This window comes from Lissotriton helveticus, chromosome 6, assembly GCF_964261635.1.
Source record: "Lissotriton helveticus chromosome 6, aLisHel1.1, whole genome shotgun sequence".
NCBI lineage: Eukaryota > Metazoa > Chordata > Amphibia > Caudata > Salamandridae > Lissotriton > Lissotriton helveticus.
This window is the reverse complement of record NC_136067.1, coordinates 619736380-619808468: the sequence shown is the minus strand read 5'-3', so window position 1 is coordinate 619808468 and position 72089 is coordinate 619736380.

Here is a 72089-nt window from a genome sequence, read left to right as displayed (position 1 = left end):
CTGGGATTTACAAAAACCCATTATTCATGACGAGCTGGGCTCGTCATGAGCGTGCGAGGAGGCTACTTCATGACGAGCCCAGCTCGTCATGAGCGTCGAAGGGGTTAATCTGACTTAAAAAAAAATGAATTTGTACAAAAAAGGCTTCTGGGCCAACATCTTTGGTCATTTCTCCCAATATTGACCCCCATGTGGTGTTTGTGGGCTCCCCCTCTAACATATGAATGTTCTTTAATTGGGAGGCCATACAATAAAGTCTAAGATCTTGTAAAGCGAACCCACCCTTCTTTAGACTGCTCCATAGTTTTTTCCATGAGAGGCAAACCCCCCGGGATGCCCAGATAAAACTCAATATTTTCCCCTGTATTTTACTAATTTCGTCCTTAGGGAAGCTGAGTGGTATACAATTAAAGAGATATGTTAGTTTAGAGAGAACAGGCATTTTTATCAGGTTAACACTCCCGTAAATAGACAGCGGGAAGTTCTTCCACCTAGCTAGTTGCTTATATACCTCCTTCATCACTCTCTTCAAGTTGCGGGAAGGAATCTCATCGATTTTATCTGCAATAACTATCCCCAGATATTTCATCTCTGTACACATTCTACCTCCCCATTCTTCCATATTCCAACACATCACTTCTGTCTTAGATAAATTTACTGAAGACCCAGAAAACATCCTGTATTCATAAGTCAGGTGTCCATCCTAAGTAATGGTTGGGCCGGATCAGAAGTGTCGATTATCAAATCATCAGCATATAGTGCGATTTTACTGCATGAAGGAAGCTGGTGTATGGGGATAATCTGAGCATCAGTTCTTAAAATGTGTGCCAGTGGTTCGATATATAAATTGAAGAGGAGAAGGGAATAGGGGACAACCCTGTCTGGTCCCTCTGTGAATATCGAAACTCCTTGTCAAGGAGCCATTTAGAAGAATTTTGGCCGTAGGGGGCTCGTACAGTTTTTGTGTTGCCCTAATAAAATCTGTGTTAAACCCCATCATGTCTAAGACGGCCCGGAGAAATGCCCAGCTGACACAATCAAAAGCCTTGGCGGCGTCTATAGTGATCACCGTCAACGGAATTGAGCGAGCGACTGCTAGGTCTATTGTTCCAATTAGTGACAGTGTGAGTTCTTGTATTTGCCTCTTCAGGACAAACCTTTTCTGGTCCGTATGAATCAACTGGGGTGCTAACTTGGCCAATCTCCTGGCCAAGATACCTGTATAGATTTTATGATCTACATTCAGTAGGGAGATTGGCTGATTTGAGTCAGCCCTCCTCGGGTCCTTGGCTGGTTTTAAAATCAGGGTAATTATGGCCTCTCTCCAAGAAGTCTGGGTCGGCCCTCCCTAATATTTATTCTTATAAATTAAAAAAATATAATACATTGTTATTGTAAGAAAATAAATTGTAATGCTTGCTAAAAATGTGAAAAATTTTATCAATGGTGAACATTTTTTTCTTTTACAAAATACTTACTTAGCTGTATAATATTACTTTTTGATACAAATTAAATATTATTATACAAAATATATTATTTAGTATCAATTATACAAATAAATAAAAACAAATAATACAATGAATACATTGTTACAAAATGTCCATTATGAGTAAAGTACACTTTGAGGCCTATGCCGATGTTGGACGGACCTGAGTCCGTCCGACATCGGCCAGGAGCTTTAACCGACCGAACTGCTGCCGTCGGTTACATCCCTGCTAGTACGATGTGACCGAACCCGGTCGCATTCGTATACTTTACAATGCAGCATGCATTCCGAGCAGAATGCATGCCTGCATTGTAGAAAGCAGGGGTGCAGTTAATCCCTGCACCCTGTGGCCGGCACCCCAAGGTGCCTGCCACCGGGTGCAAGGATCAACGGAGGGGCACCATAGGTGCCCCCAGGCTGCCATCTGGTGGCCTCACACCCATGGGCCCCCAGAAACAGCTCTCTGAGAGGCTCCATCTTGGTGGCAAAGTTCTGTGGTATTCACATAGGCCCACAAAAGAGAGAAGTTTCTCTTTATTTTCAGGAGCTGGTGCATTGATGAAAGCATCAACCAAAGATTTCTTGGGCACCACACCCTCACCAGAGAGAGTATGGCCTAGATGCTCCACAGATTTACAAATAAAATTACATTTACCAGATTTCAGTGTTACTCCACACTTTCCTAACCTAGAACAAACTTCCTTAAGATGATGAGTGTGTTCTTCCTCATTTTTAGAAAAAATAAGGATATCATTTGTGAAACACTTAACAAACGTGCTCACATCTTTAAAAATATGGTAAATAGCCCTCTGAAATACTGATGCAGCAGAAGCCATGTCAAAAGGCATCCTTTTAAACTAAAAAAGACCGGGAGGTCTGATAAAGGCAGTATAGAGTGTGGAATCATTTGTGAGTTCAATTTGATGGTAGGCTGACTGAAGATCAAGAGTGGAAAAAACGCAAGCACCATCCAACATGCATACCATCTCGTTAATATTGGGGAGTGGATGACAATCAGCAACTAAATTAGTATTTAACGCCCTCAAATCAACACACAACCTAATACTTTTATCAGGTTTTTGGGGCTAAACAATGGGAGAAACCCACTCAGATGACTCAATTTTCTCAATAATGTTATCTTCAACCATGACATCCAACATGTCCTTTAACTCCGCTCTAATTCTGATGGGAACTCCTCCTAATTTTTGTTTTACAGGAACCAAACCTACCTTGACTTTGATTCTGTGACTAAAACCCTTAAGTTTACCCAGATTATCGGAGAACACATGAGGAAATAAGTCAGTGAACTCAGTACTAGGTGGTGATAAAGCAAGTATAGAAACAGGTTCTTTGTTTCTGGGATTCAACACAATACCTAACTTAGCTTGGTCATGCCTAAAACATTGACTCCTTTGAATGCCACATATAATTTGATGGTGGCCGAATTACCTTTGAATTCAATAGGTACTTCCTTGAAGCCCATTAAATCAATTTTTGAACCACCAAAATTGAATGCCACAATATCAGGTTTACATAACAAATTAAAATAAACTAGTTCTCCTAGATATTATAAACAATAATCTTTGGTAATTATTGTCCAAGGTGATCCTGAGTCTGCCATGAGCTCCAATCCCTTTCCCATGATGTATATGATGCATTTAGGAGAACAAATCTTATCAGTCTCAGCTACATCAACGGAATCTTGAATAGAAACCACAATACCAGACTCTACATCCCCCCTGGATTGATCATCATCAGGAAGATCACAAGAGCCACAAGAAACTTTTCCTTTTCCCAGGTTGGAAGAAGATGATAAGAATTTTCTAGAATCCAAATTAGACGTAGTCACATTTTTACAAATTTTTGAGAAATGTCCTGAACGCCCGCATTTGTTACATTCTTTACCAAAAGCGGGACAATGTGGAAATGAAGCTACATGCTCTGGATTACCGCATCGATAACAATAACATTATGGGATTTAATCTCCCCTTTGTAGTTGGAGTACCATTTTGATGCGCTAGGGTTAATAACATTAACCTCACTGGACGTAGGAGATTTTGGGCCTGATGTAGGTCGCCAATTACCGGTCGGTAATGGCCGATTTCGGCCGTTACCGACCGGTATTTGGGAATTGACATGTAGGTTGCATTTTATTTACAGAATCAGTATATTTACCGATTCGGTAAATTTACTGATTCTGTAAAATACCGAATCGGTAAATATACCGAATCAGTAAATACAGATGTAGATGGCACTGGAAACAGTGCCACAGACCATTACCGATTCGTTATTTACCATGGAATACTATTCCATGGTAAATAACGAATTCCAGTGTACATGCACATCTGTGCATGTACACCTGTGCTATGTGGCACACAGACATGCCCTAATGGCATGTATGTGCGTCACATGGCGCACAAGCCAGTAACAGGGGTGCAACAGGGTGTCAAAGTGACACCCTGTCCCCCTTGTAAATTCGGTAATTTTACCGATTCGGTAATTACCGAATCGGTATTTGCTATTGATTCCTATGGGCTTCAAGGCCCATAGGAATCAATGGCAAATCTCGATTCGGTAATTACCGAATCGGTAATTACCGATTCTTACCGAATCGGTATTTTTACCGAATTTTTAACCTACATAGCAATTACCGAATAGTGAATACCGAATCGGTAAAATTCGGTATTTACCATTCGGTAATGTGCTATTACCTACATCTAGGCCTTAGTTTCTCTGTTGAGAGATTTGATCCATTTATCGGATTGCTCTAAAGCTTTGGCTGTACTAATGGCAGTGTCCAAATTGGGGTCACCCAATATCCATAGTTTTTCTTGAACCTTGTTACTTTTTACATGCACAATGATTTGATCTCTGATCATTTCATCAGACATCAAACCAAAGTTGCAATGTAAAGACAATGCACGGAGAGCAATGAGAAATTCATCAAAACTTTCACCATCATCTTGAGCCTTAGTGTAAAATTTAAACCTGTTAAGTGCTGCACTGGTTGTTGGTTTAAATCTACCCTCAATGCGCAAAATGTCTTTGTCATATACATTGTGATCACCACCGGACCTGACAGGGGGACGAGTTATGTATACTAATTGTCCTTCTGAGCCTAAGCAGTGAAGAAAGATGTTCTTTTTCATTTCAGGTGACATTTGCACTCCATCAATGGCTTTTAGAAAAGTGAAAAATTCCTCCTTCCATCTTGTCCAAGGAATAGGTGGTTCTCCTTTTGTTTGTAAAAACTTAGAGGGTGGGCCAAATTGCATAGTCATAATGTCGTTAAAATGCTGACCCAAAACAGATAATGGAAAAAATAAAAATAAAAACTATGATGAACCACAACATGGTAGAAGATGAAAAAGAAATGTAGACTTATATAAGCACAAATAAATGTACCATAAAAATGAAACGTACCAAGTTGATAAGTCACAGACGTAATGAGAATATACTTAAATGAAGTCTGTCACAGAAAATACTGCAATTAATTGTGAAATGTAAAAGTCAAGGTGTGACTGTTACCGAAGGAGGTGGTCAGCGCGATAGAGAGACTGGCGTTGGGTAAAGCTCCGGGTCTTGATAGATTGCCTGGTGACCTCTTTAGGTCCCATCCTGAGATTTGGGCCCCGTACCTCCATATTCTCTTTAATTCAATTGCAGGAGGCATGGAGATCCCCTGTACTTGGCTGGGGGCGGAGATAGTACCCATCTTCAAGAAGGGCTGTCCTCTTCTCCCAGCCAACTTCAGGCCGATTAGTCTTATAGATGTGTCCCAAAAACTATTTTCCCGCCTCATACTGGACCATCTCCTGGACTGGATGGAGGAAAAAGACATCCTAAGCCCCTTCAGGCTGGCTTCAGGAAAAACACGTCCACCATGGACCAGATCTTCCGCCTCGTACTTCTCTATTGGAAAATTGTGAGGATCGAGGGGGGGAGGCTGTATATGGTGTTCGTGGACCTGAGGTCAGCATTCGACCTGGTCCCCCATAAGAAACTTTGGGAGGTTTTAAATGAGATGGGGGTTCTTACACACCTTCTTCAGGCCATAATCCGGCTCCACGATGGTAATTTTGCTCAGGTCAGGTGTGGGAGGGGTGGAGCTTTGTCAAAAAGGTTCCCAGTTCTTAGGGGGGTAAGGCAGGGTTGTGTTTTGGCACCAACCCTGTTTTGCCTTTATGTTAATAATATTATATCCCATCTCTGTAATGTAAGGGATAATGATGCTCCAGTTTTGGCAGGCAGGAGGGTCCCGGCCATCATGTTTGCTGACGATACCCTCCTGCTCTCTAAATCCCCGATGGGGATACAGCGAATCCTGGATGGATTTGGTCTTTTCTGCAGACAATACGGTCTAGAGATCAATACAGGTAAGACCAAATTCATGATATTTAACCCCTCACCCAAGGCAAGACCAAATCCCTTACTGAGCTCTGTAAGGTTGGAGAGGGTCAAAACATTCCAGTATTTGGGGGTAACCCTGCATGAGAATCTTTCCTGGGAACCACAAATAGCAAGATCTCGGATAAGGCTGTCTCAACTGTCTGGGGCAATTTTGAAGGTTACGAATACTTCTACCTTCAAACCCATTGCCTTGGCAGTTGAAATGTACAAAACACAAGCTAAAGCTGCTGCATCATATGGCAGTGAGCTACGGGGTTATATAAAAGCAGGGTCAGCGTTGGCGAGCGTAGAAAACAATTTTTTGAGACGCCTCCTGGCCCTTCCCCGTGGCACGCCCCTGCTTCCGTTAAGATTAGACGTGGGTCTTCCCCCTATAGGTGAGGATCTGGAATCAAAGCCACTAAGATTCTGGCACAGGCTCTGGACCACCACTGAGCTTGTACACTATAGGCAGGATCTTACCTATTTAATGAACTTGAACCAATGTGACAGAATCCCGTGGTTGGCTTTTGTAAAGAAAGAACTGTACCGGATGAGTCTCCATGAGCTCTGGGAGGCTCCTGAGATAGGCTGTCAAAAAGTTTCCCGGAAAAGACTTGTGGAGATTCATAAGGAGAGAAGCCTTGCTTCCCTTGTGCTTGCACCCCACAATGGGATTTTAACTGAACGTTTCCTGGTCTCCAAAAATCCTTATTACTTTGAAAATTTTATGGATATCATCTTCCCGATATTGGCAAGAAAACTATTCATCCAATGGAGGCTTGGTACATTGCCCATTAAATCCTTTACATGTAAATGGGCCAAGGGGGAAGACAAAACATGCCCTGGCTGTAGCAACTATGTTGAGGAGGAAATTCATGTTTTGTTCTTCTGCCCAGCCTACAATAGACCCAGGAAACACTGGCTAGTGCCTTTATGTAGGAATCTGGGCGTAAGGAGCTTTGTGATTTCATACAGAATTTTGAAAACAAATACTTCCCCTCATATAGTATTTGCAGTTGCTAAATTTCTAATGGCCATGTGGCACATCAGGAGGAAGTTATTAAAACCCTGACTACCAAAAGATGGATCTTTTATACAATTGTATTGCCAATGTATTTCTTGGTTACCAACTGGGAATTGATATTTGTTTTTACTTATTCCTCCAAAGTATGTCTTAACACAATGTTTTAAACATAATATGTATCCTTTGTAATATATGTTTTTATATGTATCTTTTATGGCCTAAATGGCCGAAATAAAGAATTTTTGCATTGGATTGGATTGGTTACCGAAAAATACAGGCTTTTCCTACCAGTAGAAGAAACAAAGGTGTGCTCATCACCGTAATAATAATATGGAAGAGCACTCAGCAAGTTGTGCACATCACCGTGTGTGAAGATCTCGGAAACTTTGTACTATGTTCACTCCAGGGTATAATGTAGAGATGAAAATCACAGTGTACTGAGATCGTTGAGATGACAAGTAGTATATCTGCCGCCTGAAATGCGTAGCATTAAAGCAATTTTGACAGAATCTACAGCATCAAACCTTCACTAAAATGGCCGCCGGCGTGATGATGCACAGCGCAACCAACGTGAAGAAAAATGTGTAGGCAGACTCGTCAACATGCGTCAATCCGGTATCCAGGGAAACAGTTTTGCTGATGGGAAGCAGGACGTCACAGCCGGTATCCTAGCAACAATCAATAATGACACGTAATTAGACGTCAGTTAAATCGTAAATATTCAGAAAAAAGGAAGTAAATCCGCCAAAATTGCAGGAAAGCCAGGACAATTGCGGGGTTTTCAGTGAAATGTACAACATGAATAACAGCAGCACGCAGAGCACCCAGGAAGGTCAGAAGTAATCAGGAGATAAGTCGGGTCCGGAAGATGTCACAGCACCTGTGCCTCACCATGAAATGTAGCTGGTGAAGTCTTCAGTCCCTCGTCACCATCCATGAAGCAGGTAAATTTTACAGGTTTAACTCGCAAGAGGCACAGTACATCTTAATCCAGTAAAGTCCAAGCATAACTGTTTTTTAGCAAACTCTGGAACATGGAACAGCAAATGTACAGCGTTCCATGTTCCAAGCAAGGGAAAGCAAGAGGAGAGGGAAATAGGAAATAAGGAAGGAAAGAAACAAAAAGAGAATACAACAACACGTAAGAGGCATCGCCATCATACATGAGGAATCCGTCACCTACGCCATCTCCGACTATAACACCATGTCCACCATGGAACACATAAACTTTCAGCTCTTACAGACCTCCAGGAGCACAAATTGACTGCAGCAACGTCATAGCCGAATTCATCACCCTTCCCGCAGTTGAATCAAAACACTACATCTTCCTTGGTGACATCAACTCTCACCTGGATGACCATACCAACACCAACACCTCTGACCTCCAGGAAAGGCTAGACATCATTGGCCTCAAGCAAATCATCACCGACTCCACACACAGAGCATCACATTGGCTAGATTTCATCTTCACGTCCACCAACAGAATCAGATACAGCCACACAACAGAACTCACCTGGACTGCCCTTGCCGTAGTTAATTTCACCCTCACCAGCCCACCGCACACTACCCCCACCCGAGACAATGCACCCTACTGCAGCTGGACTAAGGTAACTTAACAGCAATGGACAGACACCATCAGCAACTCCCAGCCAAACATCACAACCAACCTGGACAAAATGGTAAATAACTTCAACATCTGGATCACTAATGCAGCCAACTAAGCCACCCTCACCAAACCACCCAAAAGGAACATGTAAATCACTAGAAAGGAAATGGTGAACCAGTAAGGATGACACCGACAAAGCAGCCCTCAATAGCTACTTCCACAAGCCCAAAGACATGAAAAATGAGACCTTCACAAGCAGCATCGAGACCAGCGCCAACCATATCACAGAATTCTTTACCATCATCAAAGAATTGTCCTGCCCCTCATCCACAGAAAACGCTATCCCTCCCATTTAGAACCTCTGTGACTCCCTTGCAGCCCTCATCCTCCTGGACCTCTCCGCAGCCTTCAACACCGTCAGCCACCACACACTCATCCAGCGACTTTGCCAGATCATAATCACAGACAGTGTGCTCAGAAGGATGGCATGCTTCCTCACAGGTCGCATCCAGAAATCTCACCCCCCCCCTTGGCCCTGCACCCCAAGTGCACCATCCGAAGAATACCCCAATGCTCATCCCTCAGCCCCACCCTCTTCAATATCAACATGACAACACCCGAAGATCGTCACAGCATACAACATCAACATCATCTTCTACGCCGATGACACCCAACTCATCATCTCACTCCCAGAGAACCCAACCCAGACAAAGACCAACTTCCACAACTGCATGATGAACATTGCAACATGGATGAGAGTCAACGACCTCAAACTGAACACGGGCAAGATGAAAGTCCTCACCTTTAGTAGACACAGCGCACTCTGGAACAACTCCTGGTGGCCAACTGAGCTCAGTCCCACCCTCACACCAAAACATCATGCCCAAAACCTCGGCCTCGCACTAGACAGCGAACTCTCCGTGAAACGCCAGGTAAACACTTTCACCTTCGCCTTCTTCCAAATGATCAGCATGCTCCAAAAGATCTTCAGCTCTTGAGATGGCTCCCCATCGGCACCAGGAAAACTGTGCCACAGGCCATCATCATCAGCCAACTACGGCAATTAACTATACGCTGGCACAAAATCCAAACTCATGCAAAGACTCCATATACTTTAGAATGCATCAGCTAGGCTGATCCTAAGCCTTCCCAGGAGGAATTACATAACCCAGCACCTCAAAGATTTCCACTAGCTCTCAGTCCAGAAGAGATGTCAGTTCAAGCTCTTGATCCATCCCTTCACTACTATCAAAGACATGAAGGCCTCTTGGAGTTAGAAAACTACCATGTCTGGGATGGCTTTTGAAAAAAGCAATCTTTTTTAGTGTGTTAAAAAAAGAAAATAAAATATTTTATAAATATTTTTTTTATTAGTAGGCAGTGGGCCCGTAGACTACTGCATACTTCTAAAAAATGTTTTTTTTAACTTTTACAAACGGTAAGGGGTCCGTCTGGAACTCCTTCCGATTTGGGAATGGGTTACCACCTTATTTGAGCTGATGGCAAAATATGAATGTTTTGTACATGAATTTCATTTACAAAACATTGATACATTTCATAAGGACTCAGTATTTGGTTCGGACACCCTCAACAACCCCCTTCCAAATACAATTTGAAATGGTTTCCTAAACCCATTTAACTATTCAGAAAGATTTATCAAATCGTTCAATGGGCTTTGCACATTTTAAAGAGGGTTTTTGCAGTTGCAAATTCTATTTATTTATTTTTCAAACTTTACACTCTGCTGAGGGTTACAAGAAATTACAAAATATAAAAGATCTCAGTAGCTTTATTTTCAATATTTGTGGTAATAGTTATTAGTAGAGAAGTCACAGAAATAGTTGACTGCTACAACCTAAGAATTTCTTTATAAATATAGATTCCGCAAACTCAGTTACGGATGCAAGTAGTATCTATAATGTAACCAATATAAATTCATCATATTTCATTGAGGGAATTTTTTGCTTGTTCGCGCTTTCAAAATGCGTGTTCGCGAGATATTTCTCCCCGAGCACACAAACTGCGTTCGCAAACAGGAAAAAAGCATTGCAAACTGGCGGAACAAGCAATTCTGCGTGTTTGCAGAACTTTTGTGCGCTCGCAGAGATTTTTTACCGTTTTGCGGAGCTTTGCGTAGCCCGACTATGCAAATTCCGTACACCCCTAGTTTGCAGGTACCAACCACGGTCAGTACTTGGGGCAATTAAGTGGTTATGGTTCCCAACATAGGGCCTGATTACAATGTCGCTGTTGCGGTCCTGACACCGACCGACCTCCGGTGGGCGGTCCTGACACCGCAATTACATTGTGATGGCACATGGTGTGGTCGCATACTCCCATTTGTCTGTGAGAGCTTGTGCTGCGGGTGTAAACCGGCTTTATCATAAGCTCCCATAGACAAATGTATCATAAGCTCCCATAGACAAATGGGAGAATCTGTTCATCCCTGCATCCCGTGGCAGGCACCTCAGGGTGCCTGCCAAATGGCGCAGGAATAACAGGAGGGCACCATAGGTCCCCCCAGGGCCCGAACCGGAGGCTGCAGGGTGAAGGAGGCAATGCTAGGGGCCCCCAATGTCACTTTGCTACAGGCTTTCCATGTCGGAAAGCTTGACATGGAAAGCCTGTCGGAAGCTGACATCGCAATCCCTATGGCTGAAACACCGTCCATAGGTATTATCTGCCGGTCTCCGACTGGCTGACAGGCTCCTTGAGCCCATTGGAATCCAGCCGGAATGATCAGCCGGTTTTACTTTCGACTGTCTGCATTGTAATGCGGCAGTTGAAGACTTTTCTACTCTCATCGTAACAAGGGCCCATAGTCTCTACGCTAAAAGGCTCAGCCCAGTGGTGGTTTTGATAATGTTTTCAATGTAAGGATTAGAGTTGCAAAACACTCAATGCTGGCAAGGCACCTGCACTTTAATTTAACTAATATCTGTATTCCATGATTTGCTTTTGTAATTGTCTTACTTGCAATTAGTGGATTGGACTAACATACCTAATAATAATGATTTATAGTAGCAAACTTTTGGAAAAATGTGCTCTGTAAATGTAGGCAAGGTAAAGAAATAACTTAGCAAGCCTGCTTTAGTTTGAGCATGCATCTGGCACAATATATTTTACACTTAGTCTTGGCAGTATTGAGGGCTGTTATCCCATTCCCGAGCTGAATTCATTTACATTGGGGCTCATTTACAAGAAAGTGCTGCAGCACTGCACCACAAGCCCTTTGGCTGCCTCACACCTCAGCAAATTCAAAATACTGGCATACGTTATATTTACAACAATCAGCTGCCATGTGCCACGCATGCATCATGGTGCAAGGGTGCCTGCATTTCGGGGAGATTGTTTCTGTGCAGGAAGGTGTACTTTCCTGCACAAAAATAAGAACAAAAAAATATAAAGAGATGCTCTCCTCTTCCTAGGTGTGCTGCAGAATGCAACACCCCTAGGAAGAGGAAAAAAAGAGGAGAAATGTTAACAATTTTCATTGTTGCGCTTCGCTAGGCCACCCATGGGTTGGAGTTGCATTCTGGTGCATTTCCAGGTTTACGAATTCTCGTAAATATGGAAATGCAGCAGAATACATGGGTGCTCCGTGAGAACACCCACAGAAACACTCAAGTCATGCCCTTTCATGCAAAGTGTTGCCTGAGAGGGGGCCATATTTACAAGGACAGGACAATCCACGCATGGTGGCTTTACATGTCCTTATAAATATGGGTCAGGGGTTGCAACAGCTGTGTGCCACAAAAAGTAATGCACCGGTGGTGGAAGAGGCTTGTAAATACGTCCCATGTATGGTGCAATAGGCTTTATTGGGATTTTCGTTTTTACAATAGCTCAACCTCGTTGATGGTGTCTAAGTATCCTGATACAATATTTATGCTGTGGCTCAGTTTCAGATCAAAAGTTTCTGAAATTATACCCAACAACCTAAAAATGTGTTAAATGGAAATGTAAAGATTGTGTGTGTTCTAGAAGGGTTATGCTTTTACATCATTGATGGAAATTGTGGAGTATTAAATGGGATCTTTGGGAATTTCACAGGTGGCGCAAGACTGGAAAATAGGGACTACAAATTATAACTTCTCCACCAAAGTAATTATGCATATCTATTTCTATAATTGTACTGACAACAGCCAGGGGCAGCTTAAGGATTTTGGGAGCCCAGGGCTCAATGTATTTGGGGGGCCTTGTTCAGACAGCTTTGAATTTGTAACCCAGTTTCAGCTTTCTGATGCCCTCTTTGGCCAGGTCACTGGTAGTGCACAGGTGCACGTGTCCAAATTCTAAAGTGTCCCTCAATATTGTAACACAGCAGAGGCTTACTATTATTGCTGGAAACAATCTTAGTGACACCCTACCATTTCTCATATGTGGGGCCCTGTTTTGATCTAAAATAAACTGGCGCAAGGGTGCCTGTCCTGCCACTTGGCAGCTGTTTGTGCGCCAGCTCAGGGGAAAGCATACAGTTGTGTTGTATTGTTGTTAATTTGGTGCAACCCTGTGCTTTTAAAGTAACACAGCTCATTGCAGCAAAATGGCTTGCAGTGCTGCGCAGCTTCATTTTTTTTGCGACCGAGGCCCTATATAAGTATTCCTGACCTAATTTTCAAAATTAATGATGATGTGCAGCTCTGCAAGTCAGTTTGCTCCGCCAAGGTGCTGCATTTTAAAAGAACAGGGATGTGTTGTTTTAACAATAATAGGACACATCAGTGTTCCTTCTCCTGCGCAGATGCACAATTCTCCACCATGCCCCAGCACAGGCACCCATGCGTCATGTTGCAAGGGTGCATGCATTGCGGTGATGATTGTTTTTGTGCAGGAGGTTTGCCATTGATAGCATTTTCCTCTTTCTCTCAATGCTGTAGGAGGCAGCGCGCATAGAAAGAGGAAAAAACGGGGCGGAATAAAAGTATTTTTTCTCGTTGTGGGAGGCGTAGGATTCTGACGTATTGCCAGCTTTACACAGCTTTGCAAATCTGGGAATGTGTCAGGGTCCATGGATGTTGCATGATAACACCCATAGCAACACCCATGAAATGCCCCTTTCACAGAGTAATGCATACAAGGGCCCATTTACAAGGCCACGAAAAGTCCTGCAGGGTGATTTTACGTGGCCTTGTAAATATAGGCAGGCACTCTGCGCCGCCGGTAGGTCATTAAAAATGACTCTCCGGAGTAAATAAGCCCATAGCATATCAAAGAAGCTTCCTCAAAATGTAAATAAGCTTTCGTGACAAAGAGATAGGGCCGTAATATAGGCGCATTTAGCATCTGAGGAAGGGGGAGGGCGTGGGCGGGTAATCCTTCAGAGATTTGCTACGCAGCCCAAGTCTAATGGATCCTTGTGATATGAGAGGCTCGATGGCCCCTCATTTCATAATGGAGGGGAGCCCCACAGGGGGGGGGGGGTGGTAGTGGGATGGGGGGGGGCGGGTTTTGGGGTGGATTAGACAGACGACCATTAGGGAAAATGAAATAAATAATTAATTTGCCCTCGTCTGTTGAAATCTCTCTTCTCCCCCGCCCCCCCTCTCCCGGCCCTACCGCTCTTACATGCACGGGCCGCGGCTGGAGCCCCATGATGTTGGGTTATGTATGCCACTGCAAAGTGGTCTTCAGGAAAAATTGTTTTATTGACTTAGATTTTGTCAGAAAGCTTTACTTTTAAAGACAATCATATTTCACTCGGGATGTAGAATATATTGTTATGAATTGCAGTGGTAAATGCAGAAGGAAGATTTAGGTGTGATATACATTCCTTTCTGACTTAATGTGACACAAATTACTTTCTCATCTGGCTGTCTTGGCACTAAACACCTAATATGTTTTGTCGGATAGAGCTGTGCTGCAAAGTAAGGTAATGTGAAAAATTGTCAGTTCATCCTTGATGTGATGCCTCATTTTCCCACATGCACATCCACAGGAGGTGCGCATCATTTGTGCAGCAAATTGATGCGTGGCTCAAACGGAGTAACATATGCCTTGCATACAAGCCTTGCTCACTTTATAGCAAAGAAGAGATCACCCTCTAGCGGCAAAAAACTATGATCGTTTTCCAATCACAATTCTCAATTCTCTGAACAGGGTGCACGTTATTGAGCTTGGATTTTTTTCTTTTCGTGAGAGACTAGGGGATGACACAGAGTGGGTAAAGCGATTTGGGACAAACAATTCAACCTTAAAAATGATACAAGAAAAATGATCCCGTGTCGGCCTGCTTCTTGTGTACAAAAACGTTTTCATCTCATTTTATTCCGGTATGATTTTAAACCTTGAGAAGAACAACTATATTGCAGTGCATAAATGCTCTTAAAGCTTTCCTACTTAAACTGCAGTTTTTAACATGTCTTCTCCTAAAAAATAAACATATATAAATGAAAAATGTAGTATACCAACATCAGGCTAAACACAACGACAAAATTAGAGCATTTTGCCTATTGAATAAGAAATGTAAAAAAACACATACCATAGCAGTGTCAGCCATCGGGTACACACCAAGGCATAACAATATTGGAGCTACTGAAACAAAATGAATACCATATACACAAAACTAAAATACAAACAAAAGAAACAAACAGAGCAATGTGATGCACTTTTTTTTATTTTTGGAGTTTTATAAAGCTCAGTTATTTAGGATTCTGTCAAATTCTAAGCAGAAGCAAGCATTAATGTAGTGGGTTAGGATGTTAGCGTGGTGATTTTGGGATACAAGTGATCAGAAGTCAGCTTAGTACAAGTTGGTAAATACGAGTCCTTGATTAAGGATTCTGAGGGCCTTATTTCTGAGAAGTTTTGCATCGCTGCGACAAAGCAGCGATGAGACACTTCTCAGTGCGCCCTCCTTGCAACACCATGGATGCGCTTTATTAACAGTACGGCGCTTCATGTCTCAAAGAGTTACAAATACCTCATTATTACTGAGCCAAGCCCCATGTGAAAGGGACTGCGTCACCCTTATGCCTGCCATGAGGCAGGCGTAAGATTTTGCATTAATGGCGTCCTAGAAGTGGCTAACTGAAATCGTCAATGAGCCACTTCTACAAGGCTTTGATGTGGGGGAACGCTCACTCTACATACATTATACCTGACGCAGACATAATATAGCGCAAGGGTTTACGAAGTGACACATGTGCCTATATGCGTCACTCGTAAATATGGCGTAATGTGGCACATTACTTACACCACTGCAGTGTCACAAAATGTGTAGCAACTGCGGCATAAATGTGACGTTCCTAAATAAGGCCCTGAATGTTTAAAAAGCCACAGTGGGTGCATTGGTTTGTGAGGCTAATGTATTAATTATGTCATTGGCAGGTAGAGGCCTTTCTGAAAGTGGCACACACTTTCCTACCTGCAGCTTCTGTATTTTCTAAGGTCTGGGCCACATGACAAAGGCCATCCAAAGGGCTTTACACTTACAGTAATAAGAGTTCTCCACTCCCGGGCAAGTTCTTGCTGAGGTAGTTGTCAAGACGATAGCACTTGACACAGCTAGGCCTTGCATTAATTCTCCAATAAGATTCAAGGGCGTTCTTCTTCAGGTACCATTCAAGTTCTTGGTAACCATCACCTCTTAGTGTTCTCACTGTCTCCATGATGAGTGCTAAGTATTTGACGTACCCCCAAGATAAGTCACATAAAGACAACCTGTGGGCTCACAGAGCTGAAAAAACAGACATGGGTCTCACCAGCCCATTTGTGACTATTATATGGGCATTGGACAGTCAGGAGGCTGTACCAAGCATGCCAGAGATCACAGCAGAGTTATTATAGGTGGTTTTGTCAATCAATCAATCATGCCATTTGTATAGCGCACTACTCACCCGGGAGGGTCTCAAGGCGCTTGGGGGGAGGGGTATGCTACTGTTCGAACAGCCAGGTCTTGAGTTGTTTCCTGAAGGCGAGATGGTCCTGGGTCAGCCGAAGGTGGATGGGGAGGGAGTTCCTAGTCTTGGCAGCCAGGTAAGAGAAGGATCTTCCTCCGGGGGTTGTTCTTCGGATGCGTGGTACGGCTGCGAGGGCGAGGCTGGTGGACCGTAGCTGGCGGGTGGGCGTGTGGAAGGTCAGGCGGTCGTTGAGGTACTTGGGGCCCAGGTCATGGAGAGACTTGTGTGCGTGGGTGAGGAGCCGGAACGTGATCCTCTTGTCGACGGGGAGCCTGACTTGTCTGGTCATCGAGAGGGAGGGGTCCAGGATGAGGCCCAGGTTGCGTGCGTGGTCGGTTGGCTTGGGTGCGGTGCCCAGGGCTGGGGGCCACCAGGAGTCGTCCCAGGCGGAGGGCGAAGATCCCAGGATGAGGACTTCCGTCTTGTCCGAGTTCAGTTTCAGGCGGCTGTCCTTCATCCACTCGGCAAGGTCTTTCATCCCTTCGTATAGGCAGGTTCTGGCGGTGTCGGGGTCTCTGGTGAGGGAGAGGATCAGCTGGGTGTCGTCGGCGTAAGAGATGATGTTGAGGTTGTGCTGGCGTGCGATGGCTGCGAGAGGTTTCATGTAGATGTTGAAGAGGGTGGGGCTGAGTGAAGATCCTTGCGGGACGCCGCAGATGACTTCGGTGGCCTCGGAGCGAAACGGGGGGAGGCGGACTCTTTGTGTTCTTCCGGCGAGGAACGAGATGATCCACTCCAGTGCCTTCTCTTGGATACCGATGTTGCTGAGGCGCTGGACTAGGGTGCGGTGGCAGACCGTGTCGAACGCAGCGGAGAGGTCCAGGAGGATGAGGGCCACTGTTTTCCCCTTGTCGAGCAGGGTCCGGATGTCGTCGGTGGCTGCGATGAGGGCGGTCTCGGTGCTGTGGTTGGCTCTGAAGCCGGACTGCGAGGGGTCGAGGGATCCGTTCGTCTCGAGGAAGGCGGTCAGCTGTCTGTTGACGATCTTCTCGATGACTTTAGCAGGAAAAGGGAGGAGCGAGATGGGGCGGAAGTTTTTGAGATCGGTGGGGTCCGCTGTAGGTTTCTTCAGGAGGGCGCTGATCTCGGCGTGCTTCTAGCTCTCCGGGAAGGTGGCGGTGTTGAAGGAGGCGTTGATGATGTTCCGGAGTTGGGGTGCGATGGTGGAGTCGGCCTTGTTGAAGACGTGATGTGGGCAGGGGTCGGTCAAGGATCCGGAGTGGATGGTGTTCATCGTGCGGGCTGTGTCTTCGATGGTCACCGTGGTCCAGGTGCGAAGGGTGGCGGTGGGGGGCATTGGTTCGACGGTTGGGTGCGTGGGTGGGGCGCCGAAGCTGTTGTGGATGTCGGCGATCTTGCGGTGGAAGAACGAGGCGATGGAGTCGCAGAGGTCTTGTGACGGAGTGATGTCGTTGGTGCCGGTGCTGGCGTTGGAGAACTCCTTGACGATAGTGAAGAGCTCTTTGCTGTCGTGGGCGTTGTTGTCCAGTCGTTCCTTCAGGGATTTCTTCTTGGTGGTGCGGATGAGCTGGTGGTGCTTGCGGGTAGCGTGTTTGAGGGCGGTCATGTTGTCGGTGGTCCGGTCGAGGAGCCAGGCTTTCTCGAGGGTGCGGCAGGTCTTCTTGGAGTCCTTGAGGTCGTCGGTGAACCAGGATGCCTTCTTGCTTCTGGGTCTGCTGGGAGGGTTCTTTAGTGGAACGAGGTCGTCGGCACAGGCGGTCAGCCACTGTGTGAAGTTGCGGGCTGCTTCGTTGGGGTCCGTTGTGTTGGCGGGTGGGCTCTGGCTGAGGGAGGTGGTAAGCTGGTCTGCGGTGATCTTGCTCCAATTCCTGTGAGGTACCTGTTGCGGGTGGTGGTGGGTCGTGGATCTTTTGAAGCTGAAGTGGACGCAGCTGTGGTCGGTCCAGTGGAGTCCGGTGGCGTGGCTGAAGGTGATGTACTTGCTGGAAGAGAAGACGGGATCAAGCATGTGGCCGGCGTAGTGGGTGTGGGTGTTGACCAGTTGCTTGAGTCCGAGGTTGGCGAGGTTTTCCAGCAGGGCGGTGGTGTTGCGGTCCTTGTTGTTCTCCAGGTGGAAGTTGAGGTCCCCGAGGAGGATGTAGTCAGTGGAGGGGAGGGCGTGGGGGCTGATGAAGTCTGTGATGTCTTCTCTGAATTGTGTGCGTGGTCCCGGGGGTCTGTAGACGAGGGTGCCTCTGAGGGTCGTCTTAGGGTCGGTGTGAATCTGGAAGTGGAGATGTTCGGCTGCGGCGAAGGGGTCGTTGGCGTCGGTCGTGATGCGGATGGTGTTCCTGTGGACGATGGCGATGCCACCTCCGGTCTGGTTGATGCGGTCCCTCCTGATGATCTTGTACCCGTCCGGGATGGCGATGGCGATGTCGGGTGCAGAGGAGGCGTTCATCCAGGTTTCCGTGAGGAAGGCGCGTCCGGTGATGTAGCGTCGAGGAGGTTCCAGAGTTCCACGGCGTGTCTGTGGACGGAGCGGGTGTTGATCAGGATGCACTTGAGGTGGTTGCTGCTGGTGTTTGTCTTGGCGGGTGCGGGGCAGGTTCAGAGGCAGGTGAACTTGCAGGTGCAGCAGGTGAAGGGTCCGTGGGTGCGTCTCGGGGTGGCTCGGCAGCAGGCGTGGGTCCGGCCGGCATTGAGTGCGTTGAGAGTGGCGGCGTCGTAGGTCAGTCGGGTCGTCTTGCCTCGGCGGGGAGGGCCAGGGGTCCTGGCGCTGGGCGCGGGCCAGGCACGGACGGGCGCAGACGGGCTTACCTTTGGCGCACCTTCGGCGCTCAATCGGTGCTCCCGCTGCGCGCGTCCGCTGCGCGGTCGCTCTGGGGGCGTCATAAGTAAGGAGCCGGGAGGGAGGAGCAGCTGGGTGGCGGGAGCGGGGCGGCGAATGGAATCACAGGGGGGCAGGGCCGCAGGGAGGCAGCGGCGGGAAATTCCAAGAAGCAGCGGGCAGTGGGAAATTCCCAGGAGCAGCGGGAAATTCCCAGGAGCAGCGGGCAGCGAGCGAAGGAATCTGCAGGCAGGAGGCGGCAAAGGCAGGCAGGAGCGGCAGCAGTGAGTGGGGCGACCAAGCCCTGTGGAGGGCTGAGCGGTGACACTCTGTGGTCCCCTTAAGTAAGGAGCCGGGAGGGAGGAGCAGCTGGGTGGCGGGAGCGGGGCGGCAAATGGAATCACAGGGGGGCGGGGCCGCAGGGAGGCAGCGGCGGGAAATTCCAAGAAGCAGCGGGCAGCGGGAAATTCCCAGGAGCAGCGGGAAATTCCCAGGAGCAGCGGGCAACTAGCTCTGAAAAGTCACTGAACATAACAATGGTGTTTCTACAAATCTATATTGTCTGCTAATCTTCTATGTAACAATTGCGGCAAATTTTTTAAACAACTATTCGAGAATTATTAATGGTGAAAAACTATTTTAAAAAACTGAAACTAAAGTTAGTCCCTAATAATATAAAAAACAGCCTGATGAAATTCTACAGTATTCCGTGCCATTCTGAGATAATGTACCCAATCCCCAAACACTTCTCTCTTACTGTGCACAGCCCTCGCTTTATCACGACCATCGGAGTGTGTCTTCAGGACTGCATTCTGGTCTCCAGTAACTGTATATAACACAGGCCACCTAAACTAGTTAACACTTTTCAAAAAACATGTGAATAGACAGTTGGTGTTGCTCAGGTTTTTCAAGAAAATGAATCTGGGAGCACACATATAAGACACAATGGGGCATATCAACAAGCGGCAGCGATAATTATCGCCGGCCGCCCTTAGCCTGAGGAATTTTATCGCCTGCTGTCTCAGATAATTATCGCCATGCTAGCGCTGTATTACCAACACATTGCGCAATGGCAATAATTATTCCTGAGATAGCCATGTTTTCCATGGAACATCATTGGTTTTCCAGCGATGTTCCATGGAAAAGGGCGATATCCTTGTTGATAGGGCTGGGTGGTCTCAGCCCTATAATCCACCCTCCATTGACTAACATTGTTTAGTCAAAGGAAAAGCAGGCGTAAGGAAAGTAGCGATGACAGAGGTTATCGCTACTTTGCTTGTCGCTCTGCAGGTTAGCGAGCCCCTTGTTAATTGAAGAAATGTTGATTGGCGACATTTATCCAGTTATGTCAGGGCAGGAACGCCCACTTTGCATCTCATTAGAGATGCAAATATGGGCGTTCAGTAAACAGGCGCTGATGCAAGGTTATACACAATAGCATGACCTTGCTGATTAGGCAATAAAATTATTGCCCCTTTTCATCCGAAAACGGACACAAAAGCGGCGATAACTTTATATCGCCTCGTTGATGATATGCCCCAATTTTGGCCATCGTATTTGAGTTGCATAAAACGGGCTAAACTCATTATTGCTAAATAAATCATTGCTAAGAATAATGTAATATACATATGAACTATGAAGCATATAAAGCAGCACAAACTTGCAAGTGTTCATAACCACCTAGCATTAATACAAAACCCACAATATGCTACATCAAGATGGGCAGGGAGTTAAGGTCAAAAGTCGCAGACCGTTTGAGTCTACAGAACCTGTTTCCATGATGAGGTCGAATTTCCCAACGTATTCTTTCCCTCAATGATGGCAGGGTCTATGCCCTTGGCCACAGATTCATCATGGTGTTGCTTCTTTCCTGGCCAATGGCTGGCCTACTCAAAAGGACCATGCTCTGAATCATCCGTTAATATTAGGTTAGTAGGATTTGGTGCCCAGTGTTTTTGGAGTTGTATTTGATTTACAGATGTGTCTTTTGAGACATGGAATAAAACACCAATCAGTGGCAGCCCGTTCAGGAGAGCGCAGGGGAGGAGAGAAAGTGACCTACGACAGAATAGGGAATATTAAATAAAAAGAATAAATAAAACCACTTACCTTGCGCTCGCTGCTTTGCCGACCGAGCGATGTGTCAAGTGCAAGGTCAATGGTTTTATTTATGTTATATTCCCTATTCAGACCTAGTATGTCACTTTCATCCCCGACCCCCTCCCCGCCTCTCCAGCAATGGTGCTTACCTGAACGGGCCGCCACTGACACCAAGAAATTTCATGACACAAAAAATAACAGCATTCAACCCATGCTAAAAATGGTACATGCAAAATAGAATGACAGACCAGAGACAAAACAGAATACATTTCGAATAAAAATACACACTACAATATAAGCTCTTTAAGACATTGCCATTGCCCTCTTAAATTGGAATGTAGAATAGGTAAACATTAATATTACGTTAACAAACCCTGAAAAGAATGTGGAACAACGTGAAACGAAAAGGAAATGATAACTGAATTTCTCATTAAGGGCCAGATGTACGAACATTTCATTTTGCAATTCTCAAATTGATATTTTTTGCAACTCGCAAAATGAAATGTACTAATGTACAAACCCTATTTTGTGAATCAGTAATAGGTTACCTACTCGCAAAATTGGGTTTGTACATAGTAAAATGCATTATACAGGCCGTTTGTGACCGGTAAAATGCATTGTACATCGGTCCCTAATTAACATGACAGTGGTGAATCAAATTGCATTGCTATGAATCATGTGTAAAAATCCTCTGATTAAATACATCTTCGAAGGTGCAATTTCCAATTAATGTATGATCTCACCGGCCTCTCTTTCTTCTTTTTTTTTTTTAAACAATTTTATTTTGCATTAATAAAAAAATAAAAAAGTAAACATGACACATCCTATAATTCTGACAGAAATAATAATGCTTGCTCTAGAAAGAAGGGACAATTTGAAGGGAAAGCAGAATATCCATACACAGACATTTTGAGATAATCAATACAACACACCACCCCACCTCGGACATGGACATAGAAATTACATTTCAACAGATACCTCCTCGGGTCATGAAAGAACATCATGTGGATAACAGAGGTGTGTATTATTTTGGAAATTCTCATATGAAGCTCCCCTTCCGCTGTTGGCGCTTGATATGAGTTTAAAAAGGGAACCATATAGCATTGTATTCATTTGGCCACCCAGTCCTGAATAATAGCAGTCAACTTCTTCATGGGGTAGATGGACCATGCCCTTCCCACCACATATTTAAAGAAGGAGGAAGAGGTTTCTTCTACATATGGAGATGCGGAGAAGTGTGGCTCAATGGTTAGAGCAGGCAGACCTCGATGCAGAGCTCTGGCCAGGGACCAGGGTTCAATTCCCGCCTCGGTGGGTCTCGGGCTCATTAATTCCCCTGACCTCAAATTCTCGTCTCAGTGCCTATTCTGATCATGGGTCCCGCACTGCAACTCTGGGCAATAGCTTGCTTAGTCTCCACAACGGCCCCCACAACGTGAGGGATGCCTGGTCTGCGCCATGGGGGTGCCCAGGAGTGGACACTTTACAGGGAAAGCCAGGAAGGGTTCCCTTGCGGTATTCGTACAAGCTCCGGGAAACCCACTGCGGGTAGCTGTGCACTATACAAGTACAAAAACATTTACATTTACATATGTGCCACGCACAACCACAGCGCAAGGAGGAAGTAAGAGAGCAGGCTGCCAATAGGAATTGATATGGGAAAAGTCTAGTGTTCCCTGGATCACCAAAGAAAAGCATTAGTGGTTCAAGTGGAAGTGGAACTTTCGTTACGGACTGTGCTGTGCCCTGGATCTCAACCCAAAATTTCCAGATCACACGGCATGACCACCATGTGTGCAGAAAAGTTTCCCTCTCTCTGCATCCCTTCCAGCACAAATCCAAACCCCCAAACATACTAGTCTTATGGGTTTAAGATACCAGTGAGTCAATATCTTATACGCATTCTCTTTATAGCGGTGATCTAGCGCTGCTCTCAAACAAACCTCCAAACGATCACGGAATACTCAGGAGCTATTACACTTCACTCGTCGGTGGGGCCCATAGCACCGCGAGTCATTCACACAAAACACACTGCTCCCAAGATCAGTGAGACTAAAAGGTGAGCTGCTGGGCAGCCGAGTACCCTATTAATCTAAAATTTTAAATTCTATACATTATGTACATAGGCATATATGGACATCTCCATTGTCTTTAGATTGATAAGAAATAACATCAAGGCACCCCACTGTTTTGGTCGATGGACCAGCTAGTAGAAGTTAATTGATGGAAATCAAGACCAGCTTATTTGACTATTTCTCATTTATCTTTTATTTCTCTTAATATTTCAATTATTCTATCATGACCTTGTTTATTGATTTTTAGCATAAATCTCCTCTTCTCTATTTAAACATTTCTATAAATTTTTATCAAGAAGAAAAATAATTCAATAAATTTGACATTTATTAGTAAAACAATTTAGAAATAAGAAATTTTGAAATCATATTACCAATATTGTTGAAGGAAAGAACACAGGAATAAACGACATTGGTTCCCAAAACTGACTCTCTGTCTTCCTCGATGTCTACCTCCCTTCAGGACTCTGCATTCAATTCTATACTCCATCAAAAGTTACAGTCAGGAAAAATTTCAAAGTCTTTTGCACCCAAAAATCATTCAGTCCGACAGCATGTCGAGGTGCGAAAAATAACTTCAGGAACAGCTTTTTTCTCTCTTTCATACTGGCTCTTTTATACCCATTTTCACTAACTATCTAACTAAAATTTGAAACTTTAGTGTCCATACTCATTCCTCATTGGTCCATTAGAGGGGTGGTGAAGATCACTTCATCTCCACATTTTGCAAAGTCACTTCCACTGTTCTCATATGGTCAAAACTGTCAAGTTTGCTACTCATCACCCTGTCCTAGTATTGTTTATAAACCATGTAGTTACTTCACTCAATTTTCCCAGGCTCACAAACTCGAGCATCTCTTTGGCATCAGTCCGCTTTTCCAGGCCACGCTGACCTTGACACCAGTAGCCCAGGTACAGGCCATTCATAAATCTCTCGAGCACAGTCGTGCATGCGTAGAGCCACACTTTCTCGGGGTCTTGCAAATCCGCCCTTTTTAGCTAGGCCGTACGGGCTTCAATGGGAACTAATATTAAAACAAACACAACAGACGTTAGATTTTGGAATTTAAGCCCTTCTGTTTACCTCCCACCATTCTCAGTTTACCTTGTTAAAGGTTACCTAGCGGAAAGCAACATCAATGCATTGTCTACTCACCAAATTTTTTCATTTTGCCACAAAAACACTCACAATAAGCATAAATGCATAACTCTATTTAACTTAATGCGATACTGCATTATATTAATATGACATTTTCACATGATTAATACTTTAAGGTTGCATATAAGCAAATTAGTTTCCCATGTGTACTTTTTCTGTGTGTGTTTTTCTTTTTGTTGGTTAGTATTAACACTTCACACGATTAATACATGTTATGGTTATGGGAACTTACTTCGCAAGGGGTACACAAGCATTGTTTTGTCATTCCCCTGCTCCATCAGCGGACACAAATCCAGCATTTAGCCGCTCTCTGCAAGACGGTCCCCCAAGTGTTGTCAGATATCACCGTAGCCAATTCCCTCTCCCATTTATTTTATTTTATTTTATTTATTTTCAAAGTTTTATATAGCGCTGGCTAGACCCGGAGGTATCAGAGCGCTTTACATGAGCATTGGATCATAGTTACAGGTTACATCGTTACAAGGGTCACACAGTTCTTAGAGCATGGCAACATAGTTACTTGTAAGGTCGAGATAAACAATAAGCACAAATACGTAAGGGGAAAAGAAGGCAAGGGTTGGAGATGGGGAAGTAGACAGATAATGAAGGGGGAAAGAGGAGGGGAGGGTGAGAGACACAGCATAGGGAGAGGAGGGGAAGGGTGACGGGGACACAAACCGATAGACGAGTCAAGGCAACGTCCAAAATCCAGTAAGCTGTGATCCCAGGGTAAGTGGTATCCCTTCCCTATCACTATTGCGAGAGGCACCCTTTACGCAGTGGACTCTCTCAGAGGGGTCTCTGAGACTCCAAGGCCTACATACTGGATCCTTCCCCAAAAAGGGGAGCGGGAGTGATTTGGCAAGGGGTGCCATACCATACCTCAAGTGTGAGTGGCTCCCTTGGCACAGTGGACTCACTCAGCGGGTTCGCTGAGACTCCAGAGTATAAATATTGGATCTTTCCCCAACAAGGGGAGAAGGAGTGCTTAGTCAAAGGGCACAACGGACAGGGGGGTAGGCAGAGTAGCAGGCAGGGGGAGAGACTCAGGGGAGAGAGGATAGGAGCGACTGGGTAGGTGACGACCAAGGAGGGAATCCACGGCCCATCTCCCCTATAGCTAAACCAAGTAGCTCCATCGGGCATCAGACAAAATAGTTCGGTCTCAATACATTGAGAGAGGAGGGAAGGAGAGACAATAATAGAGGGAGGATGCGGGAGGAGACGACAGGAGAGACAAAAGGAAGTGCAACAATGAGGTTCAACAATATACCAGAAGAAGATCAACAAGTAAACATTATATCAAACAATCAGCAATACAATTAGGGGAGGAGAGAAAGGAGAGAGAAAGTAGTGGGGGGTAAGGGAGGAGAGAGAGTGGGGATAAGGGAAGACACAACCGAAGAGATGAAAGGAAGTCTGTCTAAAGACCGACTAGGTAGGTGATGACCAAGGAGGGAGTCCACGGTCCATCACCCCTACAGCTAAACCAGGTAGCTCCATCGGGCATCAGACAAAATAGATCAGTATCAAGTGGCGAGGGAAGAGGTTCCAAAAAAAACAGGGTGGGGACAAAGGGCAAGGGCATGTGGGGGCAGAGGACAGAAGCTGAAAATAGTAGGAGGGGGAGGGGGAAGGTAACGTCAGGAGAGACGCGGCGCGTTAGCCCGAAGTCCGGCTGGGTAGGTGAAAGTCAAAGGAGGGAGCCCATTGCGATACATAAACATTCTTGCGAGGAGGAGTCACCTGTAGGAGTTAAAGGGGGAGCCATGATATGCCTTTGTGAAGTACATTAGAGAGATAGAGTGACCTAATGGGGTTATCTTCATGAAAAAGAGCCAGACCCACAAGGGGACAGCTCACCCAACAGAGTGACTGGGTCACTCTAAAGCTGTCCAGTTAGGTCACATTGACTAAGTAGGTCACCATCATCATAGAAGTCACCCAAGGTGGGGGATCGCCCCTGAACACAATGAAATGAGGCTGGGTGGGCCAAACCCGGGGGAAAATCAGGATTATCTGTCAGTGGGGTTAGTTAGAAAGGGTAGGTCGGGAGTGCCCTATGTTGGTGTAGCTCTTTCCAGTAAACGTGGAGCAAAGATGTTAAAGAAAGTACTGGGGAAGCTTTTGCCCTGCAGAGCTTCAGAAGCCACAACAGGCCCGACAAGGGGGAGGGAGATAATGCCTGTTCCAGATGAACCCAGGGTTTTCCGTCAGGGTCGTTGTTCCACTCTAGGGAAGGGTGGAGTAGTGCCTCCAAATATAAATGGAGACACCGGGGAAGCCAGGCCAACTTCTGAGACTGCGGTACAAAAGGGGGGGTGTTTTTTGCAATTTTCACCCCGCGTGGGCTGGGTATGCTCAGACGTGAGTCCCAGGCTCTCCGCATCACTGGAGTCAAGCTATCCAGGCTGATGAAGGCTGATAGCCAGAAACCGGTCCTTGGATGCTTGATTCTGGTCCGGGAAAGACATGGCTTGGTAGTTCGGACTGGACTGTTCCCATGAGGCACATGGTCAGAGCTGATTTGCATATAGCCAGTGTCTAACCCAGGGTGGTGTGGAGTGCAAAAAAACGATGGATTTAGGCCCAGATCCTTGTACTGGGGTGAATGTATGACATTGTTCGACATTATGTCCATCAACTGTGTTTTTTGCAATTTTCACCCCGAGTGGGCTGGGTATGCTCAGACGTGAGTCCCAGGCTCTCCACATCACTGGAGTCAAGCTATCCAGGCTGATGAAGGCTGATAGCCAGAAACCGGTCCTTGGATGCTTGATTCCGGTCTGGGAAAGACATGGCTTGGTAGTTCGGACTGGACTGTTCCCATAAGGCACAGGATCAAAGCTGATTTGCATATAGCCAGTGTCTAACCCAGGGTGGTGTGGAGTGCAAAAAAACGATGGATTTAGGCCCAGATCCTTGTACTGGGGTGAATGTATGACATTGTTCTACATTCTGTCCATCAACTGTGTTTTTTGCAATTTTCACCCCGAGTGGGCTGGGTATGCTCAGACGTGAGTCCCAAGCTCTCCACATCACTGGAGTCAAGCTATCCAGGCTGATGAAGGCTGATAGCCAGAAACCGGTCCTTGGATGCTTGATTCCGGTCTGGGAAAGACATGGCTTGGTAGTTCGGACTGGACTGTTCCCATGAGGCACAGGGTCAGAGCTGATTTGCATTTAGCCAGTGTCTAACCCAGGGTGGTGTGGAGTGCAAAAAAACGATGGATTTAGGCCCAGATCCTTGCACTGGGGTGAATGTATGACATTGTTCTACATTCTGTCCATCAACTGTGTTTTTTGCAATTTTCATCCCGAGTGGGCTGGGTATGCTCAGACGTGAGTCCCAGGCTCTCCACATCACTGGAGTCAAGCTATCCAGGCTGATGAAGGCTGATAGCCAGAAACCGGTCCTTGGATGCTTGATTCCGGTCTGGGAAAGACATGGCTTGGTAGTTCGGACTGGACTGTTCCCATGAGGCACAGGGTCAGAGCTGATTTGCATATAGCCAGTGTCTAACCCAGGGTGGTGTGGAGTGCAAAAAAACGATGGATTTAGGCCCAGATCCTTGTACTGGGGTGAATGTATGACATTGTTCTACATTCTGTCCATCAACTGTGTTTTTTGCAATTTTCACCCCGAGTGGGCTGGGTATGCTCAGACGTGAGTCCCAGGCTCTTCACATCACTGGAGTCAAGCTATCCAGGCTGATGAAGGCTGATAGCCAGAAACCGGTCATTGGATGCTTGATTCCGGTCTGGGAAAGACATGGCTTGGTAGTTCGGACTGGACTGTTCCCATGAGGCACAGGGTCAGAGCTGATTTGCATATAGCCAGTGTCTAACCCAGGGTGGTGTGGAGTGCAAAAAAACGATGGTTTTAGGCCCAGATCCTTATACTGGGGTGAATGTATGACATTGTTCTACAGTCTGTCCATCAACTGTGTTTTTTGCAATTTTCACCCCGAGTGGGCTGGGTATGCTCAGACGTGAGTCCCAGGCTCTCCACATCACTGGAGTCAAGCTATCCAGGCTGATGAAGGCTGATAGCCAGAAACCGGTCCTTGGATGCTTGATTCCGGTCTGGGAAAGACATGGCTTGGTAGTTCGGACTGGACTGTTCCCATGAGGCACAGGGTCAGAGCTGATTTGCATATAGCCAGTGTCTAACCCAGGGTGGTGTGGAGTGCAAAAAAACGATGGATTTAGGCCCAGATCCTTGTACTGGGGTGAATGTATGACATTGTTCTACATTCTGTCCATCAACTGTGTTTTTTGCAATTTTCACCCCGAGTGGGCTGGGTATGCTCAGACGTGAGTCCCAGGCTCTTCACATCACTGGAGTCAAGCTATCCAGGCTGATGAAGGCTGATAGCCAGAAACCGGTCATTGGATGCTTGATTCCGGTCTGGAAAAGACATGGCTTGGTAGTTCGGACTGGACTGTTCCCATGAGGCACAGGGTCAGAGCTGATTTGCATATAGCCAGTGTCTAACCCAGGGTGGTGTGGAGTGCAAAAAAACGATGGTTTTAGGCCCAGATCCTTATACTGGGGTGAATGTATGACATTGTTCTACAGTCTGTCCATCAACTGTGCTTTTTGCAATTTTCACCCCGAGTGGGCTGGGTATGCTCAGACGTGAGTCCCAGGCTCTTCACATCACTGGAGTCAAGCTATCCAGGCTGATGAAGGCTGATAGCCAGAAACCGGTCCATGGATGCTTGATTCCGGTCTGGGAAAGGCATGGCTTGGTAGTTCGGACTGGACTGTTCCCATGAGACACAGGGTCAGAGCTGATTTGCATATAGCCAGTGTCTAACCCAGGGTGGTGTGAAGTGCAAAAAAACGATGGATTTAGGCCCAGATCCTTGTACTGGGGTGAATGTATGACATTGTTCTACATTCTGTCCATCAACTGTGTTTTTTGCAACTGCTGAGACTGGTCCACTGATCTTTGCTTTTGCCACACTTGGAGACTTGCCCCTAAGGTAACCTTGAGTCCTCTTCATACTACTTTGTTTCACAATTATGCAGATATCTGTCTACCCCTCACTTCTAATCAATTTTTAAACAATTACCTTATGCTTTTAATTGCGTCGGGTACATATCTACAGTCTGTTAGACCTGTCAGCCTTAGGGTGGTCTTCCCCTTAACCTTTTGCCTGTTGACCTCCTGTTTTGCAGATTCTTTTTGTTGTTCTAAGGACTCTGAGCACTTTACCAGCGCTTACTAGAGCTAAAGTCTGTGTGCTTCTCTCCTAAATAAAGTTACATTTGGTATATACACAATTAGGATATGTAATGTACCTGCAATTCGCTAGTAGAGTGCACTATCTGTGCCCTGGGCATGCAAATTAAAAGCTATTAGTGAGCCTGCAGAACTGATTGTGCCTCCCACACAAGTAGCCCTCTAAACATGTCTCAGGTGTGCAACTGCCGAGTCTGTGTGTGCAGTTTTACTGCCAATTCGACTTGCCACTGAAAACTCTTTGCCAAGCCTTAAACTCCCCTTTTATTACACAAACATCACCTCTAAGGTAGGCCCTATGTAGCCCATAGGGCAGAGTACTGTGTAAATAAAAGGTAGGGCATGTACATTTACTTTTTGCCTGTCCTGGTAGTGAAAAATACCCAAATGTATCTTTCCCTACTGTGAGGTCTACTACTATCCTAGGTTAACCTTTGGAATTCTGTATTACACTTTTAAGCTGTAATTCTTGAGTTGGAAGGAGTAGTTCTATTGTAGTTTTTATAGCTTAGGAATGGCAATGATAAATCCTCTTTACTGATAAAGTTTGATTTAACATTGCTATTTTAGAAATGCCACTTTTAGAGTGTGGACCTTTCTCTGCTCTTCAAGCCCTGTGCTCCTGCAGCCTTTCTTCAATACACATCTGGGGTAGGTGACAGCTTGATTGTGTGCATTCCCTCTAGACAACCACACATAAAGGAAGGTTAAGTGTGTCTGACTGCCCATCTGTATCCTTGTGTTTCATCCTGGGCAGGATGGGAGGGAGGAGTTGAAACTAACAACTGAATAGGAAGTGTCCTGTCCTCATACAAAGGGTTGAATAGCCCCCTGTAGGGAGTCTGGAGCCAAGCCTGGAAAGAAAGTAACTCTGTACACTTCTTTGAAGTTGCCCTGACTTCAAAGGCACAACTGGGTGTAAGTACGGGGTCTCTGACCCCAACATCAAACTCTTCTGGACCTGTAAAAACATCTGTCAGAAGCATTGCTGTGCTTCTACAAGGACCATCACTCTGCTGGACTGCTGATCTGGAAGACCTGCTTTTCTGCTGAGCTGCCCTTCTGCCAGCTGCTCTCTGAACCTCCTGAGTGAAAGATGGACTCTGCCTTGAATCCAGAGAGCTCTCCAAAGGGTTTGTTGGCTTGCCTCCTGTTGCATGATATTCAAGGCTTCCAAAGTCTCTTTACCTGCTGCTGTGCCTAGTCCATTGGAAGTGGACCCAGACAATTGCTGCAGAGAATTCGACTCATGTTCAGTCTGCATGTAGCAGAGCCGGCACATTGACCCTGTAGTGGGAGCAGAATTGGCACATTGCACTTGGAACCAGTGCATCACCTCAAAAAACATACGCATCAGATCCAACACATTGGCACCAATGCAGTGGTGGAAGACTGTTGCATCCCCTTGACTGTGTGGAGAAGCCCAGCGCATTGTCTACTGAATCAACGCCTCTCAGGTCGGCGCATTGTCTTTAGAACCAATGGATTGCCACCATTGCTCGTCCGCAACGCACATCTCGAAGTTGCGACCAGGATCAAGGCACTGTATTCGGTGGGCCTATGCGGCTCCTATATCCGTCCCATGGTTCAACATGATCGTCTAAGCTCTTGACTTTTCCCCCTGTCAAGCGTGACCTAATGGCCCCCATTGGCACCTTTGAGTCTAAGCACTACAGACATTTTTATTCTTCAAAAATTCATAACTCAACTTCTACTTATTAAATTCTTGTCATTTTGTTTGATCTTATTTTATTCATAAGATGATAATCTATTTCCAACCTGGTGTGGAGTCTTTTTGTGGTGTTTTCATTGTGTTAATGCATGTTGTGTTTCAGAAATAATTTATACATTGCCTCCTAAATTGGGCTTGTGCGCTTGGTGTCAAGCTAACAGAGGGTGAGTACAGGATAATTTATGGTGTGTGACTGACTTATCTTGACTAGGATTGTGGTCTCTACTTGGACAGGGTGCATACCTATGCCAACTAGAGACCCAATTTCTATCACACCCTTACTCTTCTTGTGGTGCTTGTATCTCTTCTCCATACTCCTCTTCCTCCTCGCACTCACCTAACTTTCTCGCAATCCCCTAGTCAGGTCCTCTACATTTATTGGTTGGGAACTTGACCACTGTCCCCTTCCACTCTTCAGTTCTTATTCTACACCCTAAAATGTGTTTACCTGCTGATTCATATTTCCAACTCCCCATTAGAACTCTACCTTATTGCTCTTACTGTTGTTGAAATGAATCCAGGAATTTTGCCCCTATCGTTTCACAATAGTGTTGGTCTGGCAGCAACTATAATAGTGCACATCTCTCCTTCTTGACCTGACCCCAATTTGAGTTCCTCCGAAATAAAACACTCCCCTCCTGAAACATGAAAAATGCTGCCCCCTCAAGAAGAAAGTTGTGCCAAATAATGGCTACCCAGAATCTCTCACTGCATTTGTCCTCAATAAATACCCTTCTTACCAAAACCAAGAGGATTAATGAACTAGCCCACACCATTGCTAAACTTATTCCCTGCCCTCCATACAACATCACCCGCAACAGTCCAGATGCCATCAAAAATTGCAGATTGATCACAAGACCTTGTAACAAATGTTTTTCATGTTCGGCTAGATTCAGCTCCCTCTTAGTGAATGTACGATTATGGAGCTCCTTGTTTGCCATGACCTCACTCCTTCAGACCCTGTCGTTTGGCATGAATTGACCCTAACCACCCAACAAATTCTAAATTTCTGTCCAGGGATCCTCTTACTCCTCTCTTATAGTCATAAAGTGAATCACCACAACTTCATCAAGATCACTACTTATCTGTTAGCATTCCTATCCTCCTAAAAATTCAATGCTCATTAAAATGCAATACCACAACTGTCGGACAGCATTCAGGCATAGACTTGAGCTAGCTGGTACCATCATTTCATTTTCATTTGTTTTCTTGTTTTTTAGTGAAGCTTGCTCAAGTGAGCCACACAGACCATTATGGAGCTTCTTCTGCTAACTACTCTATTGTCAGATGTGATTATCAAGGTAGAGAAGGTTGCAGAATCGCTATTGTTTACAAGAATTCTATGAATATACACAGATCAGTACTCTAACTTTCAGTTCCTTCTACCAGATATAACCTCATAAAATCTCAACAATAATATCTAAATGAAATCTAGCATTCCTCTGGTGTCAATTCCTACTCCTAGAGGACAACTTTACAAATTAGCTCCTGGTTTCTGATGTGAACTTCTTCCTTGGGGATCTGAATCTCCATTGGGAGGTCTACTTTTCATTTTTACAGGACAGCAACCTACTCCAGCACTGCTGAAAATATGCACTCAATGAAGACATCATTCTTGATCTCATTATTTCTAAGGAGTCGTTAGTGTCTAACACCAAACTCTTGCCTTTAGACTGGTTGAATCACCTGCTAATTACTTTAATTCCACACTTGGCTCATTGTAGAAAATGTGACCACCGCAAAAAAGTGTCTGCATGTTTCCAGGACTCGAAAAGTATTGACATTGACCTACTGACTTCTTCAGCAATGCTCTCCTTTCCATTCATTTGTTCAAACAAGATGGCAAATTCTCAGAAGTTAACTATAATTGTTGAAGGACTGACTTGCAAGATGATTATCTAGCGCCTATTAAACAGGAAAAGAAAAGTTCTAAACCTTCATCTTCATGATTCTCTCAGAACACATATGAGGAAAGATAATCCCTCAGAGAGCGACAGAACAGCTTTAGACCCTCCCCATCAATTGCAAGCTTATTGTGATTCTGAACAGGCAGAAATAACTGCAAAAAGCCCAATTTTACAAATAGGACTACTACTATAAAATCTATGTTAGATAACTCTGAAAATTATTTCAAACTTCTTTTTGATATTAAAAAATCCTCCACATTTTTTATGAGACAGTAAAATCTATTGAGCAATCTCTTCCTTCTATAAAACAAATACTCTGGATTTACCCAATATAATTTGTTAAGCACAGTGGAGATGGTACAACATTATGTATGTTACAGAACATGCTCTTTTTGATATTGTCATTAATGTGAAAACTGCAAATCACTTCCCCAATGCAGTACCTGGCAACATTGCTAAGGACCTGTCATGTCTGATTCTGGCCTACTCCACCGTTCTAATCAATGTAATTGTCTCAGTGGCCCAGAGCACCTTCAAATTGGGCAAGTCTCACCCCTTTTAAAAGAACCTGTGACTGATGCCACAGATCCAAATAACTTTTGTCATGTATCTGGCCTTCCCTTCCTTGAAAAGATATTAGAAATCTGTGTGTCCTCTCAGCTCACGAAACACATCACAGTGAATATTCTCCTTGACAACTGTCAATTGCAGCACTGAAAAATCCTCCTCCAAGTAGTTGGTGATGCTTTACGATTCCTCAAAACTGGTAACTCTTGCCTACTGGGGCTCTTAGACCGTGCTGCTGCTTTTGCTAACCACTCAGAATCGGCACTGAGAGAGTAGTACTTAAGTGGGCCACTTCGTACATATCCAGTTGATTGTAAGTGGTTAAAAGTGGAAACTCTCTCTTCAGAAGTGTGAAGGTTCATCAACGTGTCCCCCAAGATCCCACGCTTTCTCAGACTTTACTCATTCTCTATATGGAACTGCAGGAGGGGAATTATTAAGAACTTGGGTATCTGCTACCACCAACACGCAGATCCCCACAAAATATCATCTCCACTTCAAAACATTAAAGACAGTCCTAAATAGGATATCCGCCTACAATAAAACAATTAGTAATAAAAAAAATAAAAACTGAGGGGCGTATGTACAAGCCCTATCACCACCACAGCTTCCTTTTTATCGACATTGTGGTGGCGAAAGGGGCTTAGCCTTATTTACAAAGCAGGGTTAAGCCACTTAACATGGCTTAACACTGCCTTGTAAATAAGGCCCCCTTTCATGCTATGGTTAGCGTGAAAGGGGTGGACAATGGGTGTTGCGGTGGGCATTCCACCGCAACACCCATTCATTTTGCACAGCCCCCTATGTACAAGGACAGAATACATAGGAAGCAGAGCCAAAATTAAGACCAGGTAAAACCTGGTCTTAAGTTGGAGAAACGAGGAGAAAATCACTTTTTCTCATCGTTTTTGCTTTTTCCATGTGTGTTTTGCAACACACATGGAAAAAGCGAAATGCATGAGGCAGCTCACATGAAAGTGACAAAATGGTATTTCAGGATTGTTTATGTGCCAGAAGGTACACCTTCCAACACATAAACAATCCTCTCCTGCATGCAGACACCCTTGCACTATGGTGCAAGGGTGCCTGTGTTAGCACTACACAGCTAAGTGTAGCGCTATAGCAGGGGGAAACACAAGGCTGCACCAATATCGTTGTAAATATGCAGCATTCTTGTGTTTCAGAAGTGCAGACTGAGGCGTTAATCCATGACGGCTGATGCCTCACTCTGCCACTTCCTTGAACATATGGCCTGGATTACCTTTAAAATTCACCTAAGAAGAACGACCTACTAGTGCAAGCTTGGAAGGATTGACTATAACCTCTGAGCTGCCATGTCATCACAATTGATTTTACCAAATTCTCGGAATTAAATTTGATAACATTCTCGGGTTACAGCTACATACCGCTGTATCAGATGACATATCCCTGAGGAGGATCCAAGGACCATTGTCAAGCAGCGTTCTCTCCTGGCTGAATTGATGGAGCTCACTCCTTCAGGACCGACTAAATCCCAACTGGTTCCGCTCAGCATTGCTGAATGTAGCTGTTCACAATATCTCTGGATGCAAATTCATCTAGTGTTTCCCCTCTTTCTCCTGCGAGTATTGGTGTCCATATTTTGATTAGGAGTTGTTTTACCTAAATATATGCATCCTTATCTGTACTCCACTTTCCTGTCTTCTTGGTGTCAAGCACTTATTCTCTTGTAGCTGATTTATTTTGCTTTCTAAAGTGCCCTAACGCCCCAGGGTCAGGTTTGCAGTATATAAAAATGCATAAATACATATTTTCCAACAATTGAGGCTAAGTAGTAAGGCACTGGTTTATCTAGATGATAACTGTTATAAACGTTACTTCAACTCTATGAAAAATTCACAAATAAAGTAGTAAATCTGCACTCATAAATGGACACCTATGAACAGGTGAAGATTTTCGACTTTTCTCAATTCTCCATCTTTCCTAGTTGCATACCTGGGAGCTTGAAAGAGGTACAGGGGGCATATTACCAACAACTAGCGATAATTATCGCTATGTTGGCTTAGCGGCAATATTTTTATCGCCAAGCTGCGGCGATTTTTATCGCTTAGGAACCTTGCTATTATCAAGGTTTATCTCCTAAGCGATAAAAATCGGTCGAAATGCATGAATATCGCTGAAAAGTCAGCGATATTCATGCATTACCGAGGTAATGCTCTTAGCCATGTTATCCACCTACCATTGGATAACATGGCAAAGAACTGCTCAGGGGCAAGTGTTAGCTTTTGGAGATATTCGCGCTTAGCGCGAAGATCTCCAAAAGTTGGTAATAGGAGATAGCAATGTTAGCGACTGTTTTCAGTCGCTAACATCTTGGCACGCCCACTTTGCATGTCATTAGTGATAAATTTCACTGACATGCAAAGCGGGGCCCAAGATGGTCGCTATCTCCTACTAGCTGTCGATAACTGGTGTTAGCGACAGCTAGGTAATAGGGAGATAATTTTATCTCCGCTTTCTTGGCTTTTAAGGCCAAAAAAGCGGAGATTAACCCCCTTGATAATATGCCCCCAGGTTCTCAGCCACTCCACTGGGAATGTCATGAGGCATGTTCCCAATAGGTTCTTTTTCACAAATGCCAAAATCGATTTGGCGTGGATTGGGGAAAGAGATTCCTACATTAAAGTAAAAAAAAATTAGTTTCCTCTTCGTTTTCTCCCCATAGAGAAAACACTTCACCTACTGGCGATCTGTTCCCATCCATATCCTGGAAGGGAAATAACTGCAGCTATCGATGGAGTACATCTCCAACTTCCAAGACAGGAAAGAGTCAAATCAGAGTTTGTGAATGCCAACAAAAATATACATTTGCAGATGTTCTCAAACTTACAGGGCTAGCCAACTCTTGTTCCACCCACTTTCTACCCCTTGCTTGGGAATAATCAATGTGTGCTTCTTCACACATGTCATGGAAAAAAAGGACATGGTAAACCCATTTTCACCCTATGACTTACTGGCAGGCAAAAATGAAGCCATTTTCAGCCACACATGCGTTTACTGTAAACAAAAGTATTTGTGAATTACCCACATTGACGCAAAAGATTTTCCATTATGGCCTAGCCAAGTATTACGCATCAGGGATTAGACTAACACATATTAGTGTTGGAGTCTGCATCACCCCACTAAAATGCATTCTTCACACATAATTACAGTTCTTCCGGATTTCAACATGAGATGAAGCACACTGCAAATATCCAAATCAGCCAGCCAGCCCATGTCACTGCTTCTGCTGTTCTGTGCTGCCTGCCACAGACTGGTCGTTGCAAAGGTCACTCACTTTCGAATCAAGTGTGTATATAATTTTGTTTTTCCTCAGCATGGCATCTTTTAATAAAAGCTATGAGACACCAGGCCTTGTCTCTTCTGCCATATAGTCTTGCATCTGTGCCTCTAAGACCCACATAGATAAGCAACAGCAAGCGTTGGGCCTAGCCTTACGTGGATTACGTGCCTTATTTTTCTGGGTACATGCCAAGTGATAATAAGCACAGGCTTGGCAAGTCAGAGATTGTTTTCCCTGTTGCTGGTGCCCTGCCAAGTGCCCACACCCGCGCAGGCAAGGAGTTGCCACTGTGCAACCCCTCACAGTGAGCTGGTGGTCATGCCGGCATGGGCATGAGAGCAGAATGGTTCTATCTCCAGAGAGAGTCATGAATCAAACAGCTCTCTCCCATCTCTATAGGATCCCTGACATCTAATCATCACCAGCAACAACTTTGAACATTAGTAAAACCCTCCCTTTCGGGCACGGTTCCAACCCGGCAGGTAGCTGAGTCAAAGTGAATACTCAGAGTACCAGCACTGGCCTGCCCACACTACATGAGAACAAAGCAGACTCTGAGATCAATGATAAGGAGAAGTCGGGACACACTATGAGAGTGTAACTCGGCCTCCAGTCCTGCCAAGTACCAACCAAACATCAGAGCCAAAGCAGTGTAGCAACTAGGCAAGCCAGGCCTCTGAGATGGCATGTCAGCCTACTTACTACAATCAGCATTGACTGCCTTAATCCACTGTGCCCCTCCCCGGCACTCACCAAGAACCTATCCATAGACCAGAGATCTTCATACTTTGGGCCCCACTCCCCCCGGGGAGTAGAGTCATCTGGGAAGTGGGTGGCAAGTCCATGCTCCCAATGAGTCCCACAGCATTGAACTCTTTATAGACTCTGAATCAAACAGGGCCAAGTTGACACAAACATTGATGGCCTTTGTCAGCATATAAATGGTGTGCTATTGTGCACAACTCGAGGAGGCACACATTTTTACCCAGTTTGGGTAAGTTATCAACTGTGATGGACTTTTAATTTATGTTGCGTGTGTCTTGTGGTGTTTTTATATGTACAGGTGACATACTTTGGCACAGAGCATCCGATTGATGCAAACAAATAGGCATGCGTTTGGTGTTACAAAATAAGCATTTGCGAATCAGAATCAACATTGGAAATAATGATATGTTAATATTGAATTGTATTTTTACTGTGTACTATGTGTCTTTGAATACAGGTCATCGCTAAATAAATCACAAATCAATACCGAAATCAAGGTATGTGTCATCAGGAGAAAATCAATGAACCCATACATTAAAACTCTAATCACTAAGTAGATTAGGTTGATATTGGTCCTGATGAATAGCTACTAGATCATTGTTATGACTACATGGAAGCTAGAAACATGTTGACCTATAGCTATCTAAGATACCTAAAGTCTAATAGAAAGCACTACACATTTTTAATATAGGTGAGAGAACTTGCTCATTAAAGTTTTTCCTGAGAAATCCCTTTTTTTAACCTCACAACTTCACACCTCAACACCAATCTACTCCTTAAGCCCCCATACCCGCACTTCAGGAAACGTCAGACAAGAAGTTTTCCGGCAAAGAGCCCCCATTGAGAGTGCCCGTCGGGCATTGCAAGTGCCGGCCTGACGAGGTACAAATGCCCTATGATATAAAATCAGACACAAACAGAATTGAACTCTGGTTGCACAGTGGGGGAATAGTGACTTCTGTATTCCTACTGCTAAGGGGCTCCATACTGTGATTAAAAGAATTGTGAAAAAACAAGCAAATCTAAAATTCAATATATTACATTCGTAATACACATTGTTGTATGTTCATTTTTTATTTGATACTTCTGAATGCAATCACAGAGAGCTCACTAGAAGGCACCGAAATATTGATGTATGCTTTGATTTACTCGCAAGAAAGTGTAACTCAAAGTGTCACACATCTCACAGTAGAATGTCACTCATATGTACATTGAAACAATAGAAAGGTCACACATAAGCTAGTTGAAAATGTGGAATATATGAGTTCAATTAGTAGACTTGCCATCACTAGCCATGACGAAGGATTTAAACTATTAGACATTTTGTTTTGTGTTCCGGGCTTTGTAAACCACTTATTTCATGCCTAAGTGAAAATGGATTGTGTTTATTTGAATTGTGTTTCTGTATCTTTTCATGCAGCTTTAATGCCAACATGTTCAGAATTTTAGGGAAAGTTAATTTTTGACATTTTAGATTTTCATCACTCCTGCAAACACTTTTATCAATAGTCTGTTCCTGGATGATGTTGAAAGCCTTTCTACCATCAAATGCTGAGTCATGGTTCATTCTTTATTCATTACTTTATTGGAGGGACAGTATTAGCTATAGATCATCAATTTCTTAATTTTAATTTACATTAATGTTTTCCATGGATGCTCTTAATCCACCTATGGTGTATGAGTGCAATTCAGAGACAAATAGTGCCAACACAAGAAATAGAACCTGAGATTCTGGGCTGACTGGGTGATCTGGGATAGGGCTTGCTGGATAGGACACTTAGAAATGTAACCAGTCTCAAAGCGAAAGAAACAGTTGTAGGACAGAGATGCATCCTCTACTCTCTCAAGCAAATCCAGTATTAGAAAACATGTTATTAAAGTGCTGCTACCTTTAGATTTCATTACAAGACCGGACGCTACCATTATGCATATAACTTTTAATGCAGACCCAAGCACCCGCATATATCACAAAGCAATAGTTCCATATTAGAACGATATGAACCAAACAAAAGGCATGAGCTCTAGGCAAAAAGCCTCTTTTAAATGCGGCTCCAAGCAGATAAGTTCTCTATTTCTCTTGTCTTTTTATTTCTATAACTGTTTGATTTATTGCTTTTCCTATGCTGATTTTCCCATCTATACTCTATTATAAATACTGATTGCATTATCGATATTTATATTTCTGTTAAAATTGTATATTTGTTATTATCCTTTACCTATTTACGATTTACTCTTTTTCTTTCGATTTATTGCTCTAGTATTAGTTTATTCTCCCTTTTCTTCTCCCGCTCTCCAATTTATGGAGACCGGCGTGGATTTGAGCCTAAAATCGCACTCACTATTCTCTTTTCAGCGTTATTTACCAACCGGGGGGAGAGGTTCGCCGCTTGCAGGCTCCTCTCCCCGTGCGCTCTCTCTATCTGGATTTAATTTCGTTCTTCACTTCAAGCCCCTTCCGATGCACCCTCTCTCTCCGGGGCTTGCGACCGACTCATTTGAGGAATTCACCCTGGCAATGCTTGCGTCGCGTACGCGTGTTTCCAGGTAACTTTCCTCTACCCGCAAAGCCGGCTGATCAGACGCTCGAGCAGAGTTTGTTTAGGTGCTCGCGTCGTTGATCAGCTGGCGGTTTCACAGATCGACTACCCTTTTCTAAAATATATATATATTCTTGTGCACATTCCAACCTCTAATTTAATAATATTATAATGTATACCTTAATATTCATTTGTATCCAAATTCTCTTATTTAACTCACTTTATGCAGTGATATCTTTATCAAGTCTCCTTGTCCTACTGGACCCTCTCCATTAGCCCCCCCCCCCTTATTTAATATAAAAAAGGGGAGTTATATCTGATCTATAACAAATAAAAAATAAAATAATAATAATAAATAAAAAGAGGATACAAATATATATATATTTATTCACTATGTCTGACTCAGACTCAGTTCAGGCTAGCGCAGCTGAATCTGACTTTAATAACAAGGCTATAAAAAACCTTATTCATAAGGAAATTAGATCCTGTATGTTCTCAACACTCTCCCAGGTCATGTCTTCAAAAAGATCATTCCCTTCTGAAGAGGATGACTTTCCCGAACCTGACCTAACAGACGAGAACAATCTCAGTGAAACAAGGAGTAAGAAAGCTAATAAATCAAAAAATATTGAATTTACCCCAGAGAGCACAGGAGGTCCTAGCACCTTGAGATTTACAGGAGGTCCTCGCACCTCGAATACTTCAGGCGTCCCTAGCGGCACAAGATTGAAAGGTGTCCTTAGCGGCACAAAATACATGGGTGTCCCTCGCGGCACAAATTATCAAAGTGCTCAAGATGATGTAAATGATTTCGAATTTATACATGATGATAACTTTCATGTTGATAATGCCTCAGAATTCCCGGATGAATATATCCTTGACGTCGATGAGGATGATCAAGATATTGACTCCCTTCTCTTTAACGACAATCCTCCACCTTCATCTAAAGATAGTATAATGGACCCCCTGGGAGAGGAGATGTTCTCTCCTTTTAATATTAAACACCCAAGGAGTTCGGAGTGGACCCCCCACGATCATGTATGCAAATGTATTACTAAATGGCTAGGGAACCCTTTGGAGAGGGAGACTCGCAACCTCTTAAGAGCCGAATGCTCCAGACCGTCAATCGAGGGTAGAGTTTGCCAGACCCCAAATCTCGACCCCGAACTTATTACTTATCTTTTTAAACTTGGCAGAGACCCTCGAAAAGGGTTAGAAAGATCCCTTAAAATCTGCCAAGACAAGGTCTTAGATATTCTAGGCCCCTTAACTAAAATTATTGATGGCGCCGAAGAGAGCTACCTTAATTACTCCCCTCTCGACACACATTCAATTCGGGGTTGGAGTCTTATCAGGCAATGCTAAAGCAGGCCTTAACTCTGAATAGGAGAAGAGTAGTCTTACCAAGATTAGCCCAAAACTAAGCGACTTGGCTGACAAAGAAGCTTCTCTTAATCCGAAAGGCTTACTTTTCGGGGAAGACTTAATTGAAAGCCTTGGAAAATATGTTTCTACTTTTACTGCTTTGGACAAAGCCCATCAGAACATGAAAAAGGTCTTCAATACCAACAACCTTTTTGGAAGGGCCAGAAGAAGGGGCCAATCTTTCGTCCGCTTCATCTGAAGGCCCTACTCCAGATCTAGAGGTTATGGTGGAAGAGGATACCAACCCTCCAGTCAATCTCAGTTCTACCCCCCAAGAGGAAGAGGTTTCCGTTCGAGAGGATTCAGGGTGAGAGGACCTTCTACTGACATCAACACTCAAAGTGAGTACCTCTCTCCCTTATCCTCCCTCCTTTTCTTCAAAACCAAAGGTGGGAGGCAGACTGAAATTTTTTTACCACAACTGGAAACTTATCACTCAAGAACCTTGGGTTTTAGATACCGTGGTCGGATTTTCGATAGATTTTACCCACACTCCAATTCAAAAGTCACTTCCCAAAGTAATCCCCCTCACTTTAGATCAAGAAAAAATAATAGAGGAAGAGATCTCCTCAATGGTTCAGAAGGTGCAATCATAGAGGTACCTATGGAATTTCTGAGATTTATAAGCACTCTTTTCCTTGTAGAAAAAAAGGACAAAGGTTGGAGACCCGTCATAAACCTGAGGGAACTCAACAAATACCTTGTTTACAGGCATTTCAAGATGGAAGGCATCCATCTTCTGAGGGACCTCTTATTGGAAGGGGACTGGTTAGTAAAATCAACCCTTGCTTCAGTTTATTTGGGAAAACCGTCTTTTTCAATTCCAAGCCCTTCCCTCTGTCTCTCCTCAGCTCCTTGGTGTTTCACCAAACCTGGGTTTTATCATAAACAAGGAAAAATCCATACTATCTCCCTCAAAGACTATGGAATTCCTGGGTTTCACCGTAGACACCATGAACTGCCTTCTTCTTATTCCTCCAAAGAAGATTTCCAAAATCAGGAAAGAGATAAGACATGTCTTGAAGCAACAAAACCTTTCTTTTAGAGTATTAGCCAGACTCTTGGGCCTTCTCTCTTCTTCCATTCAGGCTATCTTTCCAGGCCCCTTAAATTATCGAGCCCTTCCAAGAAGCTCTGAGATCAGGCCTCTGGTACGGAGATCGTGTTTCTTTGAACCAGGAGGCCATCTCAGACCTAACCTGGTGGTTGGGCAATCTGGATGCATGGAATGGCAGAGCGATCTTCGGTTCAGCCCCAGATTTTATTTTGGAATCAGATGCGATTCTTCATGGCTGGGGTGCTTGTCTCCAAGATCAAAACACTGGAGTAATTTGGTCTCAGGAAGAATGTTTTCACCACATCAATTACCTGGAGTTAACTGCAGGGCTTTATGCTCTGATGAGTTTCAAACGCTCTCTTCAAGGAAGATCAGTTATTCTGAAAATGGACAACATGTCCGCTGTCACCTACATAAACCGTTTGGGTGGTACCAAATCGAAAGACCTTTCCAACCTAGCCAAGAAACGTTGGATTTTCTGCCTGGAACACATAATCTCTCTCAGAGCAGAATATATCCCTGGAAAATCCAACCTCTGTGCAGATTGGAACTCGAGGTTCCTCTTAGACTACAGCGACTGGAAACTCAACACGTCGGTTTTCAATTCCCTCAACAATTTCTGGGGTCCTTTCCAAATAGATCTGTTCGCGAGCAGAGTAACATTCCAATTGGAGACTTATTTCAGCTGGATGCCCGACCCGGGTGCTCTAGCGGTGAACGCTTTTCTCTAATCTTGGGAGGGGATCAACGCTTATGCCTACCCTCCATTTGCGATGATTCAGAGTGTCCTTCAGAAAGTGAGACATCAACGCTCTTCAATTGTCCTGATAACCCCATTTTGGCCATCCCAAGCATGGTTCCCTACTGCCCTGGAACTAACTTACGATCGTCCCTTCCTAATTCCTTCCCTGATAGACCTTCTTACAGACATAGACGGACAGATTAACCCTCTTGTTCAGACAAGAAATTTGAGCCTGCTTGCATGGAGAGTGTCAGGAGATCCTTTGATCTCGCTGGACTTTCGTTGACAGCTTCAGCTCTCCTCGTGAATCATGGGCCCCTGGCACACAATACCGGTACAACAACATTTGGAAAGTTTGGTTACGTTGGTGCATGGAAAGGGATCTGGATCCCGTAGAAGCACCTATTGTTGATATAGTTAATTTCCTTGAAGAACAATTCGATAGAGGTCTAAGTTACAGATTTATCAATTGTTACAGATCGGCTATTTCCACTTGTCATGCTCTGGTCAATGGTAAAACGGTAGGTAAAAATGCTATTATTTGTAGAATACTCAAGAGTATCAGACTTAGAAGACCCCCAAAACCTTGATATCAATTTCTATGGGGTGCTAAATTAATTCTTGACCTTTTCTGTAGTTGGCCAGATAACTCTCTTTTGAACAGAAATAATCTTTCTATCAAACTAGCTACTCTTCTTTGCTTGAATTCCTGTCGTAGGGTCTCTGATGTTAAAGCTCTAGATACTTCTTATAGATCTTATGATATGTTTGGTGTCAAATTTGAACTGCATAGAAGAACCAAGACTATGTCTGATTCTATTTTTTACCCACGCTTTGACATATGTAATAAACTTTGTGTCTTTGACTGTATGAAAGAATATGATTTGAGAATGAATACTCTTCGCCCTTCTGGTGTGAATCAATTACTTATCTCCTTTTTTAAAACTCAGAAAAGTATTTCTTCTGCCTCTATTGCAAGATGGGTTATAATTGTTATGGGCCTTGCAGGTATCGATCTGAGTGTCTTCAAACCTCACTCTATCAGAGGTACAATGGCCAGTAAGTCTTTTTGGTCAGGTGGTAAGTTAGATGATAATCTTAAAGCTGCTGCTTGGTCAAATTCTAGAACATTTGCTCATCACTATTGCAAACCAATCACTCATATGTCTGATGTTGTCTTACATGGCTACCAACATGCATAATGGTAGCCTCCGGTCTTGTAATGAAATTGCGATTCTCCTATTAACATGACTAGAGAATCTGGATTGCATTAAAGACATGGAGGCTAACATTATCCCTCCCACCCTTCCCCTTGGGTGGTTGATTTTAAAATAACTGTTTGTTTTTCATCTTACTTTTGCTTCTGTGATATGTTTATTTGAATGATTAACTTGCGCTTATATTGTTTATACTCCTTTGCACAACAGTTCTTTATTATTTGCATTTATAGAAATATTTATACTTTTTTTTCCTTTTCAGATAATCTCTCATAACTTCATCTTCCTTACTCCTGACCCACGAATCTTCTGTTCTTGGGCGTTTTATTCATCCTTCATCTTCCTTCAAGTATGGAATTTTAGTTGAAGTTTATTGGACCTTTCATTTAAGTTTATTGGACATTTCCTTTCCTTTCTTTACACCACATTTGAAAGAGGCTTATTGCCTAGCGCTCATGCCTTTTGTTTGGTTCATAACGTTCTAATATGGAACTATTGTGATGTATGCAGTGGCTTGGGTCTGCATTAAAAGTTATATGCATAATATTAGCCTCCGTGTCTTTAATGAAATCCAGATTCTCTAGTCATGTTAATAGGAGAATTGCAATTGTGACAGAAGTTTAACCCGTTAGCTGCTACCTCACTGGTCTGCCCGTTTTTTTAAACGGCCGCACCGCCGCAAAAAAGCGGAAGCAGCCAACGGGTTAAGCCATTGTTTGCAGTAGCTGATACTAAAATGAAGGCATTCCCTAGAAATGCATATACCAACATGTTATCTCTGTCACATGTTTATGTTATGTTTTTGTTTTGCTAAAAGCAAATACTGCAGTAAAAAAACAATGAGATCGTATTCCAGGGGCCCTCATCCATGGGTGAGTTTCATCGCCACAGCATGCAATTGGTAATCATGGTGTTACCTTTCACTCAGATGCATCTTATGCCACTGCATTAAATGTTGAGATCCTTTCATAGTCTGTGCCACTGCTCAAAAGAAAAGGAAAATTGAGGAACTGGTTGGGCCACTGGCCATGCCCATCTAAACTATTGCAGTGCAGCCTACTTGGCCTTGCCCTAGGCAAAGAATAATTGTCACTCTAAAACTAGAACCAGACTGAGTTTGGCTCTCAATCTTAAAGAATCGCCTTCACTTGAAAGACACCTTCAATCAGGCGTCAGGCTTCTAGTCGGACGTGTGATTTTATTTGCAAGTACTAGCTATACATTAAACTCCACTGAGGTATATCCAACATGCAGCCCAACTGTGGAGAAGTCCCAATGGAAAAAGGCTCAGATGGAACAGGCGTTGGAGCAACCTCAACAGTTCCTCAAGAGAATAGACTGCTCATCATTTACCCTCTGAAACCATAATCGTTCAGACAGTCTTTTGACCAAGCACTGATAATAGGAGACAGAGCGACAAAACAACACCAGTTGGACACTATTAAGGAAGGGGCATGCCAAGGGCTTCCCTTCCTATTAGCGAGTCACACTGTTATGTAAGAATGTTTTGCAACCATGAAAGTAGTGGGAAACAATTTGCAGTTTACCACTAATTTCAAATTAGTAGTAAGCCATTTGCAAACAGTAAGAGGACACCAAGGTACCCCTCCCCTTTTGTGAATGGGGGTGCCAACGTTTTGCCAGAACAGGCAATGGTCACATGGACCATGGTCGACTCTGAAAAACTGAAAAGAAAATGTTTCATTTTTATTTTTGAAACTGCTTTATTTAAAAGTTGTCACTGACATGGGGCTCTACTGACCCCTGCATGCCACCATCCCTGTGAATGCAGGCCATTCCCAATAGGTCACACATTGTGATCTGCCTCATGAATATTAATGAGGCGGGTCCTTGCAACCCATTTAGGAATCACAAACAGTGTCTCAGAAACGGTTGTATATCAGGTTTTGTGACTTACAAATTGCGAGACAATAAAAATGTCAATTTGAGAGGTGTAAACCCTAATGGTCGTACATCTGGCCCTATGTCTATTCACCAATGAGATGACTTAACTATGTCGAATCTGCGCCTTACCATACTAATATGATGTATGTATAACAAAACATCCTGAAGTGGTGGCAAAACATAGCGCTATAAAAAAGTACCTAGAATAAATCATAAATATACATGTATTCATGGGGTATCTTTTAGACTATTATGGAAGATGTTTTCCTATATTTTTATTTACCATGCCATTGAGGTTTTTGGTTCAGTATTTTAAAATTGCATCAACATCACAATGATGATTGCCTAGCTGGGTGAAAATAGTTACTGACCATCTTTGAAAACCAGGTAGCTTGCAGTGAAAAGTGAATTTTAAAACGCCAGTGTTTTTAGACTTTATCGTAAATGTAGTGGTAAACCAGGATGGGACGGTTTATTGATGTCAAATTACAGACCCCTTTCTATGTTAGCCAAAGAATATAAGATTCTGAGCAAGGCCCTCGCTAACCGAATACAACCGCACCTTACCGCGCTTATTCACAGCGACCAGTGCGGCTTCGTCCCAAGTCGCAGCACCTCTCTAAACACTAGACGGCTGCATTCTGTTATGACGGCCACCTGAGAGCTTACGGTCGGTCACGCAGGGTGCGTTGCCCTGGACCTCAACCAGGCGTTCGACTCCTTATCCTGGGACTTCATGTTCGCGATGCTGAAACAGTTCGGGTTTCCGGACACATACTTTAAATGGGTCCGATTATTGTACACATCCCCTACAGCCTGGCCCGGTATTGGTTGCTATATCTCTGATCAATACAACGTTTATAGAGGCATGAGACAAGGGTGCCCTCTGTCCCCCCTGTTATTTGTGCGAGCATTGGAGAACCTAGATCTGGCTATTCGGAGATCAGTGGGCCAGCTGGGCATCTGCATTGACGGGGTGCATCATCTCATATCCATCTACGTGGATGATATACTCCTATATTTACGAGATCTAACTGTTGACAATGCCCCTCTCCCGGGTGTATACACTATCTTCGAACGCCTGTTGGGACTGGCCCTAAACCCGGAGAAATTGACCGGTTACTTCTTCCAGGAAATGCCACACATATCCCACCTTTAATTCGGCACTCACACCCTGCCAGTGGCCCCGGCCACCTTTAAATACCTTGGTATACATGTGTATAGGGCACAAGAGGACCAGATTGACGTCAATATCATGCGGGCCATAACGGGGCTCCATGCAAGTGTGGGGTTCTGGTCTTCCTTACCCCTATCAGTAGGGGGACGGATCACCATCTCCAAAATGGTGATGCTGCCTCGCCTATTATACTATTTCATGAATCTGCCCATGATCCTCCCACAATCCATTTTTAACACACTTAATACCATTCTGACCACTCTCCTTTGGGGTGCGGGCCGGAGGCGGATAAGTCTCGGGAAACTACAGCTGGAGACGCAGGGTGGCGGCCTAGGAGTCCCTGACTTCCAGGGGTAATATTATGCTAGTCAGCTCCAGTGGTTATCCTACTGGACTGCTGGAAGAAATTTACATGAGATTGGGTTCACGCCACGAAGACTGGATCGAGGGGAACTGCACACCCTACTATTGCCAAGTGCCAGGATTCCCTTAGATTGCCCTCCCCTGTTGCGGACTGCTTTACTCTGTTGGAGGAGGGCCTTGTCGTACATGTCTGCGGCGACCCCAACGGCTGCAAACATTCCTCTGCTAGGCATCCCTACAGCACAGAAGAGTCTCACACGGACTAGGACTCAGACCTGGATGGACAACGGGATTGAAGAGGTAGGAGCTTTCTTTGGGGATGGCACTATGCTGGATCATGACTCTTTCATGCACGCTACTGGGGCACCACCGCGCCTGTACCTTTTACACACTACTGTGGCGCATTATATCAGGACCATGTGGGCCCCACAGAGGACTGAACCCCCACAACACACCTTGGTACATTCTTTCATATTACATGGGACCCGGAGGGCATTTGGCGCACTGGCTATACAATCCAGACTCCGGGGTGGAGATCACTGATCAAGCATGGAAACGTATGCTGGAGCACCCCCAAATAGTGACACGTAATGCGAGGCTCAAATTCATACAGGCAATGATACTCCATAGATCGTACCTTACACCGCAAAAGATACACCGCATGTGTCCAGATGCCCATCACTGCTGCTCCCTTTGTAAGGGAGACGAGGCAGACTTTATTCGCATGCTGTGGTCCTGCCCTCGCCTGCGGTACTACTGGGGGAGAGTACGCCACTCCTTGGCCACGATAACACAACTACCAGTCCCAGACAAGGCCCTGACCTGCCTTATGGGCCTCCGTAGGCACTCGAAGGTCCTGAAGGTGCAGCTGAAGTTTCTTGATCTAGTGTTCATTTTGGCGATCAGGGTGCTCACTATGAGGTAGAAGTCACCTAGATGCCCGACGGTGGCTGCTTGGCGGACCGACATGCTCCAATGGGGGAGGGCAGAGGGCGCAGCTCTTCGTAGGGAGGAGGAGAGAGGGCTGAGAAAGCAACATATCTCCTTAGAGTGGGAGGATGATACTTGAACTGGAGGCAGTAGACTTATCTCCAACACAAGCCACAGTGTCTCAGAATTCGGAAGGGCGCCAAGCTATTGTCTGTAAACCGGCCTGGTTAACCAGAGGCATTGTACCACTGCCTTGTCCATTGCATCCTCTAGGAGGGTGATTATATCCTAACTCCCTGCAATCACAGTGGCAGCCAAAGTAGGATTGACCAGGAGAAGGTTAGGGTTGGATGGGGAGGAGGGTAATGGGTTTGTATAAGTTTTAACTAGTAGGATATAATCATACACAACTTTACAATGCGGCTGAAGATACATCATACCCTCTGTTCGTTTAGCTATATGTCCAGCTTGATGTTGACCTATGTGACTCTCATACCATACAGAACAATGAGAAACAATTGGGTATGTATATTTGTGATGTGTCTATTAACATGGAAAGGGGTAAAAAAACCAAAAAAGACTGTATCTAGCAGAATGTTTTTCAAGATGTACATGTTAATGCGGTTATCAATAAAGTGTGTTAAAAAAATCATTAATGTAGTGGTTTGCTTTGAGTCAGAACCCCTTTTGGAGGGCCAAGGGGCAAGCAGGAGCTGGGGGCCGAACCCTGGGGGTTAAAGCATTTCACTCCTGATGTTCCAGGGCCCAGACTACTATGGATTCTGAGCAACTGGGCCAAGTACACCTTCTGCAATTGACTTTCAGTGATAAAAGTGGTCAAGCAACCCAAGGCTTCTTTGGGGATGAAGCGGAGGGATTGCTATCTGTGGGGGACAGTGTGTCCTCATCATAATGCCCTCACACACACCGAAGGATGTCATGCTTCATCATTTGGGCTTTGCTCCTAGCCGGTCCGGCGCTGCAATGACCTATGGGTCCCCCGAAGGGTCTCGTTATCGGAGATTATTTGATGTGAAGCCATTTGGGCGTGTGGGTGTAAGTGGCAGTGAAGTCTAAAGTGGTGTGTTAAAAAATGACTGGCGGGTGAGTGGGTACTATTTATTAGGGTGATCCCTCTGTCATTGTTAAAACAAAGTTTGTAGTGCTGCTCTAGGGGATATTATGTCCCTCTGTAGCTGGGTACATATATAATGGACATATATAACTGTCAAAAGGTTTTGCACTGTATGTGGCCTCAGAAGAAGATCCAAAGCACTTCTTTAGGACCAAAGGAAGGTCAATTTTAGTATCAGTGGCAGCCTGAACTAACCAGTGCCACCAAGTTTGTAGAAGGGTGTAGCGTTTCTGAAAAGAGAGAAAGTGTAGGACAAAAGTATAGTATGTTTCCAATCTTGTCATGATAGGTTGTCCGGGTCTTCCATTGGAGGGCCTGCGTGCATTACCTTTAGCGTGAGTATTATAGTTATAGATTGGCAGAAGTGCATGTTTAATAATAGTGATGTGAATATTTAAAATCATTTTTCTCAGCATAGTGACAGACATACATAAATAGGTATAAGATCAATGATTAGAGTTTGCCAGTGTAGTTCTATATCCATACGTGTACACTGTTTTTCATACAGTACCCCTAGGTAAAGTACCCAGGTTGATGTGACTCTATAAAAAGGCTCATTCATAAGGTATATGAACCATAGCTGTCTTGGTAGATAATACAGCTAAGTAGGCCCCACTATTGATGGCACTAAAATTAACAGACACTACATCGAAACAGGACATACACCGGATCAAATGACCTGGATTGTCATAGAGTTCAATGCTTCATGGTCTAATAGGACACTATTTCAAAAAGAACAAAGATGGGTCCACCGCCTATGGACAAATACCCATGGTCTGAACAACGAAATACCGTGGATTGAGGTAGTGTAGCCTAATAAGCACCTCACCATCAACCTCTTCTCATCCCAATTTTGAAAGCAAAGTTACCATAATGATGTGTAAACTATAGAGACACACAAAACACACATATGTCGTTTTTTCAGAATACAGGCCACCTCAGACACTCCGTTTGAGGACAAAACCATGTATGTTGAATATTAGCAATGGGGCTTGACTATTCACATATAGTAAAAAATAACATATCATGATACCACTCAAAGATGGCGCCCAAGGTCAAACAATTGACCTACCAACTACACCACTCAAAGTTGGCACCCGTGCCCTATAAACCTATCTGCTTAGATGTAATAGTAGGTTTTTATTACCTGCACCACCAACCATCACACTTAGAAAAATAAAGAATTTATTATAATACACTCGCTGGTAACAATATCTTTTTTTTTCTTTTTTTTAAACTATATTTTCAGGTTTTCAAAGTACAACTTCTTATTGTAACACTTTTAAACGTTGCCACCCTAAATCAGTACATTGTCACAACAAGCCCTCCTTTCCTTGGTCAGAATACAACATATCATTCAATTAACCTACAGCGCTGATGCACATCATAAAACCTAGAGTAATCACAACATGTAGCGAGGCTTTATGGTCACTGCATTGGCAAGCCAAGTGGTATGTAGTGTCCAGAGCACTCAGTCCATATGTCTTTTAACAGGAGCATCATATGGTGGGCGAGGATTCACTGTCAGTCTCCGTACCACTATGCAATATACTATATTCCTTAAGGGGTCCCCATATATCCTTGGGCCTGGAGGCTAACGGTAGTAGTTCGGCATATGTGTTATTCTGTTCCTGGCAATAGAGTAGGTCAGCCATCCAATCCTTACATTTTGGTGGCGCGGTCCCTGCCCCACCTGCAGGCTACCCTCGGTTTAGCTAGCAGCAGCGGCAAGGCTACGAACTTCCTGTGTGAAACCGGTATCTGTGCTGCATGCCCCAGTAGGGTAAGCGGCGGCTCCCTCTCCAAAACGCTGCCAGTCATGCTATCTAGCGCCAGTAACACTTGTTCCCAGTAACCCTGCATTACCGGACATTCCTATGCTAAATGAAGGAATCCTGCCCCCGGTTGCTTGCATCGGTCGCACCTATCCGAATCAGCCAATTTAAACTTAAATTTCTTTACTGGCGTATAATATAGTCTATGCAGATATTTAAAGTGTATTATTCTCAGCCTGCTGCTGGCCGAGATTTGCGCTGTTTGCATACAACAATAGTACCACTGTTCATCAGTAATGTTGCGTCCTAATTTCTCACCCCAATGCGCACGGGAACCACTGTGGACTCCTGCTCTGGTCACTCGGATGCTATTATACAAGCCTGACACTAGATGTTTCCCATCCACAGATCCCAGCATTTGATGTAAGGGGAGGAGGCTTATTGGCTCTTGAGGAAAGTCAGGGAGTATAGCCCGCATACCTTGTCCGAGGCGTACATAGAGAAATATATCTAAAGGCATTGTTTGCACTCCTTGAAAGAGGTGTTCGGCCGACCGGAACACTCCATTGTTAAAGAGATCTCCCTAGGTGGTTACGTTGGGATGTTTGCAGAGTCCCTGTAATCCCTGCTCTTGCAGCAGTGAAAGATCGGGGTGATACGACAGTGGGAGCCGTGAGGAGTAGAGAATAGGCAAGTCTAGCAGTGCAGTTACCTGGTGTGACACATCCACCGTGCCCGAGATAGTAGTGGGCGGTATCACTCACATGCTGACAGGGCCATGTATCACTCCAGTCAGCGGTATAGGAGCAGCAAGCCAGTGTGCCGCAGCTATTTGCGGCATATAGCGGGGTGTACCCAGTAGTATGCATAGTGTGCTTGCGCACTAAAAAGTATATTTCAAAGTCAGGAACGTCAAACCCTCCCTGTGCATACGGCCTTGTCAGTGTCGACCAGCTAAGCCTCTCTTGTCTTCCTCCCCACATCAATCTGAGCAACTCAGTTCTCAATGCATAGGGGATATTAAGGAACAGATAGAGGAACTGAGGGAGCACAACCATTTTAATAAGGGAGGCTCTTCCTGCAACTGAAAGAGGCAGTGATATCCAACGCGTGACATTGGCATTTAAACGTGTAATGGCTGTACCATAGTTCGCTCGTATGGTTTCCTCTCTGTCTCTAGTGACTTGAATTCCAAGGTATCGCAGCTCTGTCTCGCACCACTTTATCGGGAAGTCTAGCGAGAATTTTGATACTGCCAGCGTAAGTGGGAAAACCTGTGATTTCCCCCAGTTGATGCTTATTCCGGATAGATAACCGAACCTTACAAAATCGCGCAAGATGGGATTAATATTTTGTTGCGGGTCCCTGACATACAGTGTGATGCCGTCCGCATATAGCGACACCAATATGGGACGAACACAGCAGTGGAATACTTTGTCCTGGTGTATCTGCCTCAGCCTGCAAGCCAAAGGCTCCACCGCCAGGGCAAAAAAGAGCGGGGACAGTGGACATCCCTGCCGAGTGCCTCTGGAGATCCCGAGGGGTTAGGACAGGTGGCATTGATTAACAACTTAGGAGTGGGGCGGCAATATAAAAGTTCAAGCCAGGACATGTATAACTCCACCGAGTCAAACGCCTTAGTGGCATCTAGGAATACTGTGGCGAGTGGGAAGTCAGGTGCTACATTCTGGATTAGCGAGAAAAGGGTCCTAAGATTATGGGACGTGGCCCTGCCAGGCACTAAGCCCAATTGGTCGGGTAGTACAAGATTATCAAGCAATAGAGACAGTCGATTGGCTAAAACCTTCGCCAGGATTTTTGTGTCGCAGTTCATCAAGGACAGCAGCCTGTAGGAGTCACTGGATTCTGGCGGCTTCCCAGGTTTCAGCAATGATGTGACTATTGCCTCTCTCATCGAGGATGGTAACAAGCCCATCTCCAACGACTCCTCATACACCACCTTTAGTACTGGAGCCATAACATCAATATAGGCCTTCTAAAATTCGGCCGGAAGGCCGTCCGACCCTGGCGCCATACCATTCTGAAGCTGCATAACAGCCTCTCTGATCTCATTGAGTTCAAATGGAATACATAAAAATTCCCTCAATGGTCCCCTGCCTTTTAGACGTCTATAGTGCAGTGTAATGTTTAGTGAATGCCTCCAGTATGCTTTGCGAGTCTCAATGTGCTAACCCATACAGCTCCTGAATTTCTGATATGCATGCTAAATCGAGGGTTTCGTGTCATCGCTGCCAACACCTTCCCTTGCCTGTTGACCTCCCCATATCTACACGCTGTCCAGTATTTACACCCAGAACTTCGCCTCCCTATGCGCAGTATCCTCGTATTCAGTTAAAGTTGTATGGAAATCTTTCAGCACTTGTTCCACCTCTCCCCGCCCCATGCGCCTCTCCATTGCCTTCAGATCTCGATCCAGTTTATGTATCGTGTTCTGCAGATCCCTGAAAACCCCAAAGCTCTTAGACATGGAGTACCCACGAATTGTGACTTTGAATGCTTCCCATATCGTTTCAACATTGTCAACTGAACCTTTCTTTCGGACAAAGAAATCTTTGATTTCTTCCTCTAGTTCTGTGCGGAACACCATATCCAAAAAAGCCATGGGATATAACCGCCAACTCGGCCGAGGCCTATCATACCCCGGAAGTGATAGGGAGACCTTAACCGGGCAGTGATCTGAAAGGTCCGAGCGAGGTGTACAACATTTTTAATGGTCGGGCACAGTCCTCTTGTTAGTAGACAGTAGTCTATGCGTGCCCAGGTCCTTCTATAGGACGTAAAGTGTGTCCCTTCATGTTGTAGGGGATGCAGGTATCTCCAACTATCTATCAGATCTCCTTCTGCTATGATTCCCTGTAAGACTTCCTGCACTTTCGTGTAATATTGTGGACCTGTATTGGATCTGTCTATGTGTGGTTGAAGGGCAACATTAAAATCGCCCCCTCAAATAATTTGGCTCGAGCTAACCGCCAGAATTTTACCCCATAAATTTGTGAAGAATTCCGGGCAATCCAAGTTGGGACCATAGCAGTTAGCTATTGTGACCGTATCACTGCCCAACCACCCCCACAGTATGGTATACCTCCCTTGTGGATCCTCTAGCACCCACATCTTCTAAAATTTCGTAGGTTTACTAATTAGTATGGCCATACCACGGGCTTAGGAAGAGTAGGATGAAAAGACACCGCAGCTCGCCCAGCGGCTAGCAAAGACATTTGTAGCACTTGGTGCAATGTGTGTTTCCAGTAGTAGTGGCACTTGAGCCCGCTGCCATTCCAGATATGCCAATACCTGTCTCCGTTTCCTCGAATCCCCAAGGCCCCGAACATTCCAGGATATCACCCTGAGGGTGTTACTATCCTCCTGTGTCATCAACCTGAAACCCTCCCATCTGACCTATGTAATATGAGGGCATATATTCCAACATTTGTGTGTGCAACCATACCCAATTTGAAGAAAAAGCCTGTGTACTGATCTCACGGTGACTGTCAAACATCCCAACCCACCCTCCCGCCACACACTGAAGCATTCCCATCATGCCAGTAAATAGCTGCCCTCCCCCTCCACTACAACCCCCATCTCCTCATGTAGACCAACTGGGTCTGTATCATCTCCTCCTGTATCTGTATGGAGATGTTCGGAAAGCAACAACATTGTAGTAGTAAAAAATTGAAAAAAGAGGGGTTCTCCCAAGTGGAGAATACGCCTAGGAGGCGCATGAATGCCTCGCATCAGACCGCACCCCGTGTGCACACAGCGGTGTCCAGGTCTGACTCGAGGGCGACCGGCAGTACATTACTCACTCCTGTCTCTCCTGTTGTCTGTGAAGCATGGGTCTTGATGCACACGTGCTTAGTGCCCTATCCCATGTCCCTCTTCTGAATTAACGCATCGTTCATATTCGTATGGTATGAAGTGCATCCCTATAGTTCGATGAAATCATGTACAGCAATGTTCATTCTCGCTCCGGTGATTGTGATCCAGGGGAGTCTTCCGTATCCAGTTCCAACCGATTCTGCCGCTTGATGTGTTTCAGGTAGTCTTCCACCTGCTGTGGATTAGTGAAGAATTTTTGCGACCCCTGGTGGGTAACCCGCAGGCGGGCAGGATACAACAATGCGTAGTCTATTTGAGCTTGCCTGAGTTTTTGTTTGTCTCCCAGAAATTTTCGACTTTCCTCCTGCACTTGAAGCGTGAAATCCAGGGCCTAGGGGTAATGCCCGGGGAGGGTCTCGGCCCTAGGGATCGATGTGCCCTTTAGACCACGAATTGAGGAGAGAGCAGCTCCGCAACCACCTCTGCCTTTAGCAGGCGCTCAATGTACTCCTCCATTTTCCCTGTATTCGTACTCTCTGGTATACCTAAAATACGTATATTATTCCTCCAGCTACGTGCTTCAATCTCCTAATATTTTGCCGGTTATGACCCGGAGTAGTTTATCCATTTGCGCTGCCGCCTTTTACAGTTTAGCCATTCTGTCTTCTACCTCAGAGACGCTTGGTTCCGCCTCCTTGAGTCGCGTCTCGTGCCCTTCTATCGTTCGAACTATGGCGTCCATTCGCGTTGAGACCGTGTCCATTTTCTCTGCCATGGTCGCAAAACCGTGTCTGACTTCATTAAGAAGCGACTTGAGATCGTCGCTGGGCATTTGCTGATGTTCTTGTTGAGGGGCTTCTGCTCCTATATCTGCCTCTGCATGCTGCTGTTTGGAGATTTTTTTGGCCTCAAATGTGAGGCGCTGCTGGCGGCCATCTACCCTCCCCATCTTGGCACTGATTCTTAGCTCAGGGTGTTCTCTGTCACCCTCCGGCGAGAGGCACAGCTCGTGATCCTGTAGACAGCCCTCTAGCCCTCCGGAATATTACCTCAGGTGGAGTGTAGTACAGTATCTGCTCACTCAAGAGTCTATGTACAGCGCTGTTCCTCTCTCCTCTCTCCGCTAGCACCCCAAGTCGTCCACTCACCCTTCCAGCTCTCTGTGTATCAGCAGTGGCAGTCTCTGTCTCAAGGCCTTCTGCACTGCCTCTCTCGTGACTGACAATGCCCAGCACCCACACTTGCACATTTTAGTCGATGCAGGTTATGACCAGGTGCTAACGATCCGATGTCTTCTCTCTGCCCGGTCTTTCCCTTATGGCAGTTAGTCAACGGCTCCTCCTGCTGCGCGCCTGACTCCTCAGCCCGCTCTTTTTCAGCCTGCAATTACCGGGCACCCAACGGTGTTAGACGGCATGCAGGAGATCACACCTGACTCCCGGGCAGATTGTTGTGTGCGCTGTTGGTATGTATTGGCATGTGCTACGCCGCGCTGTGGATCGTGTGGCCAGGTAGTGGTAGGATCCAGGGCGTCCGCTTCCAATATGGCCACCTGGCATGTCTATGAGCTGCGACTCACCACCGATAAGTCCCTGAGGCCAGCCCACCTCTACCGCGATACAGCATATAACCCTCCCATCTCACCACACTCTCAGGTCACCGCTCAGTAGGTACTGCCAGGTGCTCCTCCAGCGTCCCGCTGCACCACAAGTCTGGATGGCGTTTTCTTCCGTTGGCGAACTGCCACGCCAGGGACCAGGGTCTCTCTTACCCAGCTGTGCCGCCCGTGTGTTCCACAGGCAGCAGACTTCTCTGCCAGCTCTCCCTGATCCCTCCTATCAGCCGCTCCGAACACCGCCGCCAGCCGAGATTTCGGTACCTCAAGGACCGCCGGGCTTGCCGGTTGTCACCTCACACTTTGTCACACCAACATGTAGACGGTGAGCCGGATAATTTAATGGATTTATATGCCTGTCTGCGGGAGCTTCACTCCATGGTGGCCATTCCGCTTGTGCGCCACCTAGCGCCCCCGCTGGTAACAATATCTTGATAACAATAAGTATCAAGAACTATGTCTACTCAAACACCCCATAACAAGATGGCGCCCACGCATCACGTAACACACTCTCCAATTAACATGTAATTGACAAAGTGATTGACAACACATCTCCGCTATATAAGGGATAGGGGTCAACCTTACAATTACCGGAGGAGACAGGTGAATCGGCCCTGCTACTACGGGAGAACCGTGAGTAAAATAGAAAGGGAAAACCCTTTCAGTATGTGAGGCAACATCTCTCTGGCTTGATTAGCACCTAGCCTTTAGATCATTGTTTCTAAAAAACAAAGCCTCATTAAAACATGTACTGTCTTTTTTTGTGCCAAACCTGCTAAAACGCGAGCAAGGTCTGGTTTTATTCATAGTTCACTGACCCACTTAGAATCTTTTTTGACCTGATAAGTGGGGCACTATGAAGCAGCTTACATCTACACAGAGCACTGTGCCGTTCCCCACAGGCCTCCAGAACCATTAAATCATAACAAAACATGAAAACTCTGTGAACTGTCAACTCTCCCTAACTGTACAGGGCAAATTCCTCCAGCATGCGGGGATCGTCCCTGGACTCTGTATAACAACTATTACGTTTTTCTTAATCCTAAAAACAATGCGGCCTCCAAAATCAATAAATCATAACAAAACGTGAAAACTCTGTGCACTGTCAACTCCCCCTAACTGTACAGGGCAAATTCCTCCAGCATGTGGGGATCGTCCCTGGACTCTGTATAACAGCTATTAAGTTTTTCTTAATCCTAAAAACAATGCAGATTTGTTTCTCATCAACAAATGTTATTGACAACAAAATCGGGATACAACAAAACCTTTCAACAATATTTTCTCTGCCTTCTCTCATTTCACAGATCCCGAGTGCCCTCACTGATCTCATGAGGTCCTGACTCTATTATTAAGGGGTGAGAAACATGACGTGTGTTGTAAAAAACAAGACAACAGTGTCTAGAGGTTTGCCATCAATGGTGGGGCCTACTTTGCAGTAGTATCGACCTAGACAGCTATGGTTCATATACTTACCTTATGAACGAGCCATTTTATAGAGTCACATCAACCTGGGTTCTTTACATAGGGGTACTGTATGAACAACAGAGTAAACATATGGATATAGAACTACACTGGCAAAATTATTCACATCACTGTTATTATACATGCACTTATGCCAACCTATAGTGATAATAATCACGCCAAAGGTGATGCACACCAGGCCCTCCAATGGATGACCCGGACAACCTTTCATGACACGATATTAACCATACTATTCTTTTGTCATACACTTTCTCTCTTTTAAGAAACGCTACTCCCTTTTACAAACTTGGTGGCACTGGTTAGTTCAGGCCGCCACTGATACTAAAATGAAGCTTCCTTTGGTCCTGAAGAAGCACATTGGGTCTCCTTCTGAGGCCACATACAGCGCAAAACATGTTGACCATTATATAGGTCCATTAAGGACATATACCCAGCTACGGAGGGACATAATATCCCCTGGAGCAGCACTACAGACTTTGTTTTAACAATCACAGAGGGATCACCCTAATAAATAGTACCCTCTCTCCCTCCAGTCATTTTTTAACATACCACTTTAGACTTCCCTGCCACTTACACCCACGCAGGCAAACGGCTTCTCATCAAAAGATCTCCAATAAAGAGACTCTTCGGGGGACACTTAGGGAATTGCAGCACCGGCCCGACTAGGAGCAAAGCCCAAATGATGAAGCATGACATCCTTCGGTGTGTGTGAGGGCATTATGATGAGGACACCCTGTCCCCCAGAGATAGAGTAGCACACAAAAATAGTTTCTTACTCTTTCATCCTCTACAAGGAACAGTGACTCCCTTTGTGTACTAGTTACTTTTCGGGAGCCAGGGTCACTGAACCTAATGATCAGGTCTAGTGTCCCCCCTCTCTATAAATAGGATACAAATTAGTGAACACAGGCTCACAACTCAAAATGTGTACTGCAACAGCAATAAATGATTGTCCAACCAAATACTAACTTTTACGAAAAAAGAGAAGTAAATTATTTCTTTGCTAACCAAACAAAGGAAAAAATACAACATTCACAAACAATTACACTGTCATCCCATGAGGTCGGGAATCTAGCGTCTCTCTGGTCCCACACAGTCCTCCCTTTAGTGATCATGGTACCTACCCATTTCCTATTGGTAACATCCAGGGTATGTTCCACTAGTAGTCCAAGTCTCAAGAGTCTACTATGTCTCTGATTTAAAGTCAATAGTGTACCGGTTCTTATGCGCTTAATTTAGCTGCAAGTTGCCCCCTGTGGTCAGGTCCAATTCAAGTCTTTTCCCGGTATGGCAGAAGTAAAGCGCTTGGTGTCGTGGAATGCGCCCTGTCCCTGGGTGATTGCAGCGGCTCTAGTCAAGTCAGGTGAGACACTCAAATGCTGACTCAGCAGCTGCACTCGGTAGGCAGTGAGCTAAATAACGGTGATGGATCAAGCCCTGATCTTTGGACTGGGTAAGAGTGGTCTGCTTAATTCAGACACTCTGTTCATCACCACCCCCTTTTCTGAATCGTTTTTGGCCACTATAGGTGTGGCAGGGTATACTCAGACATGAGTCCCTTGCTCACTGCTCCATCAGGATTCAAGCAAGCCGGGCCGACGAGGCTGAAATGCCAGAAACCGGTCCCCGGTAGCTTGTCTCCTTTCTGGTGAAGAATTGGCTTGGTAGTTTGGTCTGCCCTGTTCCCATGATGCACTGGGCCAGGGACAGACTAATTTGCATATAGCCAGGTTCTGAGCTGGGATGGGGCAGTGAGCTAAATAACGGTGATGGATCAAGCCCTGATCTTTGGACTGGGTAAGAGTGGTCTGCTTAATTCAGACACTCTGTTCATCACCACCCCCTTTTCTGCTGCACTCGGTAGGCTCAGGCTCTCTCCCTCACAGTCACGCTCTTGCAGCTATTGGAGGTTTTCTTGCAACTTTCTTCTGCAGAATTTCGGGTTCACAAGCTCCCTTTGAAGGAAAGCTATGATACTCATGTTCTCGGTTCCACTTTGGTGAAGGTGTTCTCTTTCATCCAATGGGGGTCGAACCAGTTGCAGTGCTTGTTGCTCTTTGCGACCTATGGGTCACCATCACTCACTGTCCACAGTTTCCAACCCAATCAAAAAGGCAAATTTATCCATGGCATGCCCTACTGGTAAATGTGATTGCCAAACTACAATTGTATAAGACTTTGACACTTACCATACTGCAGTTGGGTGCCACTTCTGGCATATGGGGTTGACACACAGTTACCGCACAAGGCTTCAGCCTTTCCCAAATGGCAGTCTTTACTACAGCATATGGGGTCACCGCACAGCTATTATGTACACCAGTCTTTATCATGTCTATCTTCACAGTGGCCCCCACCTGGCCGGTATACGGCGGTTGCCAACCTAGTCTTTTACACAGGCAATTACACGATTGGTCCTGCAGTTGTCTCCTCACACCTCGCACTGGTAGTCCACTCAACAGGTCTTCTGACTGGACTGTGCTTCCGGCAACAGTCTCCATCTCCTCACAGAGTACACTGGTCTTGGCAATTAGGCAGGCACTGGTCTTCCAAACTGCAGGGCAGGTGGACTTGGATTCCTTTAGTGATGTCCCCTCATCCAGCAGAGAGACTAGCAGACCTTGGATCCCAGTCCTGATCACAGCTAGAAATCTTGCAGAGCTTCTCCTCTTCACACAGCCTGATGGCTGCCTGGCAGATAACAATGTTCGGGATCTCAACCACCCGCCTTCTTATAATCCATTTCTGGGCACCAATTTTGATTTAGGGTCGGAGTCAAGTTTTATGTTGGGATTCTGCTTCTTTTGTGGTGCTCCTCTGCTCCCTCTTCCTCTTGTTAGAGATTCTGCCACAGCAGAGATGTTTGTGAAGCTGATAGTCCCTTGACACAAGCCATGGGAGTGACTAGAGCTCACAACTGGATTTCAGCCATTGTGATATGTACTTCAAAAGGTTAGCACAGTGCTTCCAGCCCTACTAGTTATGATTCTTTTATCAGCCCCATCTTCTTCATGAGATGTACCCAGACCCCCTCCTCAAAGCCTCCCACTGAATCAAAGAGCTCCCTTTGAAGTGTTAAGGAGAGGCCTGGTTCCCCATTCCCAGGGTGTGTCCAACCCAGCTTACAGGAATGTAGCAATACACAAATCTATGTAGGGGGGTCTCTCTAACTCATCTCCATGTTGCACTATTCCTGCCTGGGTCTCCCAAAATTGAACCCGGGCCCTTCATATATTGTACTATCTACAAGCATATATACATCTAGTGCATGCATACAACATGCATACACTGAATAGTATTGTATCCTCCATGCACTGTACCATTCAGAGGCACACATACATCCAGCCCTTGCATTCAACATGCGCACACAGGCCAGCACTGTATCATTTATGTACTGTACCACTTATAGGCACATATGCACTCAGCACATTCAATTCTCATGTACGCACTGCATTCTTTATGCTTTGTATCACGCACAGGTACACAGACGCCCGGCACATGAATTTCTCCTGCACTCACTGTACAGCACTACATGCTTCAGGTACGGCACCAGTAATAGGCACATGAACATGCAGCATATACATGAACCATGCACAAACTGCTCAGTACTGCACTATCCTTGCACTGTGCCCTTCCCAGGCAACCATAAACCCCACGCTGCACCACTTCTGCACTGCGCAGCACTTTGCACCATTCTGATGTAGGCCACTGGTGAGTTAAACACAGCAGTGGAACTTTTAAAAGTGAGTGAGCCTGTAGGCCTTACTACAGTAACACAGTGTAAAAAGGGCTTGCTCACTCCTACTGACCACTACACAGAAAGTTTCCACCATCGTGCTTGAGCTATTAAACTCCTGGCAGTAGTCTTCCACCACTATGAGGGTAGCATTTTGGGTGCCCCTCCCAGTCCAACAAGACCACAGTCCATGAGACAAGCCTATATCATGGTGCACATGCATGAAACATGTTTGTCAATGACTGCAAAAATTAGCATTAGGGATCCAGACGTCAGGACACTTGGACACTCAGGGCTGGGGTGCATATCCATTACCATGTAGAGGACTTTTCTGTCCCAACACTTTGATTCTTTCATGCTCAAAGGTGAATGTTTCCTATTACTGTTTTACATGGACATAACACCTGATCTGAATTTTCGGTAAAATTTAGGGGGATGCAATATTACAGAGAGCTGCGTATTGTGTCAGATTCATATTAAATGTTCCTTTTTATTACAACAATCAATTAAACCTCTTAACTCTGCTCTTCTGAAAACTCAAAATTGGCTTGCTCACAATCACCTCATGCTCAATACGCTCTAGACAGAAATCCTCCTGATTGCTCCCTAAAATCACTCTGCCCTCATTCAAGACTGGCTCAAATTACTGACAGCACTCAACTGCTCTCCTCATATTGTTGATTCCACTAAATCACAAAGCACAACTCTGGACAAACACCTGATATTCAAAACCACATCAGTTCAACCACCAGAGGAGCCAATTAGCAACTCAACTTATTAAGGAAACTCAAACCTTTCCTGCCGACGGATGACATGCAGTTAGCAGTCCAATCCTCAGTCTTCTCCCTCTTAGACTACGGAATTGCAACCTTGGCAGGGCAACCTAAAGCCCAACTGGCCCCCTCCTTTTAGAGATACATTGGACTCAGCAGTCATACTCATCACTGGATCACGAAAATGAGATCACATCACACCAGATCAAACTCAAATTAATTGGCTCACTCTCGAAGCTAGGATCCAGTTCAAGATTTTCTGACTGACTCACAAAGCGCTTCAATAGAACAGTCTAATTTATCCGGCAAAACAGCTGGATCGATCTGGTCTGAACGTGCTCAAACACACTACTACTGAAGCCACATACATTCAAGAAGGAGAAAACTTACAACCACACCTTCTCCCGCCTCATTAAAAAAAAGAAGTCAAAGATTTTTCCCACAACTATGGACACAAAGTCACCAAACTAACTTTTAGCTCATGTTTCACAGCTTGGAACTACCTTTTAAAAATGTTTTGCTTTGTTTCCTTATACCGATGATGATCACCCTATGTCTGTCTAACTTCTTTTATGGTTTTCTTTGATGTAGAGCGTACTAATACCCTGTTGGGTCATGTTCACGCTTTATAAAACTTTTCAAATAAACATATCTTTTTACCACTTTGATCAGAAACTCATAGAGGTTATACGGCATTATCCCACCTCGCCTTGAAATCCTCAAGTTTGGTTGCTGTCAAAATGTGTCAAGTACATCACACTGATGCACTCCAAATAGATTGAAACATCTGTGATTATTGAACAATTGTGAGTAATGTCTGTCTTTGGCTGACAAAGTGAGGTGTTAATGTATATTGCTCTTAAATCATGACATATTTCCTAGCTTTTGCTCGCAATCACTGAAGCTGAGAGATACTTCACCCTACCTATTTCTGCTCTGATAAATAGAACAAGATTTTGATTGGGTTCTGCTGTAAACCATTAATGCATTCATTTAAAAAGCAGACTAATTTTGGAAGTAAATAAATGGTAGACATTTGGAACTTGTGAAAGATAGCCTGAGTACATTTAAAAATAAAAATGTATTTACAAACAAAATGACAGCACTGACTCCCTCAGACAAATTGTTATCTCCCGCCCGAATTACCATGCAGCGGCAAGGCAAAGCATATTTAATTTTGAGCGCATGGTAAAATATGAAAAAGCTTCCTGCAGTGTAAAAAAAGAAAAATGTTTGTATTCTGTAAACTACTTATCTATGGAGATAAACATTGTAATGTGTGATGATTATTTTGGGATATAAAAATGTCTTGCATGCGTATCAATGTCATCACTCAGTAGGGGTCTGAATGACGCACCAAACAGTCAATGTAATCCATGATTACAACTTGAGTCACTCCATGAATATATTTTAAAGTGGTAACCATTGGACTTACAGACATCTGCACTGTCAAGCAAGTCCTAAAATGTGGCTCGACTCCCCCCTCAGAAACATATCCTGCAGGGGGTGGCTTGAGCTGCCACAAGATGGCCGCGTCCAGCTGAGGCTCCGCATTTCAAGCGGGACCTTTCTGTTTACCGGAGCTGACTTGCCGACTGCTGGGGGCAATGGACTGACTTAATTTGAAAAGCTGGGGCACAAGTAGCTGTTTTGAGCAGTTTTTCGCCCTGTTTCCTCCATGCCACTCTCCCTTCCGGATTCTCGGAAGCGCCTACCATGTTGTTCACAGAAAGACACTGCTTTACTTTATGGCTTTTCCCATGCTGCCTGAGGAGCGGTTTAGGAGCAACACTGCAATTTTTCATTGGGAGCTTGTAGAAGAGTGATGATGTACAACAGATCCTCATGTTGTTAATGGAATTTTCTGCTCATAAGGCAAATTCTCCGACATGCAAATATATGAGGAGACACTTTTGTTATGGCCATAACATACAACCTGGAACCGCTTCTTGTGACTAAAATAAAAGCATTTATGGGAACAGCTTGTCACATCACAAGACGGCTATATTGTAATTGAGGGATCATTCCTTGATCAGGTTGGCCTTTCCTATGAGACATTTGTGACTGAGTCTGTGCATCACACATTAAGTGCTCCCTCCATCTGTGTGCTGACAAAGTAGACGTCTTGGGCCTGATTCACAGAACTAACTTAAGACAAAATCCTAAACTTACTACCATTTTCGTATTCACAGAAGGCACTTACTCATTTTGGTATTCACAGAAGACACTTACTCATTTCGGTATTCGCAGAAGTTAGGAGTCCTAACTTTAAGACTCCTAAATGCCTTCTGTGAATACCGAAAGTCTTAAAATTAGGATTTTTCTCAATTTAGTAGTAGTAAAGTTAGGAATCCTAACTTTAGGACTTCTAAATGCCTTCTGTGAATACCGAAAGTCTTAAAATTAGGATTTTTCTCAATTTAGTAGTAGTAAAGTTAGGACTCCTAACTTTAGGACTTCTAAATGCCTTCTGTGAATACCAAAAGTCTTAAAATTAGGATTTTTCTCAATTTAGTAGTAGTAAAGTTAGGACTCCTAACTTTAGGACTCCTAAATGCCTTCTGTGAATACCGAAAGTCTTAAAATTAGAATTTTTCTCAATTTAGTAGTAGTAAAGTTAAGAGTCCTAACTTTAGGACTCCTAAACTGAGAAAAATCCTATTTTTAAGACTTTCGGTATTCACAGAAGGCATTTAGGAGTCCTAAAGTTAGGAGTCCTAACTTTACTACTACTAAATTGAGAAAAATCCTATTTTTAAGACTTTCGGTACTCACAGAAGGCATTTAGGAGTCCTAAACTTAGGACTCCTAACTTTACTACTACTAAATTGAGAAACATCCTATTTTTAAGACTTTCGGTATTCACAGAAGGCATTTAGGAGTCCTAAAGTTAGGAGTCCTAACTTTACTACTACTAAACTGAGAAAAATCCTAATTATAAGACTTTCGGTATTCACAGAAGGTATTTAGGTGTCCTAAAGTTAGGACTCCTAACTTCTGTGAATACGGAAATGAGTAAGTGCCTTCTGTGAATACCAAAATGAGTAAGTGCCTTCTGTGAATACCAAAATGGTAGTAGGTTTAGGATTTTGTCTTAAGCTAGTTCTGTGAATCGGGCCCTTTGTTATTAGTTGGTTGTGGCGGTTCGTAGAAGAGCTTTCTCATTGCCTGTTTTTTTGGTGCTCCTCAATCCTTTTTTAGTAGCTTGCCATCAATATCTTCTGGACGTTCCTTAGCTAGATTTGGAACCCTCTGAGCTGACTCTAAATCCTCCCAGCATCAATTTGATCATTGGAGATACCTCTGTTTATTTTACACGTTGTTGAAGTGAGATTACAACATAAAGGTGTGTCTCATCTTTCCTTTTAGCAGTTTTTATAGGTTTTACAACCTATTCCTTCCTACGGCCTGTCTCTTGAGACTTCAATATACTTTTACATTCATCTATATGGAGCCTTCATAGCAGTTTTCATAAGTTTTACATCCTATTCCTTCCTACTGCCTGTCTTTTGAGACTTCAATATACTTTTACATTAATCTATATGGAGCCTTCTTCCTCCCTTGGTCAGAAGATTACCTCAGCAAATATGTCTTCTATTTGCAAAGACTCCAATATTGCTTCCAAGCACCAAAAGAAGGAACCTAACTCTCCTACCAAATCTCCACTACCTAAAACACTGGAGGACATTGTGAAAGAGATCAAGCTTATTAAACCTTTTGTGATTGACACTAATGCTACCCTTCAGAGGTTAGAAGAGAAGTGGTCTAACTTAGCTTCTAGAGTGTCCATGGTGGAACAGAGGATCAGTGACGCCCAGGATGTGATACCTCAAGTTGCAGCTATGTCTAAAGAGATTGCTATCCTCAAAATGTCACCAGAGGTCTTGGAAAATCGCAATTGGCGCAACAACCATAGAATTTACGATATTCCTGAGGGAGAGGAAGGATCTGATATGCTCCCCTTTTTAAAAACACACATTCCTAAAATTATTGGTGTCAAGGACGGCACTACCCCCAATCTGCAATTTGCCCATCGTATTGGCCTTAATTCTGAAGTTTCATCTTTTACCCCATCAGTCAACTGCTCCAGAGGGATAATTGTTTCTGGAGTATACTGAGTTGTTACTGGCCCTTTCAGTGGCAAAGCTAAAAAAGCAGATGCTGTGGTCTAGTCAAAAAGTTTTTTTCTCTCAGGATGTGGCCCGCGACACTGCTGCTCGTCGCAAGGAATTCCTTTGCCTCCGCCCAGCTCTTCGATCCATGAATGCCAGATACGGCCTGGTGCATCCTTGCTTTTTAAAAGTTACCCTTAAAGAACGATCCTACACTTTCGATCACCCTGAAGATCTCAGACAATTTATTACTCGCCATAAAGGAGCTGGTCCTGAGAATTGTCTCCTCTTGCTCTGGTTTGAGCGTTCTGAGTTAGTTTTTCTCAATTTACTGTTCTGAAGATATTCGTCTTCTTTTTTTGTTGTTAGTTATGCCCTGTTGTTATTTCTGCAGACTGCCGTAGTTTGTCCGCCTTCTCAAGATGCAATTTCTAACTAATTCCTTGTTTTTTTTCACTGATGTCTCCCTTCCGTACAGACTCATACCCCTGATGATTCCTTCCCTCCTGGCTTACCATCCTGTTCCTAATGTTCACTGTTACTCCCTCTGTTTGGTAAGTGTTAATCCTTCCATCAGATATCCTTGTTGTTGCTGTTTGCTGTTTTATATAGATCAATCTATGTTTTTTCTTTTTTATGTTGTTGGTCTCTCCTCTTACTAGGCTCTTTGTTCTTCATATTTTTCTATCTATTGGTTTCTGTCGTTTCTCGATGTCTTCGCTGGCTATGCCATCTGTCCTTCGTTTGCAGCTCCCCGCCTACACATGATAATCTTTTTAGTCTGGATATGGATTCCAATAGTCTTGACTGAAGTCTCCCTGCTTCTAGTCAACCTCTCTTTGTCTATCATTTACTCTCTTTACCTTTTCTTATTTAATTTTCTTTTCCTTTCATATGTTCCTTTTTCAGTCTATTCTTCTTTGATTTCTGACCCCTTTTTCTCTCTTTCTTCCTCAGTTTTATTATCTCCTATTCCTCTCTACCTTTTTGTAGCCCCTACTTTTCATCTCTTTCACATATTTTCTTCTTATCTATTTTTACTTCAATTTTGTAACCTTGTTGAATTTAAATTGTTGCATATTGAGTTTTCAAAGTTTTTCAATTTTATAACACTCATGGTGATGTTTAATGCCCTTTCCCCTTGTGATGACGGTTAATGTTCGAATGATTTCTTGGAATGTGTAAAGGGTTTACGTATTCCTGTCAAGAAGCAAAGGGTGCTTGTGCATCTTTCCAAATTACAATGTAAGATTGCAATGTTACAAGAAACGCACCTTAATGACAAGGATGTCGATTCCCTTAAAAAATATTGGGTAGTCTATGTTTATAATTTCCTAGCTAAAGATAGGAAAAATGGTGTGGCGATAGTATTGCATAAGTCTCTTTTCTTTCTATTGAAAGCAAGGAAAAGGATACAGACAGAAGGTGGCTTTTTCTTCACACTCTCATAAATGGATCCCGCATTTCTCTCCTCAAGATTTATGGTCCCACAGGTATTGATTCCGTTTTTGCAATCCATGTCAAATACTCTTCACTCATGTTCTGACTCTAATCGTGAGTGGGGATTGTGACCAGGTTATGACATTTTTACAGATAGGAAATCTTCCTCTAAGTATATTCCCAATAAAATGGAAAAGACTTTTGCTAGCACAATACTTGTGAGAGGCCTGGTTGATGCCTGGAGGATATTGTATAACACTCATGGTGATGTTTAATGCCCTTTCCCCTTGTGATCATCTTACAAAATAACATCATTCTGCCCTCTTGGCATGGATCGATTCTTGTGCCAATTTTCAAAGGTGGGGATAAAATATCTCCAGGGAATTACCGATTAGTCTCTCTCATCGACAATGAAGCAAAGTACTTTGCTGGGATATTGCTCAATTCACTTTGGGGATGGGCTGACGACCGTTCCGTAATTCCTCTGAACCAGACCGGTTTTACAAGCGACACTGGCACCTCGGTCAATCTTATGACTCTCTCCTGCTTGATAGATCAGGCAGAGACTAGCACTAGTCCGCTTTACATGGGATTCATAGACTACAAAGCCATGTTTGATAACGTCAACAGGGCCAAGCTCTGGTAGAAGCTTTCCAGATTGAACATCCCAGATGGCCTTTTAAGAGCTATACAGCTCCTGCACCAGGACACATTGGCCAGGATTAAGATTGGGGACGTCTCCAGACTGTCACGCCCAACCTTAACGATGAAAGGTCTAAAACAAGAATGCGTCCTGGCCCCTACACTTTTTAACTTATTTTTATTTGACTTCCCGGAAGCCTTAAACAAGGTAAACTCTCATGCTCCCAAACTGGCTGGTGTCCAGCTGTCAAATGTTCTTTATGCTAATGGAAGAAATAAATAGGATTAAAAAATAGATTTGTAGTATAATTAATCTCCCAAAAAGTATTTGGACAAGCAGACGCAGTAGGACTGTACTTTTCTAAATCAGATAGCCTATTGCCCTATCCATAATATTCTTAAACTTAAACCCTATTCCTAATATCCTAAACCTGAACTACATTTTGAACCACTAATACATTCCAATGAATGAAGTTTGCTCCTCCACCCTCTTTGATGGGCGGACTATGTCTCCCTTTGGAATCCATACTGGGAGATTGGGACTGTGTGAACTATGTTAAGAACGGCATAGAGAATGCTAACTCCCCGATATACTAATATCTTAGTCACAGGACAGAGGGGTCTGCATCACTTCTTAAATAAAGAGCCCAAGTGAGCACTGACGTGTAGGTAGCACCGAGCACCTGGATACATCAACCTGCATCACATTTCTTCGTAACATAAACTTAACTCACCTCCGAGTGTGAGAGCAGCATGCTATTTGAAAAACAAAGTTAGTATTTTTAGAAAACAAAAAATAATTACTCACTGGACCCTAGATTCTCAACACCCAGCAGGTCCTGTTCACGGTGTGTTAGATCCACCCAGCAGTGCATAAGCTGCTAAGTGGAGCGCTGCACCCCAGTGATACGGCGCATGCACCGGCGCACTCTCCCCCACGCAGCCAATGCTCCAGCAAGGCGTACTCTCTACCAGGCCGACCGCCTGCTGCCAGCACTGAGGCGAGTTGGTACTGCACAAAAAAACAAGCACGGCCACTTTCATCTCTAAAAATGGGGATGGGCTGCACTCCTGAGCAGCACCAGTGAATGCAGGGTGTGTGCTTGCTGTATATTCTGCCAATGGGGCAGGGTGAAAAAAGGAATGTAGGACAATTCCAGAAAATAGGAACTGAAGGAAGTGGAACACAAGAAAGAAAGAGAAAACAAAGAATTACAAAAAGTATTTAAAAAATACAAAAATGTAAAATACACACACACACATAGAAACTCACTGATAACAATTAATTAAATCAAGGGTGGGTGAGTGGGTGTGGGTGAGGAATATAACAGATTAAAGTAGTTTGAAAAAAGCCCAGCAACATTGCCAGGGACAGCAGAGAAAGCAGGAAAACAAAATGGCGGGCCATGCAGACCACGTGGTGCCATTAGCACAGATTTTTCCGTGTGGAACATGCCACTGGCCAGAAAAAGCAGAGCAAACAGGCAGGCAAGCATACTTCATGGAGTACCGCAGACGCTTGTAGATTTTTTTTGGAACTCAATGGAATTGCTCTCAGGCCTAATGCAAGCCCAAAAGGAGACCAGCTCCTCAATGGGAGTCAAGCCGTAGTCGTTGACTCACAAATCGGCCAAATTGTGTTGGTTTGTCCCACTGAAAGCTCTAGAGCTCCTCACGTTTGACATCAAGAACAAAAACCTCTCTTACTGAGGCATCGCAAAGCAGCAGGCCACTGCCATCAACTCGAACTTTGGATCCGAGAAACCAGATGATCTGCCGATGAGCCCTTCAATGAGAGAAAAGATCCAAGAAAACGACTAAGGCCCTGATTTAAATCTTGGTGGATGGGTAACTCCATCACAACAGTGATGGATATCTCGTCCAACGAAATATAAATCCCATTATATTCTATTGGATCTATATATTTTGGTGGATGGGGGTACCCATTTTGATGGAGTAACTTGTCTGCCCTAAGATTGAAGGTAAACTTTTGACCAGGACCTAGCACTCAGCCTATCCGACCAACGCTCCATTGTGGTCAACCATAAACATTTACTCGGTGCCAGTCCAGCATGACCAGATAGCTGTGAGTGACGATTTAATCTTTTTGCTGTTAGACGGCACAGTTTTCTTTTAA